The sequence below is a fragment of the Siphateles boraxobius genome, unplaced genomic scaffold, assembly GCF_051911475.1.
Source record: "Siphateles boraxobius isolate OS27281-9 unplaced genomic scaffold, OSU_SipBor_1 65, whole genome shotgun sequence".
NCBI lineage: Eukaryota > Metazoa > Chordata > Actinopteri > Cypriniformes > Leuciscidae > Siphateles > Siphateles boraxobius.
Window position 1 is genome coordinate 21,285,521 of NW_027509192.1, and position 72,089 is coordinate 21,357,609.

Genomic DNA, 72,089 nt, shown 5'->3' on the forward strand with positions numbered 1-72,089 from the left:
ACGAAATGTATTTTATTAGCACAATGGTGCAAAACTGTTGAATATAATCCATGAGTAAGACCTTAAAAAAATCAGAAGCAATATAGTTGCTTAAAAATATACTTTATAGTAGAAAGTATAATGCCGTTTAATCGAGGCCTACCTTATTCAATTCATTCAATAATATTTCTAAAATTAACATTTTTGGTCAAATGCATCTACTGTCAGCTCTTCTAATAACATATAATAATTATAAGATATTAATAATCTAAGAGAAGTTGGAGATGCACATAAGACCATCCCATCAACTGGATCATGATTGGTTGATATCCCTTGACAGTGTCACAAATGAAAAATCACGAGTCATCGCCACATTTGACCTATCAGAGGCCAGATCTGTCAGTAAAGTCAGGCTAATCGCTCATGAGTGATACAGGAAATTTAGTCTTTTTTTTACATCAGGACAGTGAAGCTGAAGGCAGAAGAGTTTAAAAACAAGATTTGCCCATTTGAAAAGAGATACCACAGTACAGCGCTCTTGTGAAGTAATTTCCACGTTATGCAATATTCTGTAAATAAGTGTGAAACTGTGAGATAGACACCACAAAAGAAGTTATATGATTGAAGGGCTTCATGTTGCATTACAGAATGGAAAGCTGTGTTATTTCTCCTGTAAGTATTTTAGATTGTCTTCTCTTTCTCTTTCCAATTTAAATATTTCCAGGCAAAACTGAACAACTTTTGTTAAAGTATTTTTATTTTATTTTATGTAATTAAGTTGTGCATAGGATAATTATAGAAGTTGAATTAATGGAGTCAGTTAGTAACACAACATTTTGTAAATTTGAAACAAATTTTAAACAGGTAAAAATAAAAAAAAAGTAAAGAAAAACGATTGAATTTTTTTTCAGTTGTCTGAAGAGATAATTCCGTATGACCATGACGCCCGGCCGATATATGACTTCTACCCATATCTCAGTACTGACCCTGAGACTCATCCCGGTGAGTTTTTTTTTAAATGTAATTTTGATTCTTGTTATCTCATAGTGTGATGATCCTCGTCATTTCCCACTGATTCTCTGTCTGGGGTTCTAAATGTCCGGAACTGGTTTGTTGGTCACTGTTACTGTAATAAAACAAGTCATTTCACAGCAAAAAAACAATCAAAAGAAACCGCTTTTAAGTGAACTTTGAGCTCAATTTTGTTCTCCCTTGCTGTTTCTCATGGAAGAAAGTGGCTGGGACTACACAAGCGTTCACGCTCATCACAGTGAATTTGAGCCGCCTCAAGGAAACCATTTCACTGAGCTTCATCCCACCACATACCGCTATGGAGACGTGGAGTCCTTCCACCCGTCTGTGGATGCAGGGATGGGAACACTTCTACCTGTGATTCCTCCACAGGTTAGTGTCATAATGGTATAACATCTCTTATATTTACTTAGTTATTTATTTTAAACGTATGTTCTGAAAATGGTTCTGTTTTCCTATATGAAGCCTAAAATCTTATTTTTATTTATTTTGTTGCTAGGTAAATATAGATTTGAGTGTGTTGACTATATTAACTGTGGACTCTCAACACAATAAAAATGAAGTGAAATATTATAGTCGGTAAAATAAGAAAGATATTAGAGGTGTGACATTGGACTAAAAGTAAAAAATAAATCATCCTTTTTATTATTAATTATTAATATTAATTTAGTAACGAATAGAGTACTGCAATCAGTGAAAAGGTCTGATAGAAAGAAATGATATAGGAAAAGAAAGAGAGATGGACAGGATGTGAGTGGAGGAGACAGACTGATTGCTCAACACTGTCTTTCCTGAATAAAGACTGTTGCTGCTACACACACACACACACACACACACACACACACACACACACACACACACACACACACACACACACACACACACACACACACACACACATACACAAATTGTCCTTGTTCGGCAAAGTATAAATGGAGATGTTTATCAGAATATCCGAGCTGCTCTTATCCATAAAACAAAAAGTGAATTAGGTGCTGTAAAGCTCCTAAAATGGCAAAAACACACAATAAAAGCCTAGGCTAATCCATACAATTTAGCTTCTTTTGTTGTTTAAGATCATGCGCATGATTTTTTCCTAAACCAGTTAGTGCCAGCTATTAGTCCTGTGAATCAGTGATGACTTCCTATAACACTGAAAGAAATACTAACTCCTAACTCTAACTTACACCCTAACATCACATCTACACCGGCTGCATCCATTGCAAAAATTATCGCTGTAAGTCGTAGACAGGGTTATTTTTGCGGCTGAACTTATTGCATATGAATTTGTAGGAGTTTCCCTTTCAGACACAAAATATATGGCAAGAGAGTTTTTAAATGAATCATACAGGTGATTTACTAAGGCTTGCTCTCGTGAATTTACTGGTATTTGCACCATTATTTACCACCCAAAAAAAAGTATGTCTAAAACCAGACGCTGATTTGCGCTGCTCTTGGTAGATTGTGTTGGTCATTAATGGAAATGATCTGACTGAGTCTGTTCTTTAATTTGCTCGTCGTCATTAGTTCAAACGCAAAGTGAATAGAGCAATTTTTTCCAGTTCCAGTTCCAGAAATATATACTATATTTTGAGCCAATCCGCTGAGCCGTAACACCATGAGGCTTATGGTCCACAGTAAAATGGCGTCCTGATTAGTTGATGGCTGACTTGCCCTGCACAAATACAGCTCTCTGGCAAAGCATCTATAATACAATGAAATATTTGTGATTGATCCATTTCATCAATAAACAAGGTTACATCTGAATATCCAACAATGGATACCAATGTTTTGTTTGTTAGCCTGTTTTTTTTTTTTTTTTTTTTTTTTTGCTAGTTGCGACATCTAACAGTAGGTACTAACTTAAAGCTGCAGTCCGTAACTTTTTTGGGTTAAATATTATCCAAAATAAATTTTTGAGCAAGTACATAACCCGCCAGTGTTCAAAACTATCTGCTTCCCTTAGCTCGATTCTAAACTGTAAGCTTGTAATGTTTTTAATTCCAGTGGTACTGGTGGATTTCCACAGGAAATTCAAGCATGTCTTTGCGTCATTACTTCACATCTGTACACATAAAGAAGGAGTCTCAGCTAGTTGGCTATATTGCGTGTGAGGATGTTGGAGGTGGAGATTTATAGCCTTTTCTCACAGCACTTGATATAAACTTATCAATTTGATGGCGGATCCAGAAAGGTTCAAACGACAATCACCAGTGACAACTGGAGATTCACCCGTTGTAAAATGCAAAAGACTTTGGACTTCGGAGTGGCTACAGAAAAAAAGAGATTGCAACCGGCCCATGCGACAAACAAGGATAAATATCGGAAGGGCATTAAATGTAGTCACGCAATGCTGATGTTGTTAACATTAACAATTTGCGGAAAAAAATGGTATAATTTGCACGGTTTGACGTGATATGATAAGCGATCATTAGATTTAATCAGCGCGATTTACTGCAATTGTTTTTTTCCCCTTAGTTGGTCAGAACAAAAGTGGATTTTACTTACTTGTTCAGATTACATTTTCCGGTGAAAATTCTTATATCATACGTCCAAAAAGTAGAATCTGTGATTGCGAATGCCACAATCCACAGCAACTGACAGCCGCACATTCTCCTCAAAACATTGGATTCATCCGTGCTGTGTCATGCCGAGGCACAACCCACGTAAAGTTGATAATTCCACGAATAACTGCAATTGCAGATTTCGAACAGAGATGCTTCTCTAAGAGGAAAAACTACGAACTGCAGCTTTAACTTGATCATGCAAACCAGTCAAAACTTTACCACTTGCCTCAATGTATTTAGGCACGGCATTTTTTGAATGAGATTCGAGAGTTAAAGGAGGGCAGAGATTTAACAGCCGAGCAATTGTCAATGAGATGAATGGATAACAGGTATTACAAGTGTTTAACTATCTCTTTAAACAAGTTTAAAATAAGAGTAAACTTTCATTTTAGATACACTCCTATGATTAAGAATATAGCTAAATAATAAACAGGCCATACACAAAGTCTACCGATATGTGTTTGTTTGGTAGGATTCTGCTGATAGAATTGAAACTTTGTGGCTCTCCGGGATGATTTGGAAGCAAAACGTGATGTGCACTTGATTTGTAAATCTGGGACCACATCATTGTGTGTCCCTTTCTGTTGACACTGAGTTTTTCCACTTCCTCTTTCAATGTAAAGAAATTCTGTGGTTTCCAAGTATTTGGTACCATTAATTTAAGATCATGCTAAACCAGCATTTTCTGCTCGAAAATAAGTGTGGGAATGTACATTTGATAAACTTTTCAGAAAAAAACATTGCTTCATCATTTGTATTTGTCAGACATTTTGCTTTATATTTCGCATTATCCAATGAAATGAGTCTAAACATGACATTTTTTTTTTACTTTTATGCTTTGGCAAATTTTTGACAAGTATGTATGAATTCATACAATCTCATTCACATGTTTTTGTATAACCTACTCACGCCCCACTGGGGGTGAGTTTTCGGGTTGCAGGTTCATGCTTTTTTATTAAAAATCATGTTTTCTCTTGAGTTGGTCATTGATTGCTTTGTTTTTATGAGTTCTTGTGTCATGGTTAGCATGATAACCTTCATATGGAGGTAGGACTAATGATTGTTGGTGTATTTCTACAGTATACGTATGTCCCGCACGCGCTGTACCAGCGGTCCCCGCTCCCCCACTGCAGTACTGATGAGGAGGACCCCGGGGGACGCAGTCCACCCTTCGAGGTGTCAGAAGGAGAGGAGGACCACGACGGACATCCGTGCACCTCCAGCACTCTATCAGGTGAGCCCTCGAACCTGAGTCCAACATGAGGTTTTTATGGTCTTGTCTCGGACTCAACCCTCTTCTGGTCTTGACTACAACACTGTAGCATACTACCATAACACTCTTATAATTTCAAAAGTATGAATTAAAAGGGATAGTGAATGAAAAATGAAAACTACCCCATGATTTACTCACCCTCAAGCCATCCAAGGTGTATATGACTTTCTTTTTTCAGATGAACACAATCGAAGTTATATTAAAAAATATCCTGGCTCTTCCAAGCTTTGTAATGGTAGTGAATGGCGGTCCTGATTTTGAAGTCTAAAAAAGTGCATCCATCCATCATAAAAGTACTCCACACAACTCCAGGGGTTTAATAAAGTCCTTCTGAATCGAAGTGATGCAACGTGCAAGAAAAATTTCCATATGTAAAACTTTGTAAAAACCTGATGCATTGATTAATGTGGAAGCGCAGAGGATAGAGCAAAACAAAACTCCAGTCACGAATTAAAAGTCTAAAACTAGATTTTTTAAAGAGTAATGTGGGAGGAGCTTGATTTTGTTGCCCAGCGCTGTTTGTTTGAACCACGAGAGGCGTCTAAACTTACGCTACTCCCACATCCTACGTCATACACAAGTTTTACTCTTTTGGCGTAAGTCGACTTGCGTAGGCGGTCTGCTGGAAGCTAGATGTTTTAATTTATAAAGTTTTAAATTTGGATATTTTTTCTCACTATAACCAATCGCTTCACTTCAGAAGGCCTTTATTAACCCCCTGGAGTCGTGTGGAGTACTTTTATGATGGATGGATGCACTTTTTTTAGACTTTTAGACTTAGACAAAATCAGGACCGCTATTCACTACCATCATAAAGCTTGCAAGAGCCAGGATATTTTTAAATATATCTCCAACTGTGTTCATCTGAAAGAAGATACTTATACACACCTAGGATGGCTTGAGGGTGAGTAAATCGTGGGATAATTTTTGGATTTGGGATTTGGAATTTTTTGGGTGAACTATCACTTTGATATAAGAACATTACTAAAATACCAGGTTTGTACTTTTAAACACTCAAGAATATCTTTCCCCATAAACATTATTGTATGCACATTTATATGGTAATTAACAGCAGTTCACTGTTATCTACAGATCTCAAAGTGTACTTAACCCACAATATCCCTTTAATAATTGTGTTTGAAAAGAAATTCGTATCAAAAGGGAAGCCACAGGGATTGTGTGTCAACCAAACTTTAAAATGAGTCATTTTCCACAGGAAACAAACGGAAAGTGCGTCTATATCAGTTCCTCCTGGACCTTCTGCAGGACGGAGACATGCGGGACTGCATCTGGTGGGTGGACAGAGAGCGGGGCATCTTTCAGTTCTCCTCCAAACACAAGGAGACACTCGCCGGCCGCTGGGGTCAGCAGAAGGGCAACCGCAAGAGAATGACCTACCAGAAGATGGCAAGGGCCCTGCGCAACTATGGCAAGACCGGCGAGGTCAAAAAGGTCAAGAAGAAACTTACGTACCAGTTCAGCAGTGAAGTGATGAGGAGGATGACCGTGGACAGAAGGCAGTATCATCACTGACACTCTGGACACAAAACATTTCCTATACATCCAGTGTCTCTTACCTACAATGCCATTATTCTCAGATTCTCTCCTGTCACTGTTCTGCAGTCAAAATTGTAATCTCAGGGATATGTCAAATGTATAGGTAATAAAGGGATGTGTAATATTCGGGTAGCTGACCAATGGACAAATGACGTTATTTTTCAGCATTTTTCAGCTTAAAGTTTATATATGTAAAAGGGAACGAGTACATGCTGGCAGGTTTTAATGCTGCAACTGGTCACTGTTTTTTCCCCTTAAACCTCTTTAAATCAGATTTTTGATTTCATAATTATTTCACTATACATTTCAATATACCAGTGATGTGACGCATGGATTCAACAAAAAAAAAATACATAGTCTCTCAATTACTATGGTCATAAAAACTGTAACAAATAATAATAATAATACCACATTTTTTTTTAAAACGCTTTTTAAAGTAATTTAGATGGATTTAACATGTTATACTGCAGGACATTTCAATGTATTCCACTCTTTTGACAGTTTCTTACAGGTTGACTCCCATATGCTTCATCCACATAAATAACTAAAGCCTTAACTTATTTTATGCTTATTAAAAAATTTTTTCTTTATATATGTGACAGTATCCCACTGCTAAATAAATTAACCTGGAAGTCTGCTTATTTACTTCCTCCTGGGTTTCTTGCTGTATTTGGTATAGCAAAACAGTTAATGTAGTAAAAGGTAGGAACGATTCCAGGGGCTTACAACAATTTAAGGAGCATTATTTGCTATTATTTGTGTAATTACATACTTAATAGCATTATTACTGTGTAATTACATAAAAACATTCATTTGACAAGTACAGCATGACAACCATGCAACCTTTTTTTGTTTTTGTTAATACATGTACAACATGGCCAATTTTCCTATTCAACCTGTCTCATGTTAATAATATGATGTATTTTTAAGCCTATGTTCATGGTTATACAATTTCTACTATGAATTAAACTTTGAATTACTTTATTATTTGAATTGGCAATCACCCAAAACCTAATACTAGTGATGTTGCTCTATGCTGCCACCCTGGGGACAATGATTGATGAATATGATATTAATGCCTCATAAACCAAAACAAATGAATTCACAGAACTTGTTTTTTCATTGCTCTTTAGGGCATTTCCAAAGTTATTTTCATCACTCAAAAACAGTTGTTATCTCGAAGGATTTGGTTTCTGTTATTAAAGTGAAAATAAATGGTGGGCAGAAAAATGAGAACAAAAGAGAAACCAGAGGAATCTTTAAATGATAGAACTGTCTTTTGATTTGTGTACAAAGAGTTAAACATATATTGTGTACTCAAATCCCATTTTGGTTTCTACTGAGTACACAAAGAAACTACAACAACAAAAACAAAAAATGACTATCACAAACCGACTGCATAAAACGTGTGCAACTTCTGTCAAGTTTATTATCACATTGTTTTTGTTCAGTTATTAAGTTAACAGTTGTCTTAAAATGGAAAAACCTAAAAACTAGATGTACGTAACACTATACACAGAGGCTTGTGCTGTAGAAGGTCATGGATAAAACAGAGGCATACGAAAATCACATGTGCGATACACTGAGCTAGAGTGTGTCCTGCTGAAAAAAGATGAATGTCATGGCTGTATTATGCATCAAAAATATTCAAATTCAACATTTTGAAATTTCACATAATCTATATACTTCCATTAGAGCACACCAACAAAAAGCAAGAAAAAAAATCACCAATTAACATAATTCTTTAGACAGATCCAGAGATTGAAAATAAGCTAGAGCTCTACTATGTTAGTGTATTTTTATTTTATTTTAAATAACACTTTCATATCTTTCCTCTTTAGGTTATTAAATGCACCTTATTAAATGGTAATAAATGCTCTTTAAACTGGTTATCATTGTGCTGTCATTTAAAAATCTACAAACATTGCTCTCTGTTTAGGTCCGGCTGGAAGGATTCCATAATGATGGCATTTTGCGGTCTTGAGCAATAATGACATGATGTTGAGGCAATAGCTTCACATTCAGTTGTTGGCGGCATCAGCATGCCTGATCCAGTTGTCTTCCTCAAACTCTTCCTCTGTTTCTTTGGGAGCTCTGGATCACAAATACACAAACATCAATGTTTATTTTACACATACTGACTATCAAAAAGTGACTATGGGGGCCATTGGCTTCTAAAATGAACACTGAATGAATCACTCCTAGTTTGAAAAATGAATCACTCATAGTTTGTTCATGCTTCAGTTTTGTGGATGAATTAATGAATTATGGAAGTTACAGATCTACAAAGTGATTTGAAAAACTAAAAGGAATATAACTGATTAATTTAAAAAAAGGCTCATAAGTAGGGCTGCCCCCGATTAAAGATTTCTAGTCGACTAGTCGTCCTTCATTTAAGCCATTAGTCGACTTCTCACATTTACTAAATACTAAACCATATATAGCCTATTCCGCACTCAAGTGCACGCCTAAACCTTGCCGGAAAACACCAGCAAAAGTAATCATTATAAATGTGTCGTAAAAAATAGCTAGGAGACATTTCAATTATTTATTAATCAGAGTTGGGAGTAAGTCACACATGTGCAAGTCACAAGCAAGTCTCAAGTCTTAACCTTCGAGTCTCAAGCAAGTCCAAGTAAATTTTTTATAAAGGCAAGTCAAGTCAAGTCACTGCCTTATGTCAAGCAAGTCAAGTCAAGTCGTAGCTTGAGTCACTGGCAAGTCATACAAACGTTTGACGATTTCACTGAATTTATATATTAAAATAAGTTAAAACTACAGAAGTCGTGGACTGTGGTTTTATTTGCAACTTTATTTTTTTTTTAATATATGCATTTCCACATATAGCTGAGTGGTTACTACAATAAAAATCTAAATGTAACTGAAATTAGGCCAACATTAAAGCATGAAAAAATAAATATGCCTCAAACATTGCAGAAGACCATTAAAAGGTATTAAACAATTCACAATTCAAGTATAATTCCTATCCGACCAAAGGCATTCTTCAAACTGGCATCCCCTTTATACAAGTTATATATTTTTAATTATGAAGTTAAAACCGCCAATAGGTGGCGCCAAATTACCGTATTAATGTACGAGGCATAGAAGCATTCATTTAACATGTTCAAAACGGCAGATTCGTTCTGGAACTAAGCAACTAGGTCACTGAATCACAAATACGCATAACTCTTTCTGTGGCTTGTTTGGAACTATTGTCATTGGAGAAATCGAGCAAAAACAGAAAATATTTGGAATATTAGGCTATGTCTAAATGTCACATCACAATATTCACTCTTTGTTTACTGAACTGTTTTATAAAATCATTATCACATTTGCAATCGCGTCAATATTCTGGAAATATTTTTTTAATATCATATGTTATAATTATGAAAATAACTCATACTAGGGCATTTTTTCCACCACATTTTGAATTTTGGGTGCAATATTAATTCTGCTGCCATTTTGATAACATCTAATAGATGTAACCCCTGATAACATCTAACCCTGCTTTAAGAGAAACATAAAACACGACAAAACATTAACAGTTTTCTATGTTGTTTTTTGCCATTGGAAAGAACGACATATTTGGCTTTAAAGCATGATTTAAAAAGAAATGTGGCAAATGTTATACAAAACATATAACATCATTAATTATCATTTGAATATTGACAACATTAAGCTACATTTGAAAACATAATTGTGTATAAAGAGGCATGCTGTTTTGACCAATATTCTCGATTTAAAGATAGTCAAATTAACTATAACAAACAGGTTAAACAAGCCATAGCTTACTTTTAGACGTGGTGAATGAAGTTCGACTGTTCGAGGTTGTGATGGTCGTCCGATATCCCTTGCCAGTTATTATGCGCACAGCAAATCTTCTTGTATGAATATAGTCAATTTTTAGTGTTTATATCCAAAAAGAAACGATGCTGGGAGATGTTTTTGTATTTAGCGCGCTCACCGCGATGTATGTTTTTTCTGGGGTTGTGCAGTGTCACGCAATCGCGCAGAATCTGATGACTGGCGTCAATGGTTCCGTTGCTTTCATTTTGTTCATCAATTGATGTTGCGATGATAAATGTATATCAAGTCATTCTCGAGTCATACAGTTCAAGTCAAGTCAAGTCTCAAGTCATTGGATCTCAAGTCAAAGTCAAGTTGAGTCATTTTCTTAATTTAGTCAAGCAAGTCTCAAGTCCTTAAATTTGCGACTCGAGTCTGACTCGAGTCAAGTCATGTGACTCGAGTCACCCATCTCTGTTATTAATAAACTAGTGTATTCTGAGTCAGTGTCGGCTGAAAAGATGAAGTTGACGATGCTGACTCTACATCTCCGCTGTATAGTGGACCTTTAGAGAGAAATGCACCTTTCATACGGATTTCATAATTTGTGTTCGATTTGAATTGGTTGGTTTTAAAGTACTCCATGTCATGCAGTAAGTGCGCTATACTTCATCTTCATTACTCTGCACAAACACTTGGATATGCACCTAATAATAGCGCACATTTATCTTGTTAACGTTAGAGCGAGTGGCCAAGTTAATTACATGTTTCAGATGATAATCCATATTTGAGGTCGATGGATTATAGGCGAACGTTTGGATTCTTTGCCCGACATACGGTAATTACCACAAGGACCCGCCGTTAACAATCTGCCCCTCACGGACTGCGTGACTTCGCTATTTGTTTTTTTTCTGTGACTAACTGACTAATACAATTTTGGTCGACGAAGCCTCTTTTCGTGTAATATCGACTATTAGGGGTACTCCTACTCATAAGAGTCACTCATTGCTGTATTTTTTCATGGAACATAGGAAAGTTTGGGTGAAATATGCTTTTTATAGTAAATGTTAGTGTAGTGATTAACAAGACAAATTAAAATGGTACTTCATTTTTTTTTTTTTAAATGTCGCTGTACCTTATGTAGCGTGGTTCACACTTTCCCTGGACCACCTCTTTAGTCAGTTCCACAGCAATGATGTCAGACTGAGGCACCTCAAACATGGGCTCCAGCAAGAGCTTCTCCTGAAGGACCAGAGAATACACACATCAGAGACACTAGAAGAACATTCATAACTAAATCAATGTTTTATGCTGTTTACCATGATGGAGCGGAGACCCCTGGCTCCTGTCTTCCGTTCCAGTGCAAAACGGGCTATTGCCCTTAATGCATCTGGAGTTACATTCAGCTCACACTGGCAAAAAAAAATCATAAAACCAGAATATAAATAACGATTTGAAAGTGTCACTTAATGTCACATGTGTGATATACATACTTTATCCATACTGAAGAGGGCCTGATATTGAGGGACCACTGCGTTACGAGGCTCTGTAAGAATCTGCACCAGCATCTCCTCGTCCAGACTGTGCAGTGGGACCACCACAGGCAGACGGCCCACAAACTCTGGGATCATGCCGAACTCGATGAGGTCCCGTGCCTCCACATGCCGCAGGAGCCGGTCCTTTTCCTCAATCTCTGCCATTGCGTCCACTTCATTCCCTGAACTGTTGGCCAGATCTGCAGCTGCTGCAGCTCTACGCCCTTTGCCCATGTTAGAGGGCGTCCCAAAACCAAGATACTGTAGGGCACAAGAAGAAACTATAACACACTGAGAGTCAAACAACCTGCAAATAATTGTATTGTAGAAAAATCACCTTTTCATTCTTCCTCCGGCTGATGATTCGGTCCAGCCCGTTGAAAGCACCCGATGCCACAAACAGGATGTTGGTTGTGTCCACTTGCACTGTCTCTCCTCTCAACTTCCTGCTGTTCTTCTCTGGGACACTCACGACTGTTCCCTCAAGCAGTTTCAGCAAACCCTGCAGACACACACAAACTTCAACAGTGAATTACTAGATTCTTCTGTCTATCATATTCTGCAATGGGCATCACAGGAACTACTCTTTGCTGGTTTGTGTCCTACTTCACCGATCAATCCTTCGAGGTCAAATCAGCTACAGTAGACCACCGAGGTACTTCAAGGGTGTCACGGTTGGTAATCCGCTGTCTCATACTGGTCTTGTTTATTGTGTGTGTGTGTGTGGTCCTTCGTCCTAATTGTTTCATGTGGGCGGCACGCTGATTACCAATCTCATTATCAGCACCAGCTACACTTCATCATTCAGCCTATTGAATGCCTTGTCTTTCATCTTGTGTTTGTCAGATCGTTGTCGAAGCTTCTCATGTCCATGCCTGTTCCCTGTGTTCCTCATTTTTCCTGTTTTCACTGGATTCTGGAGTTTGCTTCGTTCACCGTCTCATTACTGGTTCATCACTCCGCTTCACTCATCCAAGGATTGCCCGTCTCAATCCCTGCGTCTCGCTCTCCTGCTGGCTGTTGTTCCGGCTCTGTGTTCCCGTCTTTTTCATGATTTCCCGTACCATCTACTACTGAGACTTTGCCTCACCAGTTATTGACCTGAGTGAACCATTCAATAAATCACTTTTACTTGCTATTGCTTCTTTCTATATCTTACGATTACAGAACGATCTGACCAACCATGGAAGCTGCAAGAGCAACATCATTGACGGAGTTTATTAACCACAGCGTCTCCAGGATTGACCAGCAGCAGGAGAGCATTTCCAACACCGCACGCGCAGTGCAAGCGCTCGTGACGAAGGTGTCCAAGCTCACCCAACAGGTCCAACAACTGAGTATTCCCACTGCGCCGCCCACACCGCCCTTTCTCCCACCTGCACCCGAGCCCAATCATCGACCTGAGCCACGTCTTCCAGCCCCAGAGAGTTATGCCGGTGAGCCGAATTTCTGTAGAGCGTTCCTTACCAGATGCCTGATGCATTTCTCGTTGCAGTCAAGAACATTCGAGAGGGAAGAATCCAAAATGGCATTCGTACTCACGCTGCTCACGGGGTGAGCGGCGTTGTGGGGAACGGCGGTGTGGGAGAACCAAGACCCATGCTGCGCCTCGTTCCAATCACTAGCCGCTGAGATGAAAAGAGACTTTGATGGGGCGGTAGCTGGCAAGGAGGCTGCCAGAAGACTCACGGATCTCAAACAGGGCGATCGTTCCGTTGCTGACTACTCGATTGAGTTCCGCACTGCACGAGGCGCAGTGGGATATGTTCCTGCATGGGCTGGCCGATCGTGTTCCAAGGGAAATTTATATTCTGGACCTGCCTCAAAGACTTAACAGTCTCATTGACCCGGCCCTACGGGTGGATGCCCGCATCAGCCACTTGGAGCAGTACTCTCGCCCCGCCTGCAACCCCGGAGGTGTTGGGGCTCGAGACAACGGTGAGGAGAACACGGCCGGTCCCGTCGTCGATCACAAACCCATGCAGGTGGGGAGAGCTCGGCTTTCCCGGAAGGAGAGAGAAAGGCGGAGGTCCCAAGGACTTTGCCTGTACTGTGGTGGCACCGGACATTTTCTACACTCGTGCCCGGTAAAAGGGGCTAGCCCGGTAGTAAGGACAAGGCTACTATCCGGTGGGATCTCCGCCGGGAATTCCTCACCATCTACTCTCCTTCCGGTAAGACTGAGATGGGCCAACCACACTTACATCTGTCAGGCACTACTGGATTCCGGAGCTGAGGGAAATTTTATGGACCTACACCTTGCTCACAAGTTACACCTCCCGATCACACCTCTCACCCATCAGATATCTGTCAGTGTGTTAAATGGTCAGGAGCTACCCAACATTTCGCTTACTACCGGTCCCATAACCCTCATCACCTCCGGCAACCACACAGAGACCATTCCTTTCCTTCTTGTGGACTCCCGTGTAGCCCCTATTGTTTTGGGCTACCCATGGCTGGTTAAGCACAATCCCAGAGTGGATTGGGGCTCAAACTCTATCACCATGTAGAGCGAGCACTGTCACGAGTCCTGTCTTGTGTCTGCTTGTCCGTCTGTGTCTGTTTCTGTGTTTCAGGAGAAGGCAGCGGATTTGTCAAACGTGCCCACGGAGTACCTGGACCTGAAGGAAGTGTTTAGTAAGTCCCGTGCTGCTTCTCTCCCTCCGCACCGTCCCTATGACTGTGCCATAGATTTATTGCCAGGTAAGTCTCAGTCTAAAGGCAAGCTTTACTCTCTTTCGATTCCTGAGCGGGAGGCCATGGATGGAGAAATATATTTCTGATTCTCTAGCAACGGGATTCATCCGACCATCCTCTTCTCCTGAGGGGGCAACTTTTTTGTTGGTAAGAAGGATGGTTCTCTGCGACCTTGTATTGATTACAGAGAGCTGAACAACATCACAGTGAATAATACTTATCCTTTGCCGTTGATGTCTTCAGCTTTCGAGAGGTTGTAGGGAGCATCCATTTTCACAAAATTGGATTTACGTAACGCCTATCATTTGGTTCGCATCAGGAAGGGGGATGAATGGAAAACCGCGTTCAACACCCCCAGGGGTCATTTTGAATACTTGGTTATGCCGTTCGGGTTGTCTAACTCCCCAGCAGTTTTCCAGGCACTCGTCAATGTCGTGTTGAGAGACATGGTAGATCAGTTCATATATGTCTACCTGGATGACATATTGATTTTTTTCTTCATCTCTCCAGGAACACGTTCAACACGTCAGACGAGTGCTTCAGAGGTTGCTAGAGAATGGGCTTTTTGTCAAGGTGGAGAAATGCGATTTTCATGCACAGTCTGTTTTATTCCTAGGTTACATCGTTTCTTCTGAGGAAATGCGTATGGATCCTGACAAGGTTAAGGCTGTGATGGATTGGCCAAGTCCAGATTCCCGTAAGGCCCTACAGCGGTTCCTGGGGTTCGCCAATTTCTATCGACGTTTATTCGCAACTTAGGCCAACTAGCCGCACGTCTGACCGCCTTGACCTCCCCCAGAACGAGGTCAGGTGGTCCGATACAGCTGTGGCTGTATTCACCAATCTCAAGAGCTGCTTCGTTTCGGCTCTCATCTTAGTCGCCCCTGATCCCACACGTCAGTTCGTGGTGGAGGTCGACGCGTCAGAGGAGGGGGTAGGTGCAGTTCTTTCCCAACGCGCCTCCTCAGATGACAAGATGCATCCTTGCGCGTTTTTGGCCCATCGTTTATCACCTGCCAATTATAACTATGACATTCGTAACAGAGAGTTGTTGGCCGTCAGGTTAGCGTTGGAGGACTGGCATCATTGGTTAGAAGGGTCGGGGGTACCTTTTATTGTTTGGACCGATTACAAGAACCTTGAATATATTAGATCTGCTAAAAGACTCAACTCCAGGCAGGCTCGGTGGGCACTTTTTTCCGGACGTTTTGACTTTTCTCTCTCGTACCGCCCGGGGTCCAAGAACATCAAACCCGATTCCTTATCTCGCATTTTTGATCCATCCGAACACCCGGTTACTCCCGAGTGTATTTTGCCAGAGAAGGTAGTTATCTCCACACTCACATGGGAGGTTGAATCGAAGGTCAAGACAGCCTTAGAAGGGGTAACGACTCCGCCTGGATGCCCACCGAGTCGATTGTTTGTTCCGGTAAGGTTAAGGTCCGAGGTTATTCCATGGGGTCATTGCTCCAACGTGGCTTGTCATACAGGAGTAAACCACACCAGTTGTTTAGTAAAGCAATGATTCTGGTGGCCTTTAATGGCTCGCGACATTCAAAATTTTGTTTTGGCTTGCTCAGTTTGTGCCGTTGGTAAGACGTCTAACCGACCTCCTGATGGGTTACTCCAACCACTGTCTGTCCCTTGCAGACCCTAGTCCCACATAGCGCTAGATTTTGTCACCGCCCTCCCGCCCTCTAATGGCATGACGGTTGTTTTAACCGTAGTGGACCGGTTCTCAAAGGCGGCACATATCATTCCCTTGCCTAAATTACCTTCAGCCAAGGAGACAGCAGTGACTGCAATTGATCATGTCTTTCGGTTACATGGCCTCCCGATGGATGTGGTTTTTGACAGGGGTTCTCAATTTGTGTCCAGATTCTGGCAAGAGTTTTGTAGATTATTAGGAGCTACAGTTAGTCTGTCTTCGGGTTATCATCCCCAGAGCAATGGTCAGACCGTGCGAGCCAACCAAGATTTGGAGAGAATGTTGCGATGTTTGGTTTCCAAGACACCTTTATCCTGGAGTCAGCAACTGTCTATGGTTTAGTACGCACATAACTCGTTACCAGTGTCATCCACGGGCCTCTCTTCGTTTGAGTGTAGTCTAGGGTACCAGCCACAAATTTTTCCGAGTCTGGAATCCGAGGTCACGGTTCCCTCTGCTCACGCCTTTGTCCAGAGGTGCCACCGCACTTGGACCAGAGCCCGTGTGACCCGGCGCGCATTAAGGCTAAGGCCGATCACCTCCGTTTCGTTTCTAACAGGTTAGCTCCGAAATTGATTGGGCCGTTCCGTCACCAAGATTATTAGCCCAAGATTCTTGATAATAAGCCAAGATTCTTTCACAGTACGTCTCAAACTTCCTCCGGCGTACAGGAGAATTCATCCCGCCTTTCATGTGTCAAAGATCAAACCCGTGTTTTATTCACGCATTAATCCGCCGGCCCCGGTTCCCCCACCGCCGCGACTCGTAGATGGGGAACCTACATAGGTAAATCGTATTCTGGACTCGAGACAGATGGGAAGCGGATTCCAGTACTTGGTGGACTGGGAGGGTTACGGTCCGGAGGAGAGAAGTTGGGTACCTGCTAGGGACATCCTGGATCACTCCCTTATTGATGATTACAATTGACAGGTAGGTGCGTTACTAGGAGGGAGGGTACTTTCACGGTTGGTAATCCGCTGTCTCATTCTGGTCTTGTGTTTATTGTGTGTGTGAGTGTTTCTTCGTCCTAATTGTTTCATGTGGGCGGCATTCAGATTACCAATCTCATTATCAGCACCAGCTGCACTTCATCAGTCAGCCTATTTAATGCCTTGTCTTTTGTCTTGTGTTTGTCAGATCGTTGTCGAAGCTTCTCGTGTCCATGCCTGTTCCCTGTGTTCCTTGTGTTTCCTGTTTTCACTGGATTCTGGAGTTTGCTTCGTTCACCGTCTCATTACTGGTTCATCACTCTGCTTCACTCTTCCGAGGATCGCGCGTCTCAGTCCCTGCGTCTTGCTCTCCTGCTGGCTGTTGTTCCGGCTCTGTGTTCCCGTCTTCTTCATGGTTTCCCGTACCATCTACTACTGAGACTTTGCCTCACCAGTTATTGACCTGAGTGGACCATTGTTCAATAAACCATAATTTTACTTGCTACTGCTTCGGTCTATATCTTACCATTACAAAGGGTTCGTTCTTGGTTCGCTTCTTTTTTGTCAATATACACAATACTGCTGGGACCATTCATTAAGACACACTGTTTTCCAAGCTTTTTAGCTTAACCTATTGTTGCCTCTCAACCATTGTATGTGTACAAACGAATCTTGACTTGATGGAATATTTCCCTGGATGCAAATAAACAACTGCAACTCAACCTAGACAAGAAAATTCAACACAATACCATTATTTAGCAAGTAGATCAGCAATTAACCGAGGAGATTGCCTTGACTACTTATCAGACCACCTGGTATGTGCAATTAACTTTAACAAATATGCTACGATATATCTGATCCTGAATGAACCCAGTCACACTTCTTAAGCTCATTTCACTGTTTGAAATAAGTTGCCCACATTGTCTGGATCTGTCAGATCCCTATTCCAGTGAAAGAGAAGCCCCCTTTATTATTGATTATTATTTTAATTTTTTATGTTCATTTTCATATTAAAACCAGTAATGTACAATGTTCGCTAACCAGGCACAATGTAACAAGTTTCCAGAGACATGTCATTTTTCTGTCCACAGTAAAAGTGTTTAAGACCAGTCCATCTAAAATGGTTTTGGTACTGGAAAACCACTTTTTTTACCTTCTTTGTTTAACCACAGTGGCCGTTTTTGTGTCATTGCCCACGAAAAATTAGTTATCTGCACGTTTACAGAAACCTCAATATCGTGGCTCAGGATGGTCTGAGCTCCTTGGAACAAAAAACGATCTCAAGAACACATGTCAAGGTAAAAAATAAAACATAAATAAATAAATAAAAAATCAGTCGAGCACCTAAGACCAACTGAGATAAATTAACCTTTTAAGCAACAGTTAAATGGCAGAGAAATCCAACTGATCAACAAAAATGTCTGTTGTTTATTTTGCTCGTAGCTCTTTAGATTTACATTTACAAAATGTGATGAGTTAACCAATAGCTAAATACAATAAAAAAAACAAAATTGCACAGATTTTAGTACACTACTTATATATAGTAGTTGTAAAAAAATATATACACTAATTTATGTCTACGCAAGTGATTCTGATAAGAGATTTACAACAGTGTGAAGTAGTTCAGTAGTTCAATAACTGGCAGTGACGGCATCATACAGCTTTGGGAGAGATGAATGTGGTTGACATATAATCAAGTACCTGCTGAACTCCTTCTCCCCCAACATCTCTCAGCTGATGAATTCCAGGCACACTGCCGATCTTATCCACCTCATCCAGGAACACTATGCCTGCAACAGAACACGAACGGAAAATCACAGACAAGCTTGTTCATTTTTAAAACTAAACGTTCACATAGAAAGAGGAATCAAAATGTTTCAGTGAAATGTTTAAAAGGTCAAGCATGGAGGTGTTTTATATTAGTCAACTTCTGTTCCTCATAATGCAAGAATATGTCATTGCTTATTAAATTCAGTTTTTATATAGTTGGGCGGCATTATTTTAGTGTTCTTGCTTCATTGGAATGCAGAACATAAATGTGCAATGTTATAAAAGTACGTCATTAGTCTGGCCATCTTCAGCTCCATGAAACCATTCGTTACTACAGTAAAACGTATTTTATGGAATACCGGCACACATTTTTAAATACCTCCTCTAATGCACACCAATTAAATCAGTTACGGTTTACTGACACGGATTCAGGAAAACGCTGTATTATTCATGCCAGGCCAGTAGTAGTTGATGTTACTTTGTAAAGAAACACTACACGCCTATAAACTTAACACGTGCACATGCATGTGCATTTTCAGGCTTACAAAACGCTGTGGTTGTGTAAATAAGAGGTTCCCAAACAGGGGTATGTGAGGTGACAGAGGCGGTACATGAACATAATGCTGAGTTTTGCAGTTCATTAAATTCTACTCCATCTTTAAATAACATTAAAACCGAGCATGTATTTCTAACAGGCAAAATGCAGCATCTAGTATAAAATTGGGAACATTATAGTGCCATAAAAAGACAAAAACATGACATCCAATCAAATTACCTCATCAAAACCTGAATTTTTCCTGAATATGTGACATTGATTTTCAAACTCAATATATTGAGTTCAACAAACAAAAAAGTAATTTTAAGTGGCCTGCATTTTAAACAAAGCATTGTCAATGTTGTTTGCTATAGTTCCAATGAAAGCCACAGCAGAACTGTTGTGGATCTCCAACACACAGTGGTGTTTTTTTTAGGGAACAAAACTGCAGTTTTGAATGAATCAGTAGGCCAATAGGTGTGTTTGACTTGAAGCGAGGCTGTGCAGACCGATCGGTGTGCAACATCAATGTACCGCACGAGCGATTGGAAAGCATACGCAGCCGTCTGCGCTCTAACTGCTCTCGCGGGGCTTTAATGTCACACACCGCTTCAAGTCGAACACACCTAATGATTCAACGGCCCATTCATAAACACAGACACTTGCTTTGTTACTGAATGAATGAATGACTCGATGACTCACTCATTAAGACAGACTTAATGACACCTACTGGCGGGTTTAGTTAAACAATTAAAAGCATCGCTTCGTTTTTTTTACCATAAATTCATATTTCTATGAACATTTTTATTTAAAGTCCCCCTGTGGTGAAAATCCAGCTTTTAATGTTGTTCATATGTCTATGTGGTGTTTTTATATAGTTTAAGACAAACCATGTGTAAATTCATGAGTCGACAACATTACAGAGTATTTTTTCCTTAAAACTGCAGTGAACCAAAGACAGTCTCAAAAACACCGTTTGAAATCACTGGTGTTTCTAACGTCACAAACTGCCTTGTAACCAATCAGATGAACGGGTGATCGTCAACGAGTGGATCTCTGCATAGACATATATAGAGCTAGACGAACCGGTCGTACTCCTAGTTGCACAGCTGAAGAAAGCAAGATGCCAGAGCACTGTGCAGCAAATTCATGCTCAAATCGGCGGACCATCGCAAACAGGGCTCAGGGAATTACTTTTCACAAGTAAGATTTAACTTTACCGTACTGTTGGTTGTATTTTGCGAATAGAATATTACCAGAGTTGAGGAGCAAGGATCTTAGATATTACTGTACTGAAATGGTAGGCAGCTAGCTAGGCTATGTTTACTGCACCCCCCGGTGTTCACCCGGCTATGAACTGAGACTTGATCATTCTGACTTGTTGTCATTGGTTGTGTCAGTGTTTCTCAGGATAAGGCCACATTGCCAAACTCACCTCTCTTGAACTGCAGAAAGAAAGCACGAGAAAGAAGCTGTGTGTGTGTGTGTGTGTGTGTGTGTGTGTGTGTGTGTGTGTGTGTGTGTGTGTGTGTGTGTGTGTGTGTGTGTGTGTGTGTGTGTGTGTGTGTGTTGGGCTGCTAAATGTCAAGGGCTAGGAGGAGATGGATGCCAAAGAACATGGTAGTACAGTGTGTAGACAAATAGACTCTTAATATAATTTAATCATATATTGTTTGTTTGTTAATCATATATTGTAATGTTTCAAATTATTAAAATATCTGACTTTTATCTCACTATCTGTTTCTGATTCTCTATCATATTTATAGTGTGTGATTTGCAAAATACCCATCATACCCTACATCACATATCACAGCGTGACCAGACATCCCCGGGTTCAGGGGACAGGCCCTGTTTCTGGTTGTCTGTCCCTGGCTAAATACAGAATAAAACTCTGAATAGAAGTAATAGTATTAATTTAAAATAGAAAAAAATTTGATAGTCAAACTGGAAATGTACCTGTTTTTCCCCCCTTTTCGGGGATTATGTTCCCAGATTTGATCTTGGACGTCTGGTCACTTTATATCATATATCAGAATATTCTATTACTGTTAAGCCCACTATGAATATTAAAATACGCCGAACCATGTGTTCTGTATCATAGCTACATGTATGACCTTTGCAGCAAAAAAACCCGTGTGAAAATCAGTTCGGTATGATTTATTAATCTTTGCAGCAAAAAAACCTGTGTGAAAATCAGTTCAGTATTCAGTGAGGTATGATTTATTAAATGCGCTGACAGCTGATTGTAACTTGTCAAACAGATTCCACTGAGTGGATCCAGTGACCGGTCTAAGATGGCGGCCCCACGGCTCGTCCGCGCCACTAGGCAGTAGCGGTCGATGGGGCGTCTAGCTCTATACATGTCTATCGATCTCTGAGCTGCTGAGAGTGAGTGGAGGCGGAGCTCATTTGCATATTCATAGAACCACGTATATTAAATGAGGCAAGGGTATAGAGTTACATTCAAGCTATTTTATGGAATGAATTTTTTTTTTTAAAGAAAAGTTATTTACTACAGGGGGACTTTAAAACAATATCTAGAACATTATTTATGGCGTTGTAATTTCATTCATGCCACCTCTCAGCAGCCTTAAACAGTGTGTAAATACATCTACATGCAGCTTGTGCCACTGCAATGCAAAGATGGCTTTTGTTGATACTGATTTCATTTGATTTAATTTATTTATTTAATTTATTGCTTTATTTATAATATTAATAAATAAATCAATGGAATTTTCTGAATTTGACAAAACATGACATACATTTAATTGGGTTAGAAAAGCTTTGCCTTATACAGGTAAATAATGCACCAGAAAATCAGAAAATACTGTCCCTTAATGGAAAACACGTGACTGCAGTGTAAGTAAAAGAAAGGGATGATAAATCGCCACTCTAAAAAGTTTGGGATCCATTGGTGTAAATGAATGGCCAAACGCATTACAAAGTTTTTAGCTGAAAACGGTGTCATGTTGAGGTGTTAAGATGAAGTGTCTGAAATTGTGAAGTGTGGGAGTCTGACCTTGCTGGGCTTTCTCAACAGAGTAGTTGGCGTCCTGCAGAAGTTTGGCAATAACAGATTCGATGTCCTCGCCCACATATCCCGCCTGGGTCAGGGTGGTGCAATCACAGATGGCGAAGGGCACATCCAAGCATTTAGCCAGAGTCTGAGCCAGCAGGGTTTTACCTGTTCAATGTGAACAATATCATGAAAGGATTAACACAATTTCAAGCTTCAATAAACGTCAAAATGAGCAAATTTCATTCATTTGATTATTATTTTTTTATGGCACAGATTATTTTTGCTGATGTAAAATGTAAATATATAATCTAAAAAATAATATTTTGCATAAAGAAAATGAAGCCTATTTTATGGCCATTAAGATTTTTTGCATTATTTTCATGAAAATTAAGCACATTTCTCCTAAATTCCTAATTATCATGATACATTTTTATTCATTTTTTTATCATTACTGAAATACAAATCCTGTTCAGCACAACATATGCAGCAACATATTTAAGTTGTTGTTGTTGGTTTTATTATAATTAACTTCAGTACAACAAATACTACCATGAATATTTTAACTTAGAAATGTACTCTACATTCTACAATTTAAATAACATTTTCTATTCCGTTACGGTAATGAAAATATTAGCTTAACTGTCATAAAAATATAGAACGGGGGGAAAAAAATCTTAATGGTATAAATATATATATATATATATATTTTTTTTTTTCAACATGAAAATGTTCATTAATGCTTCAAAACATTTTCATATTTGGGGGAAATCCTTGGTATTTTCACGAGGTTCACAGTAAAACATAAATTGTTTAAATATTTATCAATATAGCCATTCAAGTTTAGGCAGCTGCTAATTGAAATTGTAAATGGCAGATCCTCGTCCCTTCGGGATGTCTACAAGAGGATATGCACCAATTATTGTTGTATTACCAATTATTGTTGTATTATTGTTGTAATTGTCCACAAGATGGTGCAATAAAGTGTTATTTGGAAACCCTGTGCTAACCTGATCCAGTAGGTCCCAGCAGCACAATATTGCTTTTCTCCAGTTTGATATCAGTGTGGGTGGAGTCAAGCACGTCCCCGCCCCTTTTGTCCTGAGGAGCTTGCTGATTGGTCTGCTGCTGAACCGATGCACCCAGGGCGTTGCCATGGGGACTGATGCCAGCGATCTGAAGCAGTTCTGAAAGAACAGCACTTCATCTCAATCCAGTAAAGCATGTGTAGTTTATTTCAACACAGAAAAGCAACACTACTCCACAGGAATTCTGCTGTCAACGCCTTTCCTGCCCAGAACTCCTGTGGGCTAAATCTCTCTAAAAATATGAAATAACCAAACACAGATGTGGCTGATATTTTGTTTCTTCAAAGTTCTACTTTTGGTCGAGTATGGAATGTGCTATTTTTTTGTGACAACATATGTAATTGTATTTTATGGAAGGGAAAAATGATAATTATTAACCACGGGAAAACTATTGCAAATATTTTAATTTAGAATCTATTTTTCACAAATAAGTCACTTTTATACCTGAGCTAACACATATCTTCATTTCTCAGGATCTAGGTTAGACTAGTTGTCACTATTACACAAACCCTAATGATGTCATCATCAGAATGGCCTAGTTTCCAGAGCGTGTCCAGTATGAGCCAGACTGGGAGCCCTCCTACTGGCCCAGCTCCATGCTGTAAATAATGTGTGACACCAGAATGTGCTGGCCAAGCTCAGACACTAACTAGATCATTGAGACACTTTATCCAACTTTATGTAGGTGAGCGATGAGCCCAAATGATCCTGAAGCGGCCAGTATCACAGATGGCTGATATGTGTACACAAACGTGGAGTCATGTTGTGTCTTATAATGTTTGTATAACAAACCAATACAAAAGGGTCACTCTGGAAAATCTAAGGCAGGGGTCTCCAACACGTCGCTTGCGAGCTACCAGTAGCTCGTGGCCTGATTGGAGATAGCTCAAGTTCGTTATTTCAAATGTAGGAAGCTCATAATTGAAGCGACGCACTAATTTTTTTCCAGGCGCAGCGAAATGATAAAATCCATTAAAACTTTGTCATTGTGGAGAGCGCAGTGCATGGTTGCATAGCAACGACAGACGCCACGGGAAAATCGGACCGAATTTTACTATTAATAATAAAAGATAAGCTAATGTGCATTGTAAACGTCAGTAATTTATCTTTTTTGACTCATTCTTTTCTATAAAAATGATTTAAAGGCTGAAATATGCAAGGTTTCTTTTTATAAATCTTTTTTTTGTCAAAACTTTATTTGAACTTGTACATGTTAGTAGATAACATGTCGCAAGACACTCCTTTAAAATCTGGCCATCACTTTTAATGTTGTTATTTTAATGTTTATGTAAACAAAAAGTGCATATTAATGCTAATTATATTTGATATTTGCTGGTTTTCGACATAAAACTTGTCAAACTGATTTTATTGTGTAGTATTAGTACTTTTTGATCAGGATTCTGTGATAACCGTGATCATATTATTCACTATATTCATGAAATGTAATTTTCATGCCATTTCATCTCTAGTTAAGATGCACTGTAAAATCAACTATAATTGTGTTTTTACAGTATAATATGCAAAGTACAATTTTCTATAAAAAAAATTAATCTCTAATTCTGTTCTTTTCTCTGATATTAAAGGGTGACATATATAGGCCTACAAAAACTCTTTTAGGTATAAAACAGTTTAGATAGTTGTTAATATGAGAGTTATGAGACATTATTTAAGGGATTTAAGCATTGTATTACATGAGTAGCTCTCGGCCACTATCTTTTTAAAAAAGTAGCTCTCAAATGAAAAAAGGTTGGAGACCCCGGATCTAAGGTGTTTCCTCTGATACGTTATTTTATGTAAAAGTGAAGTACATTATTACTTACTTGTAAACCGGTATTCATCTTCACGCCTTCTGATCTCTAATTCTACAAAGAGAAGGACAGTCAAATTACTAACACCACAAAACGAGTTGTGTAACAGTAACAGAAGGGGAAAGTTCAAAGTGTGGACGGCACAGAACAGCGGTTGTCAAACTTTTTTAAGAGCAACCCTTTTTTTTTTTTTATTGATGTGACCCATATATAGGCCTTTTCATTCAAACATGACCATTTTCATTCAAACAAGTCAAGCATTAGAATACTTGCATACAAACTGGGCCAAAGGCACATTTGACTTTATTCTCCTTTAAACCACTAGATGGCACAAAGATGCGGCTCTGCACTTTTCTTAACCGCTTTCGATGATGCTCTGGCTGATCCTTGATGCAAAGTTGATTCTGTACTGATTTGATCTTGCTATTAACACAAGGATGCTAATTAACCGGTTAACCGACAGCAAGACTTTTAACAAATTAATAGCCTACTATCGTTTGCTGCATGCTTAAAAAATCACCTACAAATATTTTGCTTTTTTTGAGAGAAAACAACACAAAACAGTTAAGTCACATATAAGTGGCATTTTATTGCATTAAGAAATAATACCGGTAAATAAATGTTTTAATGTAGGCCTACTACAAACATTATAAACACCATAAACTTAGTTATAGGCTATTTTAGTTCCCCTCACTCCATAATAAATCCTTCGAATGTAACGGTATTTAGAACAGAACAAGAATGAAAAGATATAAGTAGCCTAACTATAAACAAGCCAAAACAAAAGAATTTAAAGCAAAACTGAAAAACAAAAAATATTTCAAATAAATGCTTCTTGAACTTTCAATTCATCAAAGAATGAAAAAAAAAATGATTATGGTTTCCACAAAATAGTAAGCAGCACAACTGTTTTCAACATTGATGATGATGATAAATGTTTCTTGAGCAGCAACTCATCATATTGAAATTATTTCTGAAGGATCAGGTGACACTGAAGACTGGAGTAAAGATGCTGAAAATTCAGCTTTAATCACAGGAATAAATAAAAAATTTGAATATATTCAAATAGAAATAGTTGATTTAAAATGTTATTAGTATTTCACAATATTTCTGTTTTTACTGTATTTTAGATCAAAAAGATCCTGGCACGCATGCGTCTCATGTTTGTGTGAGTGTTTGGCTTTGGGGCCGTGCGCTCTCGTGTGTGTGTGTGTGTGTGTGTGTGTGTGTGTGTGTGTGTGTGTGTGTGTGTGTGTGTGTGTGTGTGTGTGTCTGGATCCGGACTCTTCTGTCTAATCTCGGTTTGGGTGTCGGGTTGTCCTTTGGGTTCTGACATCCATAATCCCTGCACTTCTGTCTTTCCTGTCTTGTTTTCTGTTTGGGCACATGGCACATGAGTGTATTCGTCTGCCATGTGCTCTTCTGTCCCGTGTGTTTTTGTGAGCACATGGCTTCTGTCGTGTTTGTTTGCGATATGCTCTTCTGTCTTTTTTTTTTTCTGTGTACCATGTGCTCTTCTGTCAATCTTTAGTCTTGGCCCCATCCCCCCTTGTTACCTGTTCATTGATTTATTTTCCCCACCTGTCATCCCTCGTTTCCTTCCCCATTTAATCTCCCTGTGTTTTCGGTCCTGAGCTGCTTCATTGTGGTTTTTACCCAGCTTAGGTGTTTTTCTGTCTGCCAGTGCCAGCCCCGGTGATTCCTGCTGTCTGCGTTTTTCCCCTACAGGGTGTTTTTTTGCACCTGACATAATCGTTCACACTAACTGATCATTTCAAATCAATATACTAAGAGTTTCTGCCGGTTTTATAAAGGTAAATCTAAGGCTTTTAAGACCTTTTTAAGACAAAGTTTTTTAAGGAATTTAAAAAGAAAATTTAAGGAAATAAATAAAACAAGGAAGGAAATAAAACAATACATCAATATGTTCTCTAAATGTAGCTTTCTTGGGAGAAACAATGAGTTTTAACAGATATCCATTATTTTTAAATAAATTTTACAAATTAGTAGCCTGAAAATTGTAGCCCCCAACCACTAGAATATTGAACTATCTTTTACTGTACCTTTTGATCACTGGAAAAAGTGATATTCTTTCTCAATATTTTTCTTGTTTTCCAGTGCAAATGTCTAAAGATTCTTAAAGGTGCAGTAAGCGATTTCTGAGAGAAACTGTTTATATTCGAAATCAACCCAAACAAACACACCCCTCCCTTCATTGCTCCGCCCCCAAAATACACAGACACACAATGCCTGAGTAGATCACACAAAGAGTGAAATGCAGGCAAAAAAAAAAATTCACGAAGATGACAAACGAATGTCAAAGAAGACCAAAAAATACACATCCAGTACACAAGAGTAACTACAAGCATGAGTTTGTTGTAAGTCACCAGCAGCACAGCAGCTCCAGACAAACAATGACACTCAAAACTGTCCTGTTACTAGAGCTAATATTACAACAACATCATTGGTTCAGTGAAACAGCAAAACCAATGTTACTCACATATGGAGCAGAAACAACGCAACCTCTGCGTCTGTTTTCAAGCCTTCGAGCAGTGATCAAGTGATCGAGCAGAACCTCTTCAAGAACGGCTGTTAACCCTCTGGGGTCGACCGTCACGCAGGCACGACGAGCTCGATTTTTTTCACATAGCAGAAAAATAGACTTAAAATACTCTATCATTTCTGGTCATACAGACTTAAGAAATATGAAAAAATAAACTGTTAAATGTCCATTTTTAGTGTGTCCACTTACAATCGAAACGAAACATGCTTTTGTAAAATAAAGAAAATAAACAGGGTGTGCTTTCTGCCTCTCCGTCTCGTTGAACTTTTTTTTTAGCACGTCTCTAAACTGAAACAAAACTCAGTGAATACTATTCACCCAGGCATGAGCAATATATCTTTATAATAATTAAAGTGTGTACTATAAATGATCTGATTCAAAACGAAAACAAATTTTCTCTGTTTAAGTAACTTGTATAAAACCAACAAGATGTCCAGTTTCTCAAACGCTTGCTCATTATTTTTAATTTGACCACGCCCGCAAAAGAGATTGATACGCAAATATCCACGAAGGAGCGCGAACGCGCTCATTACCTCAAAAACAAAGAACCAAACTTCATCAGTCCTCTGCTTTTCGTCGAGTTTGGAAGACACACTGAGAGCTTACATTGGATTTACATCAGAAGTAGAAGAACGCGATTTGAAGACAAGAAAGATTAAAGGTAAGAAATGTATTATGAATTATATTAGTTAGTTATATTGTTGCATAAACTTAGCATTACAGTTGAACTGTTGCTAGACTAAAATTTATGAAATCAACAGAAACATGTTGAAATATGAACTATAGCCTAGACAGGCAGGAAATGTATATACATGTCATACGACACAATGATGTTTTTATGTTTGGTAATAAAACACAGCATGATGCTAGTATCAGTGTTTACTTTAATATGGTGAATATTATAATTGTCCATTCGTTACAAACTGTGTTTGTAACGAATGGAAACATTTGAAGTAACATATCCATATATTTTTCTCTAGTGTATTGAAGTGTTAATTTTTAACGATTTATAGGCCACATGCTATAGGCTATTGTTATTATTATTTGGAATTAAAATCGCCCCACATCATCACATATCCTTTACCATATCTAGAGATTGGTATGGGGAACTTTCCATAAGATCATCTCTCAATGCAAATCAAACCAGCTATTAGGCTAACTGAAATAAAACCATGTCTATATGGTGAAGGCTGTGTGATTCTAAAGGCCAAGGAAATTTATCAGGATGCATAGTATCCCGGATCCATGAAATAACTGGCCTTTAAAAATAAAAATCTTCCTGCCTCTATGGGAATTTAACATAGAGGTGTCCAGACTTATGCACCCTGTATTTTAAGGAAGAACATTTAATAATTTGTGAACATTATTCATTCACATATGAATGAATTAAGCATTAAGATGCTTTAACATGGGTTTGTTCACTTACTCTAAGCACTGTGTGTGTGTGTGTGTGTGTGTGTGTGTGTGTGTGTGTGTGTGTGTAATATATATATATATATATATATATATATATATATATATATATACATACATAATTAAATCGCAATTTTAACCAGAAAAATCTACCATGTATGCCCAAAGTCGTGCAGCCATATATCAGCATGTTCACAGGTGTTTATTTTTATTTTTTTTATTTTTTTACAGGAACCTGATGCCAGTGACGATTTGATGAATCCTGCTCAGGACTTCAACATTCACAGGGGACTCTGTACATGAACATGGTAAAATGAAAAATCAAATACCTTGGAAATGACAGGTATGTACTATGTTTCAGGAATGACACAAAGGTGTGTGACTTTTCAAGCCTCTGTCTTTAGATCACTATTTACTAATGTGCTTTTTTGTCCTTTGTTGTGTATCTTTGGATTATGTTGTGTTGTAAATAAATCAAAACAATCTGAAAGCCATTATTTTTTAAATCTCCTCATTCTTTGTGCAAGGCTCCTCATAATGATAGGGCCTGATAGCACCTGATAGGGCCATTAGGGGAGGGTCTTTGTCTTTCTCAGGTGTAAAATGCATTCATATTAATGAGAGATTCACGCCCCTTCGCATAAAGCTTTCTCACACAAAACACGTCATTCAAATTTTAAAAGACTTTATTGTCTTATCTGAATGAGAAGTCAGATGATTTTCACATAGTTTTGGAGCAAATATTCTAGGCTACGTGATACAATTTTCAAAAGTGAAGAAATAATCAATATGTGTTTCATGACCTTATTTCAGTGACAATTCTTTTTAGTTTTTTCACAAATCACGCATAAACGTCATTATCTCACAAACTACAAACTTTTACCTACATGCTGCTGACATATTAGTGTAGCAGAGTTTGTGCTGAATACAGTGTAATAAGACTTTAGCCATGAAAATTTCACAAGTAACAGAAATAAGCACAAATGTCAGAGCATGTCAGAACACCTCCAGGACCCAGAAAACACATCAGACCCCAAAGGGGTTAAACGCCGTTTTACCCTTTAAGGCTATGTTTACACGGAAACGACCTGAAGAGAAAAACGCAAAAGTGGCGTTGAGTTATCACTTTTTATTCTGCGTTTAGACGGGCATTATGGGGGGGGGGGGGGGGGGGGTCTGCGTGCATATGGTAACACAAAAAGTGTGAAATTTGATGTAGTATGCACACCAGGCGGCTAAGTGGCAATGTGAAGCACTGCCACACAACAACACCAAGTCCGCACGCCAGCGTACAACCTTCCTTCAACTTCTCTCCCAAGTAATCAAAACATGGCGAAGTGAACAGCAAAGATTTGCGTTTTTACCCTTTAGATGAGAACGAGACGGTGGAGCGTTTTTAAAGGGGTGGTAAAACACATTTTTTCAAAGGCTTGATTGTATTTGTGGGGTGCACTGTAACATGTGTTCATGCTTCGTTTTTAAAAAAAATTCATTATTTTTCATATATTTTACCTTTATTCTACACTGCTCTGTCCCTCCTTGTAAAAACGGTCTGATGGTTTCTGGGTTTTATGAAGCCAGTCCCTCAAAAATACGCAATGGGCTCAGATTGGTTAGTTGGCCCAGTGTGTTGTGATGCGCTAACCGCCTAGTGCACGTTTTCCGGAAACGTCACGCCCCTTAACTTTACCGGTAGTTTGTGCTTTGGTGTATTATAAACAATGGCGTCAATAAAACCATACCAATTTGAGTCCTAATCGGACCCAGAGAATGTTAGTGAAGAGGATCGAGCAGAACCTGTTCAAGAACGGCTGTTAAACGACGTTTCAGTAAGGTTTGTTTTTTATTGTCTCATTACCTTTTAGATACGCTGTTATTTAATTGTACTAATTATTATAGTATTACAAAGAAATAAGCTTCATAAACAAGAATTTCATATAATCGTTCTAACAAATTATACTACAGTCCTCAAAGGGATTTTTTTGAGTAAAGACTGCGGATCTATAGTGATCGTTTCTGACTGTATGTCACCGTTACTTTTGTATTTTTAGAACGATTGTAGCCAAATATCTGTCGCCAGAACTATTAACCCAAAACGAACACAAAACATCGGATTTACTACAGTAGCCAAATCAAACAGAACAATGTTTAGCATGCCTGTAGATAAACAAGCGATAAACAATACATGAAAGCTCTAATCAAAGAATAATTTACTCTAATTCCAAGTTCGCTGTTGAGATTTAAAAAAAAAAATTGTAACGTTAGGTGTTTGTCGGATAACGTTAAGTATGAATGAGCATTTAACAAGCTGGTTTGCAGAGGCAAACAGCATTGTCATTTGTTTACTTCCTTGCTACAACGTACAATTAACAATACGAACTATTACAGGAAAACACATCGAAGACAAATAAATCATACCTACAGGTTGTGGCCTGTAAACAACAGCTTCTGTTCTTAAAGTTGGAACTGCTCCATCTTTCAGGACAAGCCGTTGTGCGAATCATGCATTGAACTTGCCAAGATTGTGGAAGCTTTCCTCCGTAAAATGTGCAGCACAGAGAGCGAGATTTGGGTAATAATTAACCATTGATCCCTAACTTCCGCGACCCTAGGAAGGCTGAACAAAGTGGACATGCTATCCGGGAACTGATGAAAATAACAGCGTTTCGACGACATTGCGGCGGCAACAACACTCCTATACCACAATAACTCTTCTCCAACGCAATATAAAATGGCCTCGCCCCCCTTATTTCGTATTCTCGGAGGAGGGGTTTATTGGGGTTTGCTGACGTCAGCAACCCTGGAGGAATGTCGTGTAGTCCAAAACCGGCTGTTTGCTATAGTCCTCAGAAATGGATTTCTTTAAAAGCAAATATCTCCGTTTGCTTTGAACTTTGAGCGCTGTAACTTGGCAGATGTTGTTTATGCTGAAACAGCAACATTACACACTAGCTAAAGTTAGAAAAGTTAAATCGTGTTTCACCACCCCTTTACGATTTCCACTCTGGAGGGTGGTTTCACTTTTTTGCGTTTTTAAGCCCCAAAATGCCATCGCCGTGTAAACGAAAGGCACATATGATAAAATATTTTTACGTTTTCTCCCGCGAGCGTTCTCGTGTAAACAGGGCCTAAGTCTCTCTAGCGCTGGAAAGCTTTGCTAATATTAATGTGGGTCCTAAAGCTTTTTCCTGATCATAACCCTTATTTTCAGTGATATTCCTCTGGGATTTTCTCTTTTGTAATGTCTCTCAGCCATCTCTCTTTCAACAGTCTAGAATCTCCCTCTTGCTCACTCTCTCTCCTCCCCCATCATGAGTGACACACCCCCTACTGTTGATTGGCTCACTCTCTCTCCTCCCCCATCATGAGTGACACACCCCCTACTGTTGATTGGCTCACTCTCTCTCCTCCCCCATCATGAGTGACACACCCCCTATACTGTTGATTGGCTCACTCTCTATCCTCCCCCATCATGAGTGACACGCCCCTCTACTGCTGATTGGCTCACTCTCTCTCTCCTCCCCCATCATGAGTGACACGCCCCCTACTGCTGATTGGCTCACTCTCTATCCTCCCCCATCATGAGTGACACGCCCCTCTACTGCTGATTGGCTCACTCTCTCTCTCCTACCCCATCATGAGTGACACGCCCCCTACTGCTGATTGGCTCACTCTCTCTCTCCTCCCCCATCATGAGTGACACGCCCCCTACTGCTGATTGGCTCACTCTCTATCCTCCCCCATCATGAGTGACACGCCCCTCTACTGCTGATTGGCTCACTCTCTCTCTCCTACCCCATCATGAGTGACACGCCCCCTACTGCTGATTGGCTACACGTTTGTTGTAGTGCTCGGTTCGACAACTTTTCAACAGCGTTTTTGAAAAATCGCTTACTGCACCTTTAACTGTTCAAAAACGAGTAATTGTAATGAGTTTAGCTCCAGACGATTAATGACACTCAAAACAGCCCTGACCTCTCAGCCATCTCTCTCTCTCTCTCTCTCTCTCTCTCTCTCTCTACAGTCTTTCTTCTCTCTCTCCTCCCCCATCATGGGTGGATACACGTCTCACTGCTGATTGACTACAAGTGTGTTGTGCTGTTCGGTCTGATCCACTTTCAACAGCATTTCTCAGAAATCGCTTACTGCAACTTTAAATCAAGATACATTTACTTGAGATGCAAAATGACAGAAAATATAGTCTTGTTTTCTGTGATCAAACTGAAGCAAGTTTATGATTAAAACCATTACAATATTGGCTCAGAAAAATCAACTTAATTCAAAGGGAAGTTTTCACAACTCTTTGACAGATATTTGTTCTTGTTTTAATCACAAACTCACTTAATTTTGCTGCATTTTTCAAGACTTCATTTTACATTTGTATCTGAAATAATCTCAAGTAAATGTATCAAAGACATTTGCATTAAAAAACAGAACAACAATACTGAGGAAGATATTATTTTTTTGCAGTGCATGCAACATTTAATTCCATGACTTAATTAATTGAAGACTTCCTGCTCTGGTTTAAGACACTTTTAAGACCTTAATTTGAGTAGGGTTGAATTAAGACATTTTAAGACCAGTACCAGTACCCTGTCAAAAGACTAAAATTAGTGATAGCAGTTTACAGTAAGTTTCAATTTGTTAACATTAGTCAATGCATTCGATATCATAAGCAATGAATAACAATTTTGACAGCATTTTAGCAGCATTTATATATTGATTTTATGAATAAATGCTATATCATGATAAAATACAAACCTCTGGGAGAGAGGGAACTCTGTTTCTCTGTTTCCGCTTGCTGTCGGCCCGCTGCTGGGAGGTTGTTGCTGATCCGTTTGTAATGATTATAGACGGCAACTGACAACACTTTCTTGGCATACGACTGGCCAACAACAAATTTGTCAAGGTAGGCATAAATCTAAAGACGTTGAGACAAAAGAAGCCCATGTCAGATTTGTTTACTGCCTTTCCAAGCTTACATTTCCGAGCTTGGGAAAGGCGCTATATAAATTAAACATATTATTATTATTACAATTCTAAGAACTGCTGTCACAGTATTGGCTTTTAGACCTTTACTTTCAAAAAGTTGATTTAATTACAAAAAAGATTAACTAAGTTGATGCAATAATAATAACAACACTGTGTATAGTGTGTTGGAATCGTACCTTTTTAGGAGGCGGAGGGGGTTTCTGAGCAAATGCAAATTTAACATTCTCAGAGCTCTCTGCCTCCTTATTCAAACCTTTCTTGGAGTCAGTCTCAGACAGAACCACAAAGAAATGATGGCACTTTTCACATTTCACAAACCGTGTGGAGGCTGTATGGAGTAAAGACAAGACAGGTATTCAGTTAATGAAAAACACAAGTGATTAGCATAGACATGAATACTAGGGTCCGCTTGGAAATATGTGCATTCTTTATAACAGTTTGAGCAGTAAAAGGGTTAGTTCACTAGCCTGGTCCCACCAGACTCTCGTACATTTCATTTGTACATAGCATCTGGCACCGCTCCAGTGACAAGAGTTAACTTCCTTGTAGGCGGGTACTCTATTGAAGTCTAAAACTATTGGATCTGCCCAGAGTCACTCTGGATCTGCCATAACCAATTGCTAACGTTTGGTCGTGAGGTATGCCTAGCGTTCGCCTTAGCCAACTCATTCACCACTAATGGAGCCAGCTGGAAAATCAAACTTTTCCCGAACTCCGTGGGGAGGAGGGCCACAACATCATGGCCACCAACAAAACTAAGCAAAGATTGTTCTTGCTCCGGCTTTAACTTTCTTGGTATTCGGCAGCGTTGCCACAACGGACCAAATGGCTTCGCTCGCATCTTTCTCCGCTGCCATTAAAGAACTACAACTCAAAATAACGCATGACATCAACGTCATTGTTCTCAGCCACTCCCTCTGTTCACTGATTGGCCCGGTAAAAAATTGATCGGAGAAAACCAAAGACTACAGCACAATCCCAGACCTAGTACTAAAGGAAAATGAAAATTGAGCCGAAGTACGTAGGAGGGCGGAGCCAGGCTATTAGTTCACCCTCATGTCGTTCAAAACTTGTACGATTTTCTTTCATCTTCAGAACAATAATTAAGATATTTTTAATTAAATCGGAGAGCTTTCTGTCCTTCCATTGACAGCTACGCAACTACCAATTTGACGCTTTAAAAAAAATGCATAAAGAGATCGTAAAACTGATCCATATGAATTGAGTGGTTTATTCCACATTTTATACAATGAACAGGTTTATTTGTGGCTGTTATTCTCATACAAACATTCATCAACTCACACATCAGTTGTGCGAAACAGAAGCTCAAAGTATGTTCGCTTGACGAGTGAGAACCAATGAGGTTCATTCTCGAGTTACAGATCACGTTTGAGTTTCAGCAAGAACCAATGAGGTTCATTCTCGAGTTACAGATCACGTTTGAGTTTCAGCAAGAACCAATGAGGTTCATTCTCAAGTTACAGATCACGTTTGAGTTTCAGCAAGAACCAATGAGGTTCATTGTCATGTTACGCATCATGTTTGAGCTTCAGCAAGAACCAATGAGGTTCATTCTCATGTTAAGCAGCACGTTTGAGCTTCAGCAAGAACCAATGAGGTTCATTCTCATGTTACACAGCACGTTTGAGCTTCAGCAAGAACCAATGAGGTTCATTGTCATGTTACGCATCATGTTTGAGCTTCAGCAAGAACCAATGAGGTTCATTCTCGTGTTACGCATCACGTTTGAGTTTCTGCAAGAACCAATGAGGTTCATTCGCATGTTACGCATCACATTTGAACTTCAGCAAGAACCAATGAGGTTCATTCTCATGTTACGCAGCACGTTTGAGTTTCTGCAAGAACCAATGAGGTTTATTCTCATGTTACGCATCATGTTTGAGTTTCATCAAGAACCAATGAGGTTCATTCTCATGTTACGCATCATGTTTGAACTTCAGCAAGACCCAATGACGTTCATTCTCATGTTACGCATCACCTTTGAGTTTCAGCAAGACCCAATGAGTTTCATTCTCATGTTACGCATCATGTTTGAGCTTCAGCAAGAACTAATGAGGTTCATTCACATGTTACGCAGCACGTTTGAGTTTCTGCAAGAACCAATGAGGTTCATTCTCGTTTTACACATCACGTTTGAGCTTCAGCAAGAGGTTTTTTCTCACGCTTCATGCATGCTTGTTTGAACTCCTGTTTAGGTTCACTGATCAGTGTTTTTATGTGGATAAAAGCCTAAATTCAATCAGTTCATCATAAAAAGTGATCGTCTCTTCATAAAATTTGGACTAAACCGCTCAATTCATATGGATTAGATTTACGATCTCTTTATAAACTTTTTGAGGCATCAAAGTTTCAGATGTGTAGCTGTCAATGGAGGGATAGAAATCTCATTAAAAAGATCTTCATTTGGGATCCGCAGGTGAAAAAAAGTCTCACGGGTTTGGAATGATATGAGGGCGAGTAAATAATGATAGAATCTTCATTTTTAGGTGAAGTAACACTTTAATATCATATATCATATAATAATTTATACTGTATATACCATTGGTTTTCAATTGGCTTTGCTTCAGGACCCAGATTTTACTTTTGGCATCATGTGGAGATAAAACACATTATGTTTTACAAAAAATAAACAAAACATCCAGGTCAATGATGCGACGCTTATTCTTTTTCCAATCTATTCATTTATTAAAAGACAAATTTTGCATTTGAATTGCATTTTTAACAACTTGAATGCATATATTCTATATTGGACAATGGATATTCTGTACATTGTAAAATTCTGGACAATGTAAATTCTACATTTTTATATTTTATTTTAGGAATAATGTTGATAATGTGACGGTGGTACAACTGTCTTGAAGTCACAATGATGAAAAAATAAGTAGTTAGTTAATACTTCTTTCACATGTACAGCCAATACTGGTGAATGACCGTTAAGAGATCATGTGTGAACAGCACCTTTTCAAAAAATACCAGTAAACCAGTTCTGGTAATTTCCCAGTTTGAGAAGTTGTAACATTACCAGTTAATTACCGGTATGATGCCGAGTGTGAACAAAGAATGAAGATTATTGGTATGAGCAAGTACAAGGTCAAAACGCACTGACGTAGGAAGTCTGCTTTGGGACAATAATACAGCTCAGTCCAAGCTGTTTATGGTAAGTTCCACTGATTTTAGTTGTGTTTCTATGTGAACTAGCTGAAGGGGGAGGATTTACAATCCTCTTTTTGTATTATATACAGTTATGAATTGGAAATCTTAGTTTTCATAAAACCGCTGTATCTATTCTGATATTTATGTTACAGGCAATGTCTGTATTTGGTATCTGAGATGTGACTAAGGATCTAACCCATGTCAGGAATGCAGTAACAGTGTTTACTCATTTATCCCAGATTACAGAGAATAAATATGTACTTGTTTTGTAATTTGATTAATTCGGTTGTATGAGCAAATTAATTAAAGTTATATTTTTTTAGAACGAGAATTGTCAGTTTGAACTTCATTCTGCTCTTTTCATGATTGCTATATGAGACATGTAAAGACAACTGTGTCTATAAGGTGGTCATGAAGGTCAATAACACATTACATGTATTCATAAACACATGAATACTTAGCATGTGCAATTCTTTTAAGGGTTTATATCCACCATTGGTCACTATATGTTAAATTATGACAGTGAATCATGTGTAGAAGTTTATATCAGTGCTCTGTGTGGATGTAGATTTCATGTTCTGTTCCAGTGAAGTCCTAACTCAGCCTTGAAGGGAAACATATTCCCAATGTTTTATCTAATTGTGTATGCGGGTGTTGTTTATTATTATTAGACTCACATTACCATTATAGTTATAATAGAAAATGTTATTACTTTTTACTTCATAGTTACACGACATTCAATTTTCTTAAAAATGACGTTCATATTTTTACAAAATAATTTAAAACCAACAAACAGATATTTCTAGAACATGGCACATTTGTTTTAAACTAGATTTCTCATTCCTTTTAACATACTTTTCTTACTTCATTGATCTGCCCTTAAAATGGCAACACTGCAATGAACAATTGAAAAGAAATTGAATGCTAATATGTAATCTAGTACTTTATTTATATGGTTATAATTAAAACATAATGCACATCAAATACTCGATACTTACACACTAAAGTCTCCACATGTGTACAAGGATCTCCACATTTGGGACACCTCAGCTGACTGCCACCCTTCCCTGCACCCCCACCGCCTGACGCCCGCTTTCCACCCGCCTCAGTTACGCCCTTCTGGAAACAGCATCAGTAGCTATGAAGACTTTACACATCCAACAAACATTCACGTAAATGTAGAAAACTTGATGAGATGATGACCTTTCCGCCGTCGCCATCTCTGGGTGAGCTTTCCTTAGAGGCGAAACACACTGCGGTTCGTGAAAACCATCGGTTGAGCACGGACAGAGGGAGATGAACTTCATCACACACTGGTCTAGTGAGGCTGAAGAGCTGAACATGAGAACGAGAGAAACCTGCAACCAAAACATACACAAGACACCAAATAGTTAAATCAGTTCGATTACACTTGATGGTATTATCTGTTATAGAGTTTGCCACTAAAAATACAACCACTTGTAAAAGAAGTGTGCTTAAAATGTATTGAGTGTGTACTTGTAGAGTACTTCTAAATTTAAAAGTATATTTACTTTTTTACAGATAATAATAATAATAATGACATAAAAGGTCACTTAAGTGTAGTGAAGAGAGTACTTTCATGACTGTGTTTCTTAACACACTTTAGTCCTTTAAAAAGTGCACTTTATAATGTCAAATTAATACTTTTACTTTACAATATATTTTAAATCATGGTTACACTACTTTAACCATATTTTAAAGAAAATAACAGTATTATGAAAATATATATATAGATATTTCAATCTTAAGTGGGTCAAAAACCCCTGTGTAGTTACAATTTAGTTTCAATTTAGTTTTACGTTTAGTTCACACATTGTATGTTATTTTCAAAACAAGTACTCTTTTTTTAAAGTATGCTTAAGTGTATTTCTATTTTACACGGAGTACCACTGGTTTAAACAACTTTGTAATATCGTGTACTTTTATGTTATTGATGCTACAACCATCACCTCAGACACAGACAAATGTCATAAAAACATAACAATCGTGAAAACAACAAACACAAAATCAATAAAATTAGACCCTATTAAGAAACACTAATAATACTGTGATGTAAACATTAGTCGTAATGAATGTATGAAAGAATAATAATACACTGTCTGATGATTTATCTTGTGTTGGCTGCTTCAAAATGTAGAGTTGCCCATCTAGACATCGTTGTGGATATCACAGACAACTTTAGAGCATGCCAATGATTGAATGACTGAATGTTCAAGCATGTAAAGCACATACTGATATTTAAATGTTCAAATTGAATAATTAAGCATGTCAGTGATATTCAAATGTTTGTATTGAATATTTGAGTGCAACTATGGTGCAAAATGTTAGAATGTGATAATGCTCAAAAATACTTTGAATTGAATGATGGAGCGCAGTAATGCCCCAAAATACCATGATCCGATGCTGCATATGTTTGGCAAAATGCTTTTAACTGAACATTAACATTACAACAATTAATTATTAATTGTTAAACAATTATTATGCAAACATCATTGCAAATGGTCTCTTATACACACACACACACACACACACACACACACTCTCTCTCTCTCTCTCTCTCTCTCTCTCTCTCTCTCTCTCTCTCTCTCTTAATCATATATTAAACTGGCGATTTTATGTTAGCAAAAATGCTGGCTAGGTAGGCAGCTCACAGGATTTTGACTATCTATGTCAAGTAAACACATGACGTCCCTAGAACATGGTTATTTTTTAAGTTTTGTTTTGTACAACCATACTTTCCATGCAGAGGTTGTTGTTTTTTAAACACATCTGGGAACTAAATAGTGTTAGTCGGGCTTCAGAGCCAAAGATAAATGTACTTTAACAGTTATTTTGTTTTTGATTTAGTGTGTGGTTGACTCACCTTTATGAACTGACTTTATAATCACCCTCGCTGCAGGTCTGCATGAACAGGACATATTTAAAAGCAGATCTGCTGAGAAAAATAATAAGAGTGCAAATTAAATAACGTTACACACATAGGTTACAATATTATTTATATAACTTACTTCCACAAATAAAGTAGTGGCAAAGTGCTGTCAGATATAATTATCAATCATTACAAGGCCTAAAACTACACGACGTGTAATATATTTTATTAAATGAAAAGTATACATCAACAGGTATAGCGTTAATGAAAGCAGTAATAAGACAGTACAGTGCTCCACTACACACGCGCTAACGTTACTGGGAATGACGGCAGACATACTTACTGGAACTCACTGTCCGAGTTTCCTCTAAACACGATTTCTCTTTCACTACTCGAATCTGACACTAGGATCTGAACAGAATAAAAGGTTTCAGAGGTTTCATGCCAATGTCAGTCTCTGCGGGTCACATAAAAGATGTTAGATGAAGTTTGGTGTTGATCAGTGTGATATAACCTCTGCTGTCATGAAGTGTGTCAGCGTTACGTACATAGCCAGATAGAGGTCTGTTTGGGTCACGTGATCGCCAAGGGGCGGAGCCCTGCGTCTGGCTGTTTCCTGTGAGGCATAAAGTTCATAAACTTCCTCCAGGTGGCGCTTGAGAAACACCAATCCTCCTTTGAGACGCATTAAAATATTTTAAACAAAAAACCAAAATTAAAACAATCACATGTTTTGCTATTATTAATATTTTAACGTTTTAAAATCGTTTAGATAACTTTTAAGGGATTTTTATTTATTTGATAAAGAAATGCGAATCCACAGTCTCTGCGAAGTGTTTTTTTAAATGTAATCACAAACAATCCTGATTAGTTCATTGCGATCAGCGCTGAGAAAAGTAATAGGCGCGAAGTGACAGCGCTGTTTATTTCACACCTGAATACATTTATAATGAAATACTTCTTATAATGATGGGAAATTAACGATGAAAAAAGCACAAAAGTCATACAAAATGACAAAACTTTATTAAAAACATATTTGGCATGCAAAATACAAACAGAAATCATCAATAACAATTGCATTCCCACATCTCAGAAAAAAACAACAGTGAAAGGTCATATTTGTAACACAAATATGATCTTAATCTATGGCTTATTCTCCAGTTACATTTTGTTGTGCTTAACTTTATAAAGTTATTAAACAAAAATAATAATAAAAAAAACTGGCTTATTGCTGTCATTAAAAATAACGTGATTGTAATAAAAACGTTTTTTTTTTTAAAGTGTACTGTAAAAGTGAAAAGCTTATAGTGGATTCTATGCATTGTCATCTAAAGTTACATCATAGGCCTAATTTAATTTTGAAACAGTTCACACATGCATGATTAAACATGATCTGAGATTTAATAAATGACTTCGTTAGAAATTCAAATTATTTGAATTTATATTTAATTTTTAACAATAATATGGGATTTCCTTCAGCAAGTTTCAGACAATTTTACAATCTTAACCCACTGCTGCTCATGTTTTTATGCACTATTATGGTTCTAAATCAGAGGTGGGTAGTAAGGAAACATTTACTTCGTTATATTTACTTGAGTATTTTTTTGGAGAAATTGTAAGAGTAGATTTAAAGGGATAGTTCACCCAAAAATTATAATTCAGTCAGTAATTACTCTCCCTCATGTTGTTCAACCCCGTAAGACCTTCGTTCATCTTCGGAACACGAATTATGATATGTTTTATGAAATCTGAGAGCTGGATCACTCCTCCATAGGCTTCTTGAGGGATTGAACTTGCCGGCCTCAAAAACTTATTAAAGACATCGTTAAAATAGTCCAAGTGACTACAGTGGCTCAATCTTAAGTTTATCAAGCGACGAGAATACATTTTATAACGACTTTATTTCAACTATTCATGTCCTTCTCTGTGGGCCTCGAGTCAGTTCACTAGTGTAAAAGCGTAAGCTTCTGTTGTTGTACGTCACACGCATCACCCACATGACCAGCGTCGGCCAATAGTGAGGCTACGTGTGACGTATCTCTACGCTATTACACTAAGTTAGCTGACTAGAGGCCCACAGAGAAGGAAATGTATAGTTGAAATAAAGTCGTTATTTTTGTTTGTTTTTGCGCAAAAAAAGTATTCTCGTCGCTTGATAAACTTAAGATTGAGTCACTGTAGTCACTTGGACTATTTTAACAATGTCTTTAATAACTTTTCGGGGCTGGCAAGTTTCAATCCTTTAGAAGCCTATGGAGGAGTGATCAGGCTTTCAGATTTCATCAAAAATATCTTAATTCGTGTTCCGAAGATAAACGAAGGTCTTACGAGGTTGGAACAACATGAGGGAGAGTAAAGACTGACAGAATTTTCATTTTTGGGTGAACTATCCCTTTAAATGTGGGTACTTCGTCAGTCTAAACGGTTCGCAAATCAGTTTGAATGGTCTGTTCAGTTTCCTGCACGCACTCACTGAAGCGCTTTCAATTCACACTCGACTCGGATTTAAGAACATCAAGAGCGTTGGATGAAGTGGCTGTGGCGTGGACCTACAGTCTAGTGGAAGCAAATCTGCAAAATGCAAATGCATCATATCTTTGCCAGCGATCCAGATATTTATTAGTTGAACATTTTCGTATGATGTCTGTGAATGAATGATTCCACAGGACAATACATTCGATTTCATTTTATTCAGGTAATACATTTTACAACCAAACTGATTTTTACGCCACGATAGTACTACCAGTACAAAGTATGACATTATCCGTTTTTTGGACATACACGTTAATTTTTAGGCTACATTAAGCTACCATTGTCGAACTTAATGTAGCCTAAAAATGAATGTGTATGCGCACTAAACACATATTACTGCGGGATGGTGGGTTTTCATTTCATAAACTGTGGACACAGTTTATGAAATGAACACCCACCATCCCGCGGTAATATGTGGGTATTACGCATGCACAGTGGCGTGCGAACTCGACTTGAAAAATGCCTTTGCCTGCCTTAAGGCACAGTTAACCAGTTTTAAACATGCTTGCAGAATATACATTAGATTACATTTTGGAGAACAGACAGAAGAAGCTCCGTCGATGTACATTTAATCGTTGTTTGTGATGTTCAGTAGCGGTCATGAGCGCGAGCACGTGAAGAGTTTTAACTCTTTCTTCTCTTTGTCAATGGTTCCCTTTACATGCCTTTGAATGCAAAACTCTGCAGAGTCACTTTATTTCGACATTGTCTAATAATCCAAATGTAGTTGTATAAGTTACTATTATACAAACCAAAGGACAGGCAATGGTTTTCGGGCTACAGATGGCAGAAATAACGCTCGTCTATTCTGTTTTTGTTGCAAAGATAGCTAATCTAATTATGATAAAACTAGTAATTTAAATTAAACATATCTAAATAATATCATGTGTTATAATCCATTTTGTTAACCATTTTTGAGCATCAACCTGAAAATGACATTTTCAACTTAAACTGTAGTAAATCTTCATTGCTTTGGAGCATAGACGAAGTTTAGTCTCTTTTTTAAGGCAGATTTTTACTATGTTATGAAAAATGCACAAAAAAAAAAAAAAATTTAAATATATATTTTCCAAAACATGTTTTACTTCAAAACCGGGAGAAAATCAAAGCCATAAAACTAAACAGGCTGTGTTCCAAATCTGTGGTTGAGATCTCAGAAAATGAGCTTTCAGTAAGATTTTGTTGGGCGCAGTACCAAATGCTTTCACTAAATGAAATTCGTTTTCCATTCTTTCAAATGCACTTCTAATCTTTTCAAATCATGTCGATTTTGTGTGCGTGTGTGTGTGTTCACATAGCAAGTGCCAAACCATTAGCCTTCTGAAGAAGTAAAAATTATAAAAAAACAAAACGTAAAATTGTTCGGTCAAAAATAACTGAAGAGCACATTTGTTAAGTCTTCTTATGACAGTGGCACTAGTTCCCTAGTATTTAGTCCATTGATTTTTGATAATAGCAATCACTGTAGTAACTATGGTATTGTAGCGAAAACACACAATGATTTTGCGAAAGGGGTACTAGAGATTTTTTTGATAAAGTATGGCAGATGTAATGTTCGTCTGGCTCATGAATAAATAAATACTATAAAATGATAAAGCTGAAATAATAAAGCTAACTGAAGTGTTTGCCATTTTCATTTAGGCTGCATATCAGTTTCCATATAATCCAAATAAATCCATGCACAGCTACAAATGAGATGTAACAAAAATAAGTGTTTCCCTTGACTGCAAAAAATAACCTTTCATGCTAAATACATTCTACACATGGGTCCCTTTTCATAAAAGCAAAGGAGCAAACACATTTCATTTTACACAGATGAAATCCAGTCATTTCAATTGAATTTTTCCTAAGGACAAAACATTTCCCCACACAGATTTCACATGGGAAGTTGTGATGTAACTCAGGGTTCGTGTGTGGGTGATGGAAGGAGACTCGGGGTCGGCAAGTAGTGGAGCTCGTGCACTTTATTAAAGGTCCTCTTTGCACAGCGCTTTCTTGCGCTCTCAAAACTAACTCAAAACAAAAACAGTCAATTTGCACATGTAAGGCAATACTCTTCCCGCTGTTCACAGCTTCATAAACATCCAACGAGGCAGCACTCTTTCCACTGTTATCAGCACAATAGACGTTTCGTCCCGACCGTCAGCGTGCACGAGCTTCCAGTCTCTCTCTCTCCTCCGTTATCAGCACAGCCCGCTTATATGCGGTCTCCTCACGCCAATTACTGAAATCACAAACAGGTGTTCGTCATTTGAACTTGACCCACTTACTCACCGCTCGGCTCCGCCCTCGCTCTCCTGCTACAGAGTCCGCTGAACCACGCCCCCCTCGCCACATACCCCCACCGCCCGTCTCAGGCCGGGGAGCCGTCCGGCCTGCAGCCTCCCCCCCCCCCCTGCGGGAGAGGAAGTCGGCCACAGCCATCTGTGCACCCGGCCTGTGGATCACCTTGAATTTAAAAGGCTGTAAAGCTAGATACCAACGGGTGATCCGCGCGTTGGTATCTTTCATGCGGTGGAGCCACTGCAGAGGAGCGTGGTCCGAACAGAGGGTGAACTCTCGCCCCAGGAGATAATAGCGGAGAGTGAGGACGGCCCATTTGATGGCCAGGGCTTCTTTCTCAATGGTGCTGTACATAGTCTCTCTCTTTGAGAGCTTACGACTGATGTACAGCACCGGCCGTTCCTCACCCTCCATCTCCTGGGACAAGACGGCGCCCAGCCCCCTGTCCGACGCGTCAGTCTGCAGGGAAAAAGGGAGAGAAAAGTTAGGAGCCTGTAATAGCGGCCCGCCACACAGGGCAGCCTTTATCTGGGTGAAAGCCTGCTGACACTGCTCCGTCCACTGGACGGTATCTGGTGCCTCCTTTTTAGTTAGATCAGTCAGCGGGCTAGCAAGGTCCGAATAATTAGGTACAAACCTTCTGTAATATCCTGCTAGCCCCAGGAACTGTCTAACCTCCTTTTTGGTCTTAGGTCTTGGACAGGTCGCAACTGCTGCCGTCTTATCAATTTGGGGACGCACCTGCCCATGACCCAAGTGAAAGCCCAGATACCTGACTTCCACGCGCCCAATCGCACACTTCTTTGGGTTGGCCGTGAGCCCCGCCCCTCGCAGCGTCCTGAGGATAGCTCGCAAGTGCTGCATATGCCGCTGCCAGTCATTACTATAGATGATAATATCATCCAAGTATGCCGCGGCATATGCAGCATGCGGCCGGAGGATTCTATCCATCAGGCGCTGAAAGGTGGCAGGTGCCCCGAACAAGCCGAAAGGAAGGGTAACAAATTGGTGTAATCCAAACGGCGTCGTGAAAGCGGTTTTTTCTTTAGTCATTGGAGACAAGGGGATCTGCCAATAACCCTTTGTTAAATCCAGTGTCGAGTAAAATCGAGCCGTGCCGAGCCGATCAAGCAATTCGTCCACCCGTGGCATTGGATATGCATCGAACTTCGATACAGCATTCACCTTACGATAATCCACACAGAACCGCACTGAGCCGTCAGTTTTAGGCACTAAAACTATCGGGCTCGCCCAGTCACTGTTGGATTCTTCTATTACTCCCATATCCAGCATAGCCTCTAATTCAGCCTGAACTACTTTCTTTTTATGCTCAGGCAATCTATATGGCCGGCTGCGTACCACCACACCCGGTTCGGTCTCAACATGGTGCTGTATGAGGTTTGTTCGACCAGGGAGGGGCGAGAACACATCAGCAAACTCTGTTTGTAAGTTTCGAATGTCAGCGATCTGGGACGGTGAGAGGTGATCTCCGCAAATGGCCAGAGCGGAGGATTGAGACTTTAAATTCGCCTCTGGCCCGAGATCCTCCTCCCCACTCACTACCGTCGCCAGCAACGCTGACTCCGCCTCATTCCACTTTTTTAACAGGTTGAGGTGGTAAATCTGATGTGCTCCGTCCCTATCTGATCGAAGGACCTCATAGTTGAGATCCCCGACTCGCCGTGTGACCACAAACGGTCCTTGCCACTTAGCGAGTAATTTAGAGCTGGAAGTGGGAAGCAATACAAGCACTTTATCTCCCGGTGCAAATTTACGTAGTTTAGCCCCCCTGTTGTACAGCCGACTTTGTTTGTCCTGGGCCTGTAACAAATTCTCCATAGAGAGCCGCCCCAACGTGTGGAGTTTTGTTCTCAGGTCCAGGACGTATTGAATTTCGTTTTTGCTATCCGAAGGTCCGTCCTCCCAAGCTTCCCTAAGTACATCCAGCACCCCGCGGGGCTGGCGACCAAAGAGCAGCTCGAAAGGGGAAAACCCCGTGGAGGCTTGGGGGACCTCGCGTACAGCGAACAAGAGGGGTTCTAACCACTTATCCCAATTTTTGGCGTCTTCCTGTACGAACTTACGAATCATGGACTTCAACGTGCGATTAAATCGTTCTACCAAGCCGTCCGTTTGTGGGTGATAGACGCTGGTACGAATCGATTTAATACCCAATAATTCGTACAGTTCGCGAATTGTGCGTGACATAAACGCCGTGCCCTGATCGGTGAGAATCTCTTTCGGGATTCCCACCCGGGAGATTAACTGAAACAGTGCACTCGCAACACTTTTAGCAGAAATGTTGCGCAGCGGCACTGCTTCGGGGTATCGCGTTGCATAATCCACCAGAACCAATGCAAAGCGATGCCCCCGTGCGGATCGTTCTAACGGCCCGATGAGGTCCATGGCAATTCTCTCAAAGGGGACCTCTATTAATGGAAGGGGGCACAAAGGTGCTTTTCGGTTGGCCGGTGGATTCACCAACTGACATTCACGACAAGACGCGCACCACCTGCGCACATTCTCGTGAATGCCTGGCCAGAAAAATCGGGTCATTAGACGATTCAGTGTAGCTGCTTGCCCTAAATGCCCAGCCATCGGATTACAGTGAGCCGCCTGAAAAAGCATTTCCCGGCGGCTCTTTGGAACTAACAACTGAGTTGTATCTTGTTTTGTCTGGGTATCCTGGGTCACCCGATACAACTTATCTTTTATCACGGCAAAATAAGGATACGAGAGCGGTTGGTCTGGGTGGACAGGTTGTCCGTCGATCACGCGGACCTGATCAAACGCATTTTTGAGCGTATCATCTCGGGACTGTTCCAGAGGAAAATCATCGCGTTCAAAAAGGATTTCCCTTTCTGAAGCGCTCCGTTCCTCTGAGACAGACCCCGAGGGTCCCGGCACAGCCTCTCCAACCTGAACCACCGCTCTCTTCTCCTGCCTTCTTTTAATCCCAGAAGCACCCGTACATAAATAAGCCAATAGTGTTTTAAACCCCGGCCAATTGGTTCCCAAAATCAACGGGTGCTGGAGGTGCTGGTTAACTGCCACCTCTACACTATGCTTTTTCCCCCGAAATTGGATAGTGACTGGCACTAAGGGGTAACCCACCACCTCACCGTGCACACACCGCACCTTAACCACGCGGCTCCTATCCAATGTCACTGGATGAATCAAACTTTGATGGATGGAGGTCTGGTTACAACCTGAATCCACCAAAGCTTGATAGGTACCCCCCTTTACACTTACTGGTATCTGGTACAACCCAGCTTGATCGGGGGCAACCTGTGGCGCGTCGGGGACCCTGACCAGCGTTCCGACCTCCATCACCGGGCACCTATCCACGAAGTGCCCAGGGTCCCCGCAACGCCAGCAGGCCGGCCCAGGCCTCCCCGCCATCCCAGTGGCGGGAAGTGGGTCAGGTGATTGACGTGAGGAGACTGCAGGGGCCGGGGTTGGCGGACCGCCAACCATCGATGGGGTTCCCCGGGGCGGCGCACGTGATGCAGGGGCCGGATCAGCTGCAGGGCTGGTCCTCCAGCGGGGCGCCGGGCGTGGTGGAAAGCCACCTCGGGACCTGGGAGCAGGGACAGGGCGAGAGAGAGAGAGAGAGGGAGAAGGGAGAGAGAGAGAGAGAGATGTCGGTAGGGGTTCGCCGACCCCTGGGCACGCCACCAGCTGGTCCTCTGCCAATTGGATGGCCTGGTCCAGCGACGTCGGGCGGTGGCACTGGACCCACTGTGCGGTCTTCTTTGGCAGACGGGCGATGAACTGTTCCAGTACCACCACCTCGATGACTCCATCGACGTCGCGGGCCTCGGCCATCAGCCATCTGCGGCACGCGTCCCGGAGCTGTTGCGCAAAGATAAAGGGCCGGCCGGATTCCCCGAACTCCATGGAGCGGAACTGCTGACGACTCTGCTCCGGGGACCGGCCGACCCGCTGAAGAATGGCGCGTTTCAGGTCTTCATAGACCAGGAGGTTGCGGACTGGCAGCTGCTGGGCGGCGATCTGCGCCTCGCCCGAGAGCAGCGGGATCAGACGCATGGGCCAGTCCGCGGGCGGCCAGCGCCCGGCCTCGGCCGACTTCTCAAAGAGGTCCAGGAACGCCTCCGGGTCGTCCTGTGGACCCATCTTGTGGAGGGGAAGGGCCGTGGCCGGGGCCGACAAAGGAGACGCCCGAGCCTCCTGGTCTAGCCAGCTCCGGAACTGCTCGCGGTCCTCATGCTGGGTCTGGAGGAGTGCCTCGAAACGGCGCTGTTGCTGATCCTCCATCTTCAGCAGAGCCTCCTGGTGTTGTTGGTGGAGTCCCGCGAGCGCGTTGATGATGTCCGCAAATGGCGTTGACAGAGTGGTTCTGGCGGCGGCCTCTCCTTCCATCCCGGGTTTCGGCACCAGTGTGATGTAACTCAGGGTTCGTGTGTGGGTGATGGAAGGAGACTCGGGGTCGGCAAGTAGTGGAGCTCGTGCACTTTATTAAAGGTCCTCTTTGCACAGCGCTTTCTTGCGCTCTCAAAACTAACTCAAAACAAAAACAGTCAATTTGCACATGTAAGGCAATACTCTTCCCGCTGTTCACAGCTTCATAAACATCCAACGAGGCAGCACTCTTTCCACTGTTATCAGCACAATAGACGTTTCGTCCCGACCGTCAGCGTGCACGAGCTTCCAGTCTCTCTCTCTCCTCCGTTATCAGCACAGCCCGCTTATATGCGGTCTCCTCACGCCAATTACTGAAATCACAAACAGGTGTTCGTCATTTGAACTTGACCCACTTACTCACCGCTCGGCTCCGCCCTCGCTCTCCTGCTACAGAGTCCGCTGAACCACGCCCCCCTCGCCACAGAAGTTTTTCTGAAAGTTCGAAGTGTTGACCAACAGAAATCTGCTTAGTTTGAAAGTGAATTCACTGAAGTTTTGCTAAAGTGGCCGCAACTTAAAAAGTCATAACAGTAATGTTACATGTATCTCAGCTGATGCATGAGAGGAAATGATGCGCAGACAGAGAGTGTGTTCAGTTGTGGAGTCTTTCTCTCATTTTGCTGGTGATTTTGTCCCGCAGCTCACAGTGTCTGATCAGATCTCTGACCTCAAGAGGAAGTGAACTACTCCACACCGTCAGCACTGAATCCTCAGCTGAGACCATCACAAACACACGGAACAGGTTATAAACATTCATCATGTGATCAGAGGAAATAATATGGAAGGAAAATCGTCACCTTGGATTTATAAGGTTCTATCTGACATTTTTGTCAAAATTTATTATGTGATTTTTTTTTGTGTGTGTTTACATTTTGGGACTTTTTATTTAGAAAAGGAAAAGTTCGAAAATGGATTGCAAAAAACTTTGGAGCTCAGTATCACAAAACTGCTCAGAATGCAGATGGAACTTTATGGGCCCTATTTTAACGATCTAAGCTCATGGTCTAAAGTGCACTGAGGGCGTCCGAAACCCATGTTTGCTAGTTTATCGACGGGAAAAGTAGTCGGCGCAGGCGACACATGGTCTAAAAGGGTTGTCCCTATTCGCTTAATGAGTAATGGGTGTGTTTTGGGTGTAACGTGCACTAAACCAATCAGAGTCATATCTCCCATTCCCTTTAAAAGCCAGTTGCGCTCACGCCATGGCGGATTCGCTATTTACATTGGAGAATTTGCAAGCGGAAAAACGGAAAGCTTTAGTGAGGTTAAAGCTCAAGCAGACTATCTACGGGACAAAGTGTACAAGTGTTGTGGACCCGCTTATTGGCACACATTACTAACACGCTCTTTAAATAAAAAAAAATAAAAAAATGTGACCATTGACTTTAGACCCGGTTGCAGTTGGTCAAAGACTCTATTCCAGTTGTCTCAAAATAGCAACGCGCCATCAAAGCGTCTGAACACAACTCTTTTTCAGACCAGCACACCCATTAGCGAACAGATGGGCGCAAATGCATTTGCGATTTAAACAACGTGGTGCAGGACGTGAAAATTAAACTGCGTCGAGCTGAAACTAGCAAAAAACACTTGCGTTGCACCTGGCACTGCATTGCACTGGATGTATGATAGGGACCTATAATTCCAAGGTGGCGAAATGTCCCTGTTCTTGTAAAATAAAAAGATCTTGATGTAAAGAATTCTGAGATTCTAAGGTCAGCACTAGTTTTTTTGCCACACAATTTGGTATTAAAATTATAAGTAGACTTCAGAATTTTTTTTTAACTAATTGTATTCCTCATGGAATTAAAATAATGAAAATAAAATGATAATTAATAAAATAACTATTCAATAACTCCTTCAATTTCCATATTTAAAATGTTCTTACCTAATTGCATTTTGATTTGGTCTTGTGGCATGCGTTGCCGTCTACCCAATACTAGAACAACATTCTTTCGGTTTAGGATGTCTGCACAAGAACATAAAGTATGTACATTAATTCTGAGTTAAAACAATTGTAGCTCAATTTAAAACCCACTAAAGCCCTTTAAACTGTATATCAAACTGTATTCCTTGTGAAAAAGAGCACATTTTAAAAAGAGTACTTATTACAGACAAAAATCCTTTAAAAGAATGCACTTAAGTGTGAAATGAATGCAAATGTTTCCTGACACTTAATTGCTTGTCAATTGCAATTACATTAAAATTTATTATAGTTTAAATTTATATTAAGTGCTTAAGATCTGAACTTTAGTGTCCTTTATTGACCAACATCAGCAGGACTTATGTGCATTTTTATGTAATTATTTCACTGTCTTTGAAAGTGGACTCTCTTTTAAGTACACTTAAGTGGCCTTTTATTTAATTAATATGATATCTGCAAGTTCAGCTTTTTTTAATATATATTTAGAATAATAAAGTATTTGAAAAAACAAATGAATACAAAATATTTGAAGTACATCACAAGTGCACTACTTTTTCACAAGAGACGCCAAATTATTTACCAACTAGTGACACTTTCTATGTAACTGGAGAGACAGGAACAGAAAGTATACCTTGCATCACCGAGCCCATGCAGCGTATAGAGTCGCAGTGAGGGCTGAAGGTCTGCAGTAGCTGACAGCTGGAGACTTCCACCAACAGCATGTGTCCTGTTTTAGTCCCAATCCACAGAGTACCACTGTGCTGGACCAACAGAGCTTTAACAATCGCCAAAGATGGCACCTTTTGTCTAGACTGGTCCTCATCCTGGGCTTTGGGCTTTTTGGTTGAACTTAATCTGTTGTGGACATATAAATTGTAAATTAGGAAAAATTAAGTTAAACCTACTTTTAACATCTGTCTCAGGTGATCTGTTCACAAGGGGTCAACCGAGTCATGTTGCTGTTACAAAAGTACAAAAAGTTGGGAAAGTGTTGCTTCAAAACATACATTTACATTTTCATACGTTGACGTTTCATAGAAAATGTATATTGTCCTTTTAGACAAATAACAAATGAACTTCAGATGTGCTTCACATGATCAGTGTCAGTGCATGCTGATATGAGGCAAATTTTTGTATGCCTTTTTCCAAAATTTGGTGGACAGTTCTTTTCTAAAACAGCAAACTTTAATCTCCTTGATTAAACACAATTGTTGATTGACAGGTGAGTAGGCAGTCCTTCACTTATGTCCAGGATCTACCAGGTTAAACATGATTACACTACAAATTTCACTAGATTACACTACAAATGCATTGAGGTCACATGTGTTTCTGACTAGCTTCAGATGTAGTAAGACCAGCCACAATAAATTTTGGACACTACTTGGACCCTACTTATATTGTAGTGCTAATGACTTGTGATCAGATCCGCCTACATGGATTGATAGCAGATGTAAAAGGAGTCAGAAGTGTGCAAATGAGTTATATGATCGTGTGTGCCACTTCACCCAAGTAGTTGTATGCAGTCGATGAGGTTCACCATCCTTCCAGTTTTCTTATCCCAGACCTCCACAGTGTGGCTTCCTGTTTTACTCACGTACACATGTTTGTCCACCGCTAACCGTGATATAAAAGCATCACTGCTGACTCGACCCAGCTGCCTGAACAAACAGATTTACATCTTTAAGAACTGAACAACATCATCACCAAGAAATTCCATTGATACGGTCACTTAACTGACATGTAAAGTGACCAGAAACCACAGTCATTTTTTATGTCACATTTAGGCAAATACAATTTATCCTTCCTAATTGTTACTAAACTTGTCTGCTGCTTTTAACATGGTGAATCGTCAGAATCTCTGATCAACTGTCTCTGATCTGACCATCACAGGAACTACATTTTCCTTTCATGAGTCTTACCAAAATGGCAAATTCCCATCAGCTAACCAACCAGGAGTACCTCAGGATTCTGTGTTAGCTCCCTTACTTTTCTCAATATACTCAATTTCACTGGGCCTAATTATAAAGGGCTTTATTTGTATTTATAGGCTTTTCCTATCTGGGCATGAGATAAGCAGCTCTAACTGTCATTCCTACCTGTGGTAATATTGTGAATACATCAAGCTGGGTGACTCCACAATATTAGCAAGTATTATCCCTGGCTTCTGTCCTGTGTTCACTGGATGCTACTGGCACGACTAGTTAAAAGTAAATAGAACCTATTATAATCAGTGATACTGTCTACACTGGATGCAGAGCGATGCCTATTTCTAGCATACTTCATGTGCATTCGCTTCTTCTGACAACAGGACAACTGGATTTCTGAACAGGACAAGCTCTCGCATCCAGTGTAGACACGGTGTCAGACTGCATGCCAAAACTGAGATATACTGACCTGTGTATTGTAATGGGTTTTTTTTGTCATTTGATTCTGGGGAAGGAGTGTCTCCATTGTTTGATTGATGTGTTGATGTGTGTCTTGTGTTGTGTTGACAATGTTGTTGGCGCCGGTGTGTATGGCCTGCCGTCCGTTGCCTGTTATATTTGCCCGTCTCTTTGTTTTAATGTGTTTTATGTTCGCTATTTTACAAAATGTTTCATCACTTTATTACCTATGATCGTCAAACGCTGCTTGATATTAAATTCATCACTGAAGAGCTATTCCATGATGTCCAATGTGGTTCTCAGTTTACCTCTACTTTGGTGACTGTACTTGACTATCTGCGATGCCTGCATTGTCCTCTGCCAGGAAGGAAGCGCCGCAAAAGACGGGGATAGCGCGGAGGTTTTGTGGTCAAGTTCAAGCTTCTCCTGAGGTCTGCGTCGGATTTCCCGCTTCGCGCTGGCCTTCGTGCTTACGTGGCAGGGTGCGGCCGCTTCGTTGTGGGGCGATCAATGGAGCGACTGCATGTTTAGAATAAACGGATTATAGGTGATCCGCAGGATCAACCTCCAAAGACTCGCATACCCCGTCTGCGCCGAGGCGGCATTTGTGCCGGTCACCTCCTTCCGTTATGCCGAGCTACACAGCGAACCGTCGAGTCGCGACAGATCAAGATGTCGTTGATCAATGCCAGGTCAGTGGTAAACAAGACGGCTATTCTCAATTACTATTTTACTTCACACAGCCTAGACTTTCTGTTTATCACGGAAACTTGGCTTACTCCAGGAGACAGGAGACCCTTTTCTGAATTGGTACCAACTAAGGGTGGCACGGTTCACAAAACCCACGGTTCGGTTCGTGTCACGGTTTTAGGGTCACGGTTTTCGGTTCTGTACGGTTCTTGTTGTTATTTTTTCTTTTAATCTTTAACACTCCAGAAATGTACTTCAGCATATGATATAGGCTATAGCTTAATTAACCACAATTCAGGATACATTATTTAAAAAAATGTATATCATGTAATCATGCACAAACTGAATTTGACTTGACTTTAAGCACATTATTGAGACCATCTCTGAGGAAAGCTAGGTGACATTTTGATACAGCAAAAGAGAAGACATTGATGAAATGCTTTTGTTTATTTGGCAAAAAAGGAGAATGTGTATTGCTATCTCTACAGGGACTTATGTGCATTTTTAGCACACAAAGATTAAAATTAACTTGCATTTATCAAACTGTCAACGTCAGTGTAGCTCTGACAAAATGTTTATCTTTTAAAAGAAAAAAGAGAGAAACTCTTAAAGCACTATCTTTTAAATAAGTCAAAATATGTTACACATAATTGCCTATAATGAGGCTATAACAATAGCAAAGGCATAATCATAAAGTGAAACATAAGATCAACCTCAACACAAAAACAGTATCAACAATGCTTCTATTCCCTGAGAGTGAGGATACATTTTTTTCACTTGAAATTAAAGTGCAGTATTTGGAAACATATGACTGGAGTTCTTATCTAAACTTGGTGTCATTGTATATATTTAAATATCATAGGTAACATGAAATCCAAAATGTTCCCACACACCGGACTTATACGACGCTGGCGCATCCTCCAACTCCGGTTAGCCTCCCTCATCTCTCCCACTTGCCATTTCTATATGTGACGAGACCTGCTTATTTTGTCGATTTTTAGGAAACATGGCATCTCCTTTCATAGTTATGCTGACGATACCCAAATATATTTGCCCTTGGGACCAAAAAACATGGGTATAGATACTCTGATGGCTTGTATAACGGAGGTAAAGGCCTGGATGTCCCTAAATTTTCTTAATCTAAATGAAGGTAAAACTGAGGTTATAGTTTTTGAACCATCAGAAGCTACTAGCTCCCGATGTTTAAATTTTGACCTTTTGTCTCCATGTCTGAAACCATTAGTGAAGAATTTGGGCGTGGTTTTCGATAGTGATCTCAAATTTGATAAACAGATTAATACGGTAGTCAAATCCAGTTTTTTCATCTCAGAGTCCTAGCTAAAGTTAAACCATTTCTTTCTTTTAAGGACTTTGAAAGGGTGATTCATGCTTTTATCTCGACAAGACTCGACTACTGTAATTCTCTGTACTTTGGCATTAACCAAGCAACTCTTAACCGTCTGCAAATGGTCTAGAATGCAGCTGCTAGGCTCCTTACCGGTGTGCATAAACGAAAGCACATTACCCCAGTTCTGAAATCTCTGCACTGGCTGCCAATCCGTTACAGAATTGATTTTAAAGTCTTAATGCTGGTTTTTAAATCTATGAATGGTCTGGCTCCTGTTTACATCTCTAAATTATTATCCATTCACAATCCTGGAAGGTCTCTTAGGTCATCCAACCAGAGACTTTTAAATGTTACTCGGGGTAGATTGAAAACAAGAGGAGATCGAGCTTTCTCTGTTGCTGCACCAAAACTTTGGAACAGCCTACCTGTTTTTATTAGAACTGCCACTACTCTGCATGAGTTTAAAGCAAAACTCAAAACCTATAATTTCTCTTTGGCTTATAATTGTAACTGATGTGTATGGTGTCTGGTCTGTTCTGTGTTCTGTCCTGTAATTTGTTGTACATGGTGTTAAATGCTGACGATGTCTGACATAGTGTACAGCACCTTGGTCAACAATTGTTGTTTTTAGTGGTGCTATATAAATAAAGTTGAGTTGAGTTGAGTTGTTGGCATCTGGTAGTGCTTTTATTTTGTTTTTGTTTTTAGATCCTGCTGCACACTAAATTTCCTTTCTATGGATAAATAAAGTGAAACTGAACTGAAACTGAAAACACTAAACACTAACGGAGCAAGAGTTACTTTGGTGCTGTTACGTCTTGGGGACGTATTATGTAAAGTGTTTTTGATATGCGTTTTATTTTGTTAAATTGTTGTTTGTTATGCTCTGTCAGTCTCTCCCACTCTGATTGCCTTGCAGCTAATTAACCACAGCTGAGGCTCGTAAGGAGAGTTACAGAGCTACCCCAACTACCTGTATAAGGCCTTGTCCACACGGACACGGGTATTTTTATAACCAGAGTTTTTCCTACAGCGTTTTAAAAAAAATCCCGTCCACACATGCTCGGTCTCAGTCTACATGAAAACGCAAAAACACGCTATCAAGCACGGTCAAGAGCATGCCACGCCAGCAGGCGGCGATATAAACCTTAACCGTAAAGCCACGTTGGCCAATCAGAAGCGCAAATCTGACGTCAAACACAGCGGATAACGGCGCACACTCTGACGTCGCAAGGCAAAAACCCCGGTTTCACTGTCTACACGACAACACTGTAACCGGCGTTTCTGAAAATCCTCACCCTGGCAGGGGTTTTCAAAAATGTTCGGTTTCAGTGCGTTTTCGTGTGGACGAACGGCCGAACCGCGTAGAAAAAGTCACGGTTATAAAAATACCCGTGTCCGTGTGGACAAGGCCTAAGAGAGCAGAGTGAACACTGCTTGAGGAGGTTCACTTCTCTCCTGCACCAGACTTGTGTGTTGCTGCAATTAAGTGTGAAACTGGTGTGTTGCTGCAATAGGCTTTATGCCCAGCTACACTACTTCCTGAACTTCAGCCAGCTCCTTTGTTTCCTGGCTTCCATTATTGGACAAACTGATTAATCCAGGTGTGCCTGACCTCAGTAACAATAATCAGACACACCTGGGTTAATCAGTTTGTTCAATAATGGCAGACAGGAAACAATGGAGCTGGCTGAAGTTCAGGAAGTAGTGCAGCTGGGCATAAAGCCAATTAAGTGTTGTCCTGGTGTAGTGCAGTTGGACTTGGTTTTTGGTGTGCTTGTGTGTTAAAACAATCTCTTTTTTTTTCTTCTTCTTTTGACTTTGTTTGGTAAGTAAAAGGTAGTGGCGGGCAGATCAAGGCTTCGTGAAGCAATGAAACAGTTGAGCCAAATGTGCCATATTGTGTCGAGGCTTCTAATCAATCTGACGACCGTCTCAACGGTGACCCACGAGGTCAAGATGAGTTGACTTAACTTTTTATACAGATGTGCGATTGTGTGGTCTGTTCCCGACCCTGTCAATCAAAAGCTGAATCGGCGGAGCACGCCACCTGTCAAAACACTCAAAAGCTTCATTTAGCCGTAGTCACGTGACATGGGTGTTTTGAATCACGCTTTGGATCAGTGTTTCGAAACATCTGCGCTTCGGGATCTCGCAAAGCTTCGGAACGACTGTTTCGCGTCAGCCATCCCTAGTAAAAGGTATTGTATATATTATATCAACTTTTGTTTATTTGACACGGAAAGCAGTAGGGAGATTGAGTGCTTTTTCTTTTTATATATTAATCCTTGTTTTTGGTTAGTCATGGAGTGGAGGGAAGCAAATGTTGTTTTTTTCTTTTCTTTTACCTGTGTAGGTCATTTTAGATCACCTTCCAATAGTAAGTTTCCTCTTTTGTTTGTTGTTTTGGTATGACCTTCTCCCGAAGACTGAAAGCTTCCATTTTCTTTGTTTAAATTCAATAAATCATTTTACTTTTGCATCAAGTGTTGGCTCACATTTCTGGGGCAGAGGACTGAAGGGAACCATCCACGTTCACATGTTTTATTTAATTTAAGTTTGTTACCCTCTCCCAACCCTAGACTGGGAGTAGATTGTAACAGTGCCAAGTACACTGTGTGGCTAGACAAAAGTATGTAGACACCATCTTCTAATTAACAGGTATTGCTATTTCAGTTACACACATTACAAACATGTACCTCATGGTCAGGCATACGACCATAAAATCTCATTAATCATACGTTTTTAGTACAATGGTGCATATCTTTTCTGTTGCATGTTCCATCTAATGGAAATCTTTTCAATGAGAGTGGAAGCTGTTTTACAGTGGCAAATGGGAGCAAGAAAAAGGCACATATGAATTTGGTATTTGGGTGTCCAAATACCTTTTAGTGTACACAGTATATCTACCTTGAGCAGAAAAGGTCAGTTTACGCTGTTTTCCACAAGAAGTAAAACTGAACCTAATGCTTATTGTGTTACATTGCGGGTGTAGTTGTGCTTGTTTAGTTGTGCTTGTTTTCAAAAGCATTAGGGGTACTTACGGGAGCTGCTTGGGTTTTGTGTCTATGCTGCTATGGACGTTGTAATCCACTGTGAGCCAGATCACCCTGGTGCCACAGGCCGCCCACAGCGTTTTGCGCTCCTGAGGGTGATTGGAGGGGCCTATACACATCATAGGAGTGTTTACATCACCAACCTGGAGGGTCTTCACTGGACCTCCATTCTTTACCTACAGTCAAAAACATCATATATATCAGGCGTCTGACAAAGTGCTGTTTAGGGGTTTCTTATACTCATCAACACTAGATTATTTGATTAAACAAAATAATAATAAAATAATAATATTATGAAATATTATTCCAATTAATAAAAAAGTATATATATATATTTAAAAAAAAAAAAAAAAAAAATATATATATATATATATATATATATATATATATATATATATATATATATATATATATATATATATATATATATATATATATATAATTTATTCCAGTGATGCAAAGCTAAATTTTCAGCATTTCATCCATACATATTTTGATGAAAAACAATGTGGGGAAAACTAGATTGTTTCTGTATTTTTATTTTTAACATCAAACACTTTGAATCTAATGGACTACACTAACTGCTGGGTAGAAATTATTGTTCTTCTGAAAAAAACAATCACCCTTTCAATTAATTTCATAACATCAATTTTGACATGTACACTACTGTCTGAAGAAGTCTCTTTTGGTAACCAAGGCTGCATTTATTTGATAAAAATGCAGGAAAAACAGTAATATTCTGAAATATTTTTACAACTAAAATAATTTCTCGGATGGAGTGTGCCTTCACCCCTAGGGGGCATGGCCGGCCCTGCGCCTGGTAAGCCAAGACAATGGCGTCCACTATCCAGTGAGACAAGCTCTGCTTGGAGAGAGCCCTTCGCTTCAGCTTCCCACCGTAACAGACAAAGAGCTGGTCTGAGGTCCTGAAACACCGCATTCTGTCTACATAAGCACGAAGGGCGCGTACTGGACAGAGCATTGCCAAAGCTGGATCTGCCTCTTCCGAGGGCAGTGCTTGCAGGTTCACCACCTGATCCCGGAAGGTAGTGGTGGGAACCTTGGGCTCATATCCAGGCCGGAGTCTCAAGATGACGTGAAAGTTAGCCGGCGCGAATTCCAGACACTCTTCGTCAACCAAAAATGCCTGCAGGTCCCCTACCCTCTTGATGGAGGCCAAAGCAACTAGGAGCACCGTCTTCATGGAGAAGTACTTTAGCTCGACTGAGTGCAATAGCTATAAGGAAGCTCTCTGCAGTGCAGATAGAACAACTGAGAGGTCCCAAGAGGGCCCTCCTCCTCGCCCCTCTAAGGAACCTGATGACCAGATCATGCTGTCCAACCGTCTTAGACTCCACAAGGTCGTGATACGCAGAGATCGCAGCCACATAAACCTTCAGGGTGAAAGGAGACAGCCTTCGTTCCAACCCTTCTTGGAGGAAGGAGAGTACAGACCTGATTGGGCATTTTCTGGGAGCTTCTTGGCGAGAAGAACACCAGGTGACGAAGAGGTTCCACTTCAGAGCGTAGGCGTGTCTTTTGGACAAGGTTCTAGCTGAAGTGATGGTAGCCACCACCTGAGGTGGTAGGGTACTCAAACCTTTCGTGTCCCGTCCAGGGACCCACAGGTGCAGGTTCCAAAGATCGGGACGCGGGTGCCAGAGGGTGCCCCGTCCCTGAGAAAGGAGGTCCTTCCTGAGAGGGATAGGCCAGGGAGGCGCGAGGAGCACCAGTTCGGAGAACCAAGTCCGGCTGGGCCAATGAGGCGCAACCAATGAGGCGCAACTGATCCCTGCTCTTGAGCAATGGGAAAAAAACAGCGGCAATGGGAAATGTCTGGGGAGGCAAACAGCTCTACCTGTGCGTTGTCGAACTGTTCCCAAAATCAGCTGAACCGCCTGGGGATGGAGTCTCTATTCCCAGGGATATGACCGAAGTCGTGAGAGCTTGTCGGCTGCATGATTCAGCTCTCCCGAGATGTGAATGGCGCGGTGACCTCAGATGCTACTGACTCCATAAGAGGAGATGGCGTGCGAGTTGCGACATACGGTGGGAGCGCAGACCACCCTGATGGTTGATGTATGCTACTGTCGTCATGTTGTCTGAACGGACAGCTGCGCGTACATGGCGACGAGTCAATTTGCATACCGATAAAAGAGATCCTCTGCACAAGGGAGAATTTGCTCTCAGTTGACCCGAAGGCCCAGACGGGCGAGGTGCTGGAGGTCCCTTTGTTCACAAACCTGCTCTTGAGAGTGTGCTAGAATCAGACAATCGTCGAGATAGTTCAGGATTGGAGCCCCATGTTGCCTGTGTGGCACAAGGGCTGCCTCAACGACCTTCGTGAAGACGCGAGGAGACAGGGCTAACCCGAATGGTAATACCGTGTACTGATATGCCTGATATTCGAAAATGCGTTTGCCTGTCAATATCTTAAATGGAAGCCTGTGGAGTGTTCGGTTCAAGACGCGCAGGTCCAGGATTGGTCATAACCCACCGCTCTTCTTGGGTGCAATGAAGTTGGGGCTGTAGAAGCCGGACCTCATCTCGGCTGGAGGGACGCCAGTAGGGCGGTGACCTCCGCACGCATGACAGGGACATTGCCACCCACCAAGGTATAGCGGACTCTACCGGGGAGGAGACCGTGCGAACTGAATCGCATAGCCGAGCCTGATCATTCGCACAAGCCAGCGGGAAAGATTGGGAAACTCTAGCCAGGTCCCAAAAACTGAACCAGCGTGCATGTCCCTGAGCACTTTTACCTAATGGACTTGAAAGATGGCCATGGAATGCAGGGCGGAGGTGGCCTGCCTCGCAGCTCCGTATGCCTACGCCACAAGAGTGAGTCAACTTCTATGGGGACTTCCATGACCTGGTGACCTCCTGATGCACTTCCGGGAAGAAAGGCACTGGGGGCGGGTGTTGGTGAGTACCAGCACACGCCGTCCCCAGGAACCAATCATCCAGCCTTGAGCATTCGGGGGAGGGCAGCCGGCACCACTCCAACCCTATGCTCTCAGTTGCCCGTGCAAGCATGGCCGTCAGCTCTGGATCTGACTCGGACAACGCTGGCACTCCAGAGGGAGGCAACGTATTCGAATCCTCATCCCGAGAGGAATCAAGCCCGCCTTGTGATGCTGTGAGTGAAATGGCATCATCCACCAGAGCCCCGAATGAGACACTTGGTCCACGATAGGAACCAAGCTCCCCTGGAAGCTTCACGGTTTGCGATGTGGAGGGGGGTGTGGCCCAAGGAATCAGGTTGTTCCACACCGTAACCCTCAGATCACCCTGGCCACCAGCCAAAGTATCCCCTCTCGAGGAGATAGGATTGTGGTGTGGCAAAGCGGACTCTACCTCCACGGAGGTCATTGAGTCTTGATCTTAACACCGCGATGGCCATGTTCCTGCAATGAGAACATGACTCATCCATGAGTGCTGGCTGAGTGTGATTAAAGCCCAAACACGCCAGGCAGCACTCGTAACCGTCAGGTGGATGGACCATGCGCCCACATCCAGAAACACACGAGCGAGACATCTTCAAAAAGACGGGCCCGTGCAGATCTTTTAGAAAAAAGGAAAGCTCTCTTTAGAAGCGCTGAAGCGCTCAGGGGGAAACACGAGCCGTGTACAAAGTCACTGCACAGACGAGCAGCAGGACCGTGAACCCGCTAAAACACGCCATCCCACCAACACCGACTGAAGAGAGATGCTCGTTGCTGTTCAAGACGAAGAAACCACATAACCACTTTGGGTCCAAAGCAGAAACATTATGTGAGATTGCACTCGCGGCTCCTTGTATAGCCACGCGGTGGGGTAGAGTTTGCGATGCAAATTCCGCAGACCCATGGTATTTTCATACCACTGGCTCGTTTTCTAATACTCGAAGATGATAGGACTCTCTAGCGAAACCCCCATTTTGTCATTTTTTCAAACATTTTTTTCAGGATTCTTGACAAAATAAAAAATACAAAAATTTGTTTTTATTTGAAATAGAAGTCTTTTGTAATAATATAAATGTCTTTACTGTCACTTTTCATTGATTTAATGAATCCTTAATCTATTTTCTTTAAAAAAATAAATAAAGATCTTACTGACTCCAAACTTTTGAATGGTAATGTATGCAACAGTGCTGAAAAATTATATTGCAGAATTTACCATTGATTAAAGGCATTCTCAGTTGGTTCTCCAGTAAACATGTATAACTGTGATATACTGTACATATTGAAATGCTTATTTTTCATTATTTATCATTTTAATAATTAATACCTTCAAGACTGAATCTTCATAAATGACTAGTGTCCCATTTGCTGTTCCGACCAAAAGGTAATTCTTTAAGCATCTGAAAAATTGAGACAACATTCTCTCATCTTGATGTACATCATCCAAGAAGTTATGTCACTTCTCACTCAGAAACTTAGATGCAATCACCTGTGCTGGTCAGTGTGAAAATACAGTGACGTCACAGAGTCATTCACACTCTTCAGACAATGCAGAACCTCTGCGTTTATAGTGTCCATGATGAAGAGTGAACCCGACTGTGTACCAGCAACTAACCAGTCATTGCATGACCCTGGAGCTCTGAAGATAACCATGCAGAGGACAGGACTGCTGTCAATCTCCTAAAAGAGGGTGGGAACACTGTTAACTTGACTGTTAAATGGATTGACAACCCAAAAATAAAAATTTTATTTTCATGTTCTCCCCCTCATGTCATTCAAAACCAGCATGACTTTCTTTTGAAAATGTTTTAAAGTATTTTATGTAACTCTATGTTTCAGTTTCCATTGGCTTCTATTGTATGGACAAAAAATACCGTACAAAAGATACAAAACCAAAACTGTTTGGTTACCAACATTCTTCAAAATATCCTCTCTTGTGTTCTGCAGTTGAAAGTCATACTGGTTTGGAACGACATGAGGGTGAGTAAATGATGACAGAATTTATTTTTGGGTGGACTATTGCTTCAAAAAAGTAATTTTCTCAAGGATTGTGGGTCACATCTAACTTAAAATCAATACTTATTACAGGTACTGTATAACAATAAAATGAGGATGATAGAATCATATTTGATTAGATAAAATAGTATTTAGCAAGAAAACTTAGTGTGTATTTACAGTATAATTCATGCCATTTGTTGGGTTAACAGTCTTTTAAAGCTCTTTAGTACCTGGTTTAAGCTCCCCCCTGTCTCCAGATCCAGTGATGCCACACAGCCCATTTTCTGGCTACTACTGCCGCCCCCAATCCACACACGTGTATTTTTCCCTCCGTTTGCCCCGCCACCTGCACTGGAGACAGTGAAACACTCGCCTGGCAAACTCATCAGAGTCAGCTCCCGCATCAAACAAAGCATCTCTGCAGAATTCAGACGATCTAACACCTAAAACATACACAGAGACACAGAATTACTCAAATGTTTGCACTGAATTCACATTATAATGAGCAGAGAAGTGATTCTTTCTCAGATGTAACCGGTTGTCTGACCTGAGTAGATGTAGGTCTGTCCTGAGGGTTTTCTCTCAAACATTCCCTCATCAAAGACTCAAACCCTGGCCACGGAGAACAGCCGTAAACTTTAACTGGATCTATATCAGGGATTATAGAGAGTTATAAATATTATTAAATATGTAGCAAATACGCTCTAAATAAATATTAATAATCAATCATAACTTGTTATAATTGATTATGAATATTTGGATCAGTTAATAGAATGAACTTAATGTAGTAAAATGAATATTACAATCAATCCACCTGTTCGTCTGTTACGAACCTGTTAATTGTTTATCAATAACAAGAAATATTCATTTCCGGGGGAGGGCAATGTCTTTCTTACTGTACAGTACTACTAAGAGCATGTAGTCAAAATCTAAATCGTAAAATAAAGCTCGTTGCAAGCAGAGAATCAGAACCAAATACGTATTTTGCACAAGTTTTATTAAATAAATCACAAACATAACTAAACTAAACTAAACACACATACATACATGCATAGGTAAAATGGTGAGTGACAGAATGAAACCAGTAGCAGGAAATGGAACTATGGAAAAGATAACTATAAAAAACTGTCAGCTAATCATTTTCAGAGCACCTCATTAAAAGTATAATTGCATGGCCTTTGCGGAGAAACATTTCGTTATGTTCCTGAAGAAGGATTTTTGATGGTCCCATGAGTCTCATCGATTTCTTTGGCGTTGGATGAAGAAATGTTGATGAACTTGTTTGGTTTGACTCTGTTACCATGGCTGAAGTGCAGATAGTGGCCGGCCGGCCCTGGGCGGAGAGGACACACAGAGCAAACAGGAGAAGGGAGGAAGTCGGAAGAGTTGATGGTGGGAGTTGCAGTGGACTTCTTCTGCATTGAATGAAGACATTGTGCCAAACTCCTGAGGTTGTCCTTGATTCTGTTGTGGTTGAGAGAGTCCTCTCTCTCCTTAATGAGCACATTGTGAGTCAAGGCCTGCTGCCCTGGGGTCTGGGCCCTGGTGCGCCCCCGCAGGACAGCAACCCGAACATACAAGAGAGGGCCAAGAGAGGGAAGGGCTTGTGTAGAGACCATTTAAAGCCTGAGAAAGGTCCCACCTTTCAGGGTCGGCTCAACCAATAAGAAAAGGGGAATTTCTAAGCGGGAGATTCCTCTGCTGGGAGGATTTATGACGCCATCTCAAGTGCGGTTAGACATATGCCTTGCCGTTTGTGTCCATTTATACTCAGATAGATATAACAAACACACACTGCATTCTAAGAGAAGGTGATGTACATTAAAGTGTGAGTCATTAAATGAAAAATAATTAGATAGGAGACACGATACAGGTGGGGTTAACATTGACTGTTGATTGTATAATAAAATACATACTGTATTATCAAAGACATCATAGTACACAAGACAGTAAATCATTCACACAGTGTCCAGGGGTGCATGTTCATTTATAGATCAGTTCGTCCATAAATTGATGCAAAATCTGTTTTAAGGGCTGTGGGTCTTTTTCCACGTGACCACATTTTTAGCAGCAATACACCAACTTATCTGATCGTAGTCATGGTAACCAAGACCCTTCTTGCCCTTGTTGGGGGGATGGGACCATAGATCCCAGAGTGAGTTTTAAAGATTATGTGTTAAATATAACAAATAATTTTGTCTGATTTGTCTCAGTTGTTAAATATATTAACAATCAAATTAAAAAGTTATATTAATAATATTACATTACATTAGCATTCCCCCCACACCTTAATCTCAGGAAGTGCTTTGTTGTCCCTCATTCTGTGAATTGATCATTAATTTCTCAGGACTTTTAAGAAAAACAAGTTTTGCCATGTGGGTGAAATGACAAAAACCCTGTTTACTCCTGGTATTAAGATACATTTTGGTCGATCGGATCACAAGTAGACGAGGGAGACACATTTCCGTTGTAATCAGTCTCTTTTTTTAACATTTAATTTAATTTTCAACAAGAATATTGATCTGCCTGCATTGACACTATTATACAAGAACTGAACTGAGCTGGACGATGACATCATGGTTTTCTCTAGAGCGGCTATATATATATTAGGGCTGGGCGATATGGACCAAAAGCCATATCCCGATATATTTAGGCTGAATATCGATATAAAATATATATCCCAATATTTTTTTCCGCAAAGGGATAGCAAATGTTCAGTCAAAGCCAAAGCCAAATATGACATGTCACAAGTAGTTTTATTGAAACCGACTATTTCAGTGAACAGTTGCAAAATCAACTGAATAAATAAATAATAAACAGGTTTCTTCACCTGGTTCATAATTAAATGCTCAGCTGTTCAAATAACAATAAAATGTAAACATCAATACTGTATAACAACATGAGTACCTTGTTTGAAATCAAAGGTCCATAAGGTGCACATTTAAATAAATAAAAATCTTTTGGTATAAAAAACTTTTTTTTGCAAGAACCCTTGCCTAGACCATTTAAGAACTTAAACAAGATTTGCAGATCGATGCATTTATTTACGGGTTGAGCAGAGAGGCTGCACAGTTTGACAAGCAGGCAGCGGCCACACAACAGGCCGCCAGATGGTGCTGCTAAGAACTTGCAATGTATAACTATTATCAGACCGGCCCTCGTGGCCTCTAAACACTACCGGCCGACCGGGAAAAGTCCTGACTCTCTCGATTGCCACTCCACCCCTGATTTGAACTATATCGATATATGCAATATGGTCTAATTCCATCTCACATTTAAAAGTATATTGATAAATTTTTTATATCGATATATCGCCCAGCCCTAATATATATATATATATATATATATATATATATATAAATATATATAAATAAATTAACTAAATTAATAACTTTTTTACAACAAAAATGAAACATCACAGAGCTCACTTTAACTGGACTATGATGCTATTTTCTTCTGGAAACAAATTTTGTTGGATTATTTTCCTGTTATCTCTGTAAAGCTGCTTTGAAACAACCTGTATTGTAAAAAGCGTTATATAAATAAATGTGACTTGACTTGACTTTCAACCACTTCTGTCCTGATTTCTTCGAGGGGAGTGTCTATGGGCAGGTAAATGTATGGTTTTTTTTTTCAGATCTTTAGATCTACTGGACAAAATAAGTGTGGCGAAGGACGGCCGAGGGATGTGAGAGAACGGCGCGAGGCTGGTGGTGCGATTGCTAATGATCTGAGGAACACCTGTGAAGCACACCGGTCTCGCATCTCTCACGGAGGAGCAGAAGCATAAAGGAGGAGCGACGACGTTGATGATCGAGAGAGGAACAGGCCTGTATTTTAGTTGTGTTGTGTTTTGTTTTTGTATTTTACTATAGCCAGCAGTCGTCCGCGAGGGACTGCTGGCAGTTATATTTATTTTCGGTAGCCAGCAGTCGTCCGTATTTTGGTTTGTTTGTTTTATTTTAAATAAAGTTTCTTTGATTGTTTGCCGGTTCCCGCCTACTTCTTCCCTGAACATTGCTACAATAAGCTTGTTGAAATTACATATGAACACGCCTGGAGACGACGGAAAAAAGATAAGGAGAGAAGCAGCTTTAGTTTCTGCTCTGACAGCAGTAAGACCAGCCGAAGTGTGTTAGAAATCAGGAATGGTGATAGAACATTGTGCTTGGTACATTTTTCATCTTCAAACCAAACTTGGGTCTCCAGCCGACAAAGTTTAAATCATGTCTGGCTAGAGCTCTTCCCATAATGTTCACGCGTTACGTCAGTAGGCGAAGAGAAGGCGGTCTTTTGTGGCTGTTTGAACACAATCGACCACATGAACGTTTACACTACTAAAACACATTCGACCACATGAGCATTTACACTACTAAAACAATCCGGTTGAATGTGTTTTCAACAACCTCTGGAAGTGGTCGAAAGTAGAAAAGCTCAAAATGTTTTAGACCCTGTTTATATCTGTATTTAGCATCGTGCACTTCAAACCGATCAACAAAAACGCATCTTAATAGCAGGTGTAAACAGGGCCAAAGAAATGACAGATTTTCACAGACTCCATACATATATTATACAAAATGGACAGAAAATGGAGTGAATCCTCTCCATATCTGTTCACAGAACTCTATATGTGCTGTTTGTGACACAAGGTGTGATTACATTACACAATCATGTTGTTGTGTTCAGCACAATGCCTAGGTTAATCTGGAATTGGCTTGAAAGTGAATTTAGTATAGGAAAAACCTTAAAGACTGTTCTTATGGTGAACTTTAAACTAAGCAAATAACCCTCACGCCAGAGGGGGCTATACTGTAGAAACCTTAGACAACAACAGCCAATCACAACGCTGTCAGAAAGGTGCTAATTTGCAAATCGCTCCTGGTCAGGAAGCATTAAAAGGTTCTGTCTGAGAAAAAGAAAAGGGTGTTGTAAAAAGAGAAACAATGAAGTTCGACAAGAAGGGAATTTTAGGGAGCTTGGAAACCAAACGTGTTCTCACTATTTTCAGGACCTTCTGCACCAACTTCAGAATCTTCTATTCAGGGAACCTCCGTCAGAACATTCACCTTCAAGGCTTCTTTCCTCTGCGTGTCCCAGACAAGAATCGTCTAAGGGCTCCAGAAGTTCAGCGTTTTTCAGTATTTCATGTTCAAGGCTGTTGAAATGGAATCCAGCTCCTTTCTTCCCATGCAACGCAGCCCAGCACAATCAGTGCAAGACGTCACTTCTTTACACAATAGTGTGATTTGTCATTATATATGTTTCATCAGAACGTAAATATCGTAATGTAAATATATATTTGATGATTTAGCTGCCACTTCGCTTGAACTGAGGTGCTACAGAGATCTGTCACGCCACATTGAAGAGCATCAAAACCATGTTTGTTGTTTAAATATAGTTATAAAATAGTCCGAATTTGAAAGCTGAGACTTCGTATCATATGAAAAGTAACAGCACAAAGCTTATTGCAATTTATCGGATGGAAGGTGCGCAACAAATGTTTAGTGAAGTTTTGTTCACACATCAAATGAATACAGTATAGACTAAAAGATTCTTGGGATTTGAGAATCAATATCTATTCATCAAAATGAGAATTAATTAAAACCGAGAGATTAATATCCAGCATGTTACCTGGTAGTTTTCCTTGCACCGCAACCTCATCAAACTCACTGGGAAACTTCATCCCATCAGATATCCGCTCCCCATAGGTCAAAAGGTCATACAGGAGCAGACCGAACGAAAATACATCTGCCTGGACATTATAGATGACATTACCTCGGGCGACCTCAGGAGCTCTAAAACCTGTAAGTGTTTAAGATCAACATTAGAATATATAAAAGTAAAAATCCTGTTTTTTTAAATTACTGTTTCATAGAGGATAATGGGAAAGTAAGAGGGACCTGGTGTCCCTTCTGAGCTGCGGACGCCCATACTACAGCAGTACTGTGCTATCCCGTAGTCTGTAATTTTAGCGATGAACTCAGCATCCGTCTTCAGGTTAAACAACAGAACGTTGTGTGGCTTCAGATCTCGGTAGATAATCATTGAAGAGTGCAAATATCTGTTTGGATACAAAATGTATCACAGATGCTGCCTTAAAGCTTAAACTTGTTTTGCACCCTGAACATTTCTTTAAAGGTGACTAAGTTTTTGAGTGTTGTGTAGATGGGGTACCCACCTGAGACCATCTGCCACATGCAGTGCTATCCTGTGCTGTAGTTTGCGACTGAGACTGCCATTTTCACGCTCAAACAGCGAGTCCAGAGAGCCATATGGGGCGAGTTCCATCACAAGAATGTGCGGGTTACAACCAGCTGCCAAAAGCCCCACCAGACTGGGGTGACACAGTCGGCCAAGTACTACCAGTTCCTGGGGACAATCCATTTTCAAGAAAAGACACCGACAATGTACTAATGCTGGTACAAGGACACAACTTGTACACCTTGCTTATGTCCCAAACAGGTGGAAGCTAAAACTTGCTTGGTTTCTTTTTCTATCATATCTTACCTGTCGTACCAGCCGATGAACATAAAGCGCAGATACATGTTTATTAAAAATCTTCACAGCAACTTCTTCGTTCTTGTACACAGCTTTATATACAGACCCGAAACCGCCATCCCCTTCAGAAAAAAAGACTCTTAGTTTCTAATTGCATTACTTTCTTTCTTGACAATCACAATGAGTCCTACAGACATTACTTTTCGTGTCTCTGGCTATGGGTTCATTGATGTACTCACCCAACAGATACTCTTTAGAGAGCTCCATCTCCAGGTGCTCTGGATCCAGTATGGTGCTGGGATGCTGGTCGCTCAGTACCAGGTCCGGTGAGATCTGAGAGATGGGCAGAGTACAGCTGGGGTCTTCTGGGTTCACCAGCAAACCATCTTACAGACAAGCAACCAGTCAGGACAGCACAGGTGGCATTTGCACCACTTTTATACAGCAGGTTATCAATAAAATAGTTGTGTTTCAAAATTTGAACAGAACGGACAGAGACCTGCGCTGATGTTAGAGAGTAGATCTTCCAGCAGCATCTTCTGACAGTTTTGTCCATCGCTAAAGCTGTACAGAGCCCATTTCTTAAGCAGGGTCTCCCCAGTGCCATGGACGTCAGTGGCGAGAAGGCCTGGAAACCATTCCTCCAGCAGAGAGTCAATGTGATCCACCACCTGCCCAAACAACACACGACCTGCATAGGACAGAGACTTCAACATTGTTGTCCTCATCATCGTCATCAACACCACATCACATCATTACAACCACCAAATCACCACATGTCATAATCACCAAAATTATCAAATGTATCACTATCACCATAAGCAGAGATTCTAATTATTAAACCAAAACCACCTGCACGTAATAATATTGAATACAGTCTAACACTTGATGGATGATCTGTCAAGTCTTTGTCGTCGGTTTGTCGCCTGGGTGTGCTCTTTGATACCAATCTTTCATTTGAAAGCCACGTTTATAGCATCTGTAAAATAGCATTCTTCCATCTTAAATATTGAAATTACGTCATATGCTTTCAATGACAAATGGGGAACAGTTAGTTCATGCATTCATGACCCCAAGGCTAGATTATTGTAATGCTCTTATGGGTGTTTGCCCTGCAATCTTAATAAACAAACTCCAGCTGGTCCAAAACGCAGCAGCTAGAGTTCTTACCAGAACCAGGAAGTATGAGCATATTAGACCGGTTGTCAACACTGCATTGGCTCCCTATTAAACATTGTATACAGTTTAAAATCTTGCTAACTACTTACAAAGCACCAAACGGTTTAGCTCCCCAGTACTTGAGCGAGCTCTTAACGCATTATAATCCTTCATGTCTATTGTGATCTCAAAGTTCCGGCCAGTTGATAATACCTAGAATATCAAAATCGACTGCAGGCGGAAGATCCTTTTCTTATTTATCACCAAAACTCTGGAACAGTCTTCCTAATAATGTCTGGGAAGCAGACACACTCTGTCAGTTTAAATCTAGACTAAAAACAAATCTCTTTAACCTGGCATACACATAGAACATTATACATTTCTATTATTCAAATCATGTAAAATGATTATTAGGTTGCATAAATTAGGTCACCATGACATCATTACCATCATCATGTCCAATATACAATTATCACAATAACACATCATTACCATCACTTTACCATCAGAACATCAACATCATTCACTATCATACCTTTACC

The 72,089-nt window shown here is 40.4% G+C and overlaps 3 protein-coding genes across 5 annotated transcripts in view; 1 reads left to right on the top strand and 2 right to left on the bottom strand.

Annotated features, from left to right (window-relative positions):
- The first annotated feature begins 361 nt into the window (after nucleotides 1–361).
- Nucleotides 362–7,518, top strand: spi1a (Spi-1 proto-oncogene a). 2 transcript variants are annotated; one of them, XM_077211458.1, is made up of 5 exons: nucleotides 362–651; nucleotides 891–981; nucleotides 1,211–1,383; nucleotides 4,659–4,812; nucleotides 6,068–7,518. In XM_077211458.1, the coding sequence occupies exons 1-5, from the start codon at nucleotides 613–615 to the stop codon at nucleotides 6,382–6,384; spliced, it is 774 nt and encodes a 257-aa protein (XP_077067573.1). In that variant the 5' UTR covers nucleotides 362–612; the 3' UTR covers nucleotides 6,385–7,518. The 2 variants fall into 2 exon arrangements, with proteins under 2 accessions (XP_077067573.1, XP_077067572.1); XM_077211457.1 differs by having other exon boundaries at nucleotides 372–651; nucleotides 1,211–1,398.
- A 299-nt stretch (nucleotides 7,519–7,817) lies between these two features.
- clpxb (caseinolytic mitochondrial matrix peptidase chaperone subunit Xb) lies at nucleotides 7,818–40,878 on the bottom strand. 2 transcript variants are annotated; one of them, XM_077211456.1, is made up of 15 exons: nucleotides 40,656–40,878; nucleotides 40,307–40,375; nucleotides 38,626–38,780; nucleotides 38,421–38,541; nucleotides 34,425–34,576; nucleotides 34,018–34,177; nucleotides 25,293–25,334; nucleotides 23,395–23,571; nucleotides 22,388–22,552; nucleotides 18,765–18,853; nucleotides 12,067–12,231; nucleotides 11,688–11,990; nucleotides 11,514–11,606; nucleotides 11,330–11,436; nucleotides 7,818–8,502 (listed from the first exon to the last, which is right to left on the bottom strand). In XM_077211456.1, exons 2-15 carry the CDS (start codon nucleotides 40,359–40,361, stop codon nucleotides 8,430–8,432), a joined length of 1,857 nt encoding a protein of 618 aa, XP_077067571.1. In that variant the 5' UTR covers nucleotides 40,362–40,375; nucleotides 40,656–40,878; the 3' UTR covers nucleotides 7,818–8,429. The 2 variants fall into 2 exon arrangements, with proteins under 2 accessions (XP_077067571.1, XP_077067570.1); XM_077211455.1 differs by having other exon boundaries at nucleotides 40,307–40,378.
- A 3,912-nt stretch (nucleotides 40,879–44,790) lies between these two features.
- Nucleotides 44,791–72,089, bottom strand: part of lrrk2 (leucine-rich repeat kinase 2) — an 81,929-nt gene continuing 54,630 nt past the window's right edge. Inside the window, exons 37-52 of the mRNA XM_077211459.1 lie at nucleotides 70,889–71,080; nucleotides 70,629–70,775; nucleotides 70,399–70,511; nucleotides 70,070–70,260; nucleotides 69,792–69,952; nucleotides 69,523–69,693; nucleotides 64,439–64,539; nucleotides 64,122–64,334; nucleotides 63,383–63,573; nucleotides 63,221–63,293; nucleotides 58,940–59,127; nucleotides 52,979–53,131; nucleotides 52,105–52,328; nucleotides 51,438–51,518; nucleotides 48,380–50,266; nucleotides 44,791–45,068 (exon numbers count right to left, since the gene is read on the bottom strand). Coding sequence (XP_077067574.1) covers nucleotides 50,145–50,266; nucleotides 51,438–51,518; nucleotides 52,105–52,328; nucleotides 52,979–53,131; nucleotides 58,940–59,127; nucleotides 63,221–63,293; nucleotides 63,383–63,573; nucleotides 64,122–64,334; nucleotides 64,439–64,539; nucleotides 69,523–69,693; nucleotides 69,792–69,952; nucleotides 70,070–70,260; nucleotides 70,399–70,511; nucleotides 70,629–70,775; nucleotides 70,889–71,080 — 2,321 coding nt within the window. The 3' untranslated portion in view covers nucleotides 44,791–45,068; nucleotides 48,380–50,144. The remainder of the gene's footprint in view (nucleotides 45,069–48,379; nucleotides 50,267–51,437; nucleotides 51,519–52,104; nucleotides 52,329–52,978; nucleotides 53,132–58,939; nucleotides 59,128–63,220; nucleotides 63,294–63,382; nucleotides 63,574–64,121; nucleotides 64,335–64,438; nucleotides 64,540–69,522; nucleotides 69,694–69,791; nucleotides 69,953–70,069; nucleotides 70,261–70,398; nucleotides 70,512–70,628; nucleotides 70,776–70,888; nucleotides 71,081–72,089) is intronic.

What these genes read in the sequence shown, in the direction of transcription:
- spi1a (XM_077211457.1), top strand. Translation starts at nt 613, where the DNA reads ATGTTGCATTACAGAATGGAAAGCTGTGTTATTTCTCCT. An exon ending in TGACCCTGAGACTCATCCCG is followed by an intron (nt 982 to 1,210) that starts GTGAGTTTTTTT and finishes TTCTCATGGAAG; the next exon opens with AAAGTGGCTGGGACTACACA. An exon ending in CACCTCCAGCACTCTATCAG is followed by an intron (nt 4,813 to 6,067) that starts GTGAGCCCTCGA and finishes CATTTTCCACAG; the next exon opens with GAAACAAACGGAAAGTGCGT.
- clpxb (XM_077211456.1), bottom strand. Translation starts at nt 40,361, where the DNA reads ATGTCCTGTTCATGCAGACCTGCAGCGAGGGTGATTATAAAGTCAGTT. An exon ending in ACATGTGGAGACTTTAGTGT is followed by an intron (nt 34,577 to 38,420) that starts GTAAGTATCGAG and finishes TACTCCATACAG; the next exon opens with CCTCCACACGGTTTGTGAAA. An exon ending in CCCTCTTCAGTATGGATAAA is followed by an intron (nt 11,607 to 11,687) that starts GTATGTATATCA and finishes TTTTTTTGCCAG; the next exon opens with TGTGAGCTGAATGTAACTCC.